The sequence below is a fragment of the Trichomycterus rosablanca genome, chromosome 2 (genome assembly GCF_030014385.1).
Source record: "Trichomycterus rosablanca isolate fTriRos1 chromosome 2, fTriRos1.hap1, whole genome shotgun sequence".
Lineage (NCBI taxonomy): Eukaryota > Metazoa > Chordata > Actinopteri > Siluriformes > Trichomycteridae > Trichomycterus > Trichomycterus rosablanca.
In genome coordinates this window covers 14718884-14790972 of record NC_085989.1, presented here as the reverse complement: position 1 = coordinate 14790972, position 72089 = coordinate 14718884, and the positions used below count along the sequence as shown (strand labels likewise).

The 72089-nt window shown below is 38.9% G+C and overlaps 3 protein-coding genes across 4 annotated transcripts in view; 2 read left to right on the top strand and 1 right to left on the bottom strand.

Moving 5' to 3' along the window:
- The window catches only part of osbpl3a (oxysterol binding protein-like 3a), a 20726-nt gene extending 6926 nt beyond the window's left edge, over window positions 1–13800 (top strand). The window contains exons 10-20 of one of the 2 annotated variants that reach the window (XM_063011763.1): window positions 46–144; window positions 889–994; window positions 1134–1360; window positions 2498–2635; window positions 2747–2810; window positions 2897–2975; window positions 3066–3216; window positions 6966–7110; window positions 7271–7397; window positions 7676–7798; window positions 11805–13800. In XM_063011763.1, coding sequence (XP_062867833.1) covers window positions 46–144; window positions 889–994; window positions 1134–1360; window positions 2498–2635; window positions 2747–2810; window positions 2897–2975; window positions 3066–3216; window positions 6966–7110; window positions 7271–7397; window positions 7676–7798; window positions 11805–11901 — 1356 coding nt within the window. In that variant the 3' untranslated portion in view covers window positions 11902–13800. Of the gene's footprint in view, window positions 1–12; window positions 145–888; window positions 995–1133; window positions 1361–2497; window positions 2636–2746; window positions 2811–2896; window positions 2976–3065; window positions 3217–6965; window positions 7111–7270; window positions 7398–7675; window positions 7799–11804 lie in introns of both variants that reach the window. The other variant, XM_063011769.1, reaches the window with a different exon arrangement.
- Window positions 13801–25226: 11426 nt separating this feature from the next.
- Window positions 25227–34434, top strand: gsdmea (gasdermin Ea). Its single transcript, XM_062985678.1, has 8 exons — window positions 25227–25440; window positions 26191–26383; window positions 26953–27127; window positions 28489–28609; window positions 29415–29552; window positions 29774–30133; window positions 32996–33069; window positions 34023–34434. The coding sequence occupies exons 1-8, from the start codon at window positions 25227–25229 to the stop codon at window positions 34269–34271; spliced, it is 1524 nt and encodes a 507-aa protein (XP_062841748.1). The 3' UTR covers window positions 34272–34434.
- Window positions 34435–36401: 1967 nt separating this feature from the next.
- Window positions 36402–51209, bottom strand: pals2b (protein associated with LIN7 2, MAGUK p55 family member b). Its single transcript, XM_062990172.1, has 11 exons — window positions 51102–51209; window positions 50658–50810; window positions 47777–47929; window positions 44333–44560; window positions 42885–43016; window positions 42677–42773; window positions 41196–41264; window positions 40923–41084; window positions 38447–38649; window positions 38213–38341; window positions 36402–36765 (listed from the first exon to the last, which is right to left on the bottom strand). The coding sequence occupies exons 1-11, from the start codon at window positions 51207–51209 to the stop codon at window positions 36589–36591; spliced, it is 1611 nt and encodes a 536-aa protein (XP_062846242.1). The 3' UTR covers window positions 36402–36588.
- Window positions 51210–72089: the final 20880 nt, after the last annotated feature.

The following is a 72089-nucleotide window of genomic DNA, read 5'->3' as shown; positions in this document are numbered from 1 at the left end:
TTCTTGAATCAGGATGTGACCGATCGAACACACTCCCTTTTGCAGCAGGTGTCCAATGAGATTCGAGGCTCAATCCCTGAGTCATTATCAGAGTTCTTTGACGCAAAAGAGTACCTGCTGTCTTCCAGCTCCTCGGAAAATGAGGTCAGTTAACAGAAATGTTTCAAGACTTACGTCAAGAAGTTTGCTTAATAGGTGCTTGGGTGGCACAACAGACTGTGTGGCTAGCCCACCACCTCTGAGATCTGGGTTTGAATCTCAGCGGTGCTATCCTGACCAGGATAAAGGAGTTAATAGAAATAACATGAACAAGGATTTTGCTTAATACATGTTCTTTACAAGGAGGTTAGCTACTGCAGAATTGTAATATAAAATTGTCTAACATCCTTTCCCTAGTCAAGTGGGCAGTATGACACTCATCTTTGAAAAGCAGTACTCAGATTTACATTGCGACACTGTTCCACTGTTTTGCAGTAGAACGTTATTGTGAATCAGTGACCTGCTGTGTTTAATATAAAATGATACAAATTTAATTATACTAAAATAGGAATATAAAGACGTATTGTGTTTAAAGGGGTGACATCGTTAAGGCGGGCTTCATGTACTTTCGCACAGATGGTTTCAAGCCATTAAAACATTTTGAGGTTTATGCATATCTTATAGATTCAATTCTACTCAATGCACCTTTTGAAATGTGCAAAACACTTTTGCAGCCATAATACTGGGACTGATTCCGAATCAGGTGTAGCTGCTGCTTTAGTCTTACTGAAGACGAGTATTTTGGGTGCATGATCACACAATATTTAGATTACTACCAAACTCTAATACTGTGTGAGGTATTGTGCATGTAACAAATACATTCATATTTATTTGTGTGTCTGAAAACAGATCTCAGATAATGACTCCTGTATAAGTGATGCAAGCGATAATGTTTCAGTGGACTTTTGTAACAATGAGGGAAACAATGTGGCAGAGATCGAGAAAGACAGCTCTGGTAAATATACACACACACACACACACACACACACACACACACACACACACACACACACACACACACACACTAATACTCCCATACTCTGCTTAGAACTGTCTATTCAGCTGTGCATGTATGTGTATATGTGTGCGTCCAGAAAGCAGCGTTCTGGCTCGGCGCTCCAGATTACCTAGTGCGTGCGTGAGCGGAGGCGTGAACGTGTGGAGTATTCTGTCCTCCAACATCGGAAAAGACCTCTCCAAGGTTGCCATGCCTGTCCAGCTTAATGAACCCATTAACACGCTGCAGAGACTTTGTGAGGAGATGGAATACTGCCACCTGCTGGACACAGCCGCAAACACACAGGACCCGCACAAGCGCATGGTGAGGACAAAATCTGTATTTCACTTCTTACTTACAAATAGTGCAGCATTTAAACAGACTTTCATATGGTAGAGAATATAAATTATTCATGCGTTAAGATCATTTGACCGCATATGGGGCAGAAAAACAAATACAGCATTATTCTGTGAAAACCTGTTTCTTTTAACTCATATTTATTCACTATCTAGTTTAGTCCTTGTATTAACCTCTATCATGGGCAGTTATCCCCCCAACTAGGAGTGCAATAGGTTTTTTGTTTCTTGTGTGATGATATTCTTGTAGTAATCAATAGGAATGGGATTCGGTTTACTGTGTGTTCAATTTATTTTGTGTAACTTACAGCTCAAGTCTGTTCTGATATTTCTCCTGCATTCTTCTTCTTTTGTACTGTTTTACAAGTAAAATTTGCCTGATTTTAAGGGGATTAAGGTTGGGGATTCCTGACCGAAACAAGTCTTACCTCTTGTATTTCTTATAGTATTAAAGAAAACCTGTGCTTAAACCTGATGCTCATGCTGCTAATTTTACTTTACAACTTCGTGATTGTTCTGTAGACAACAAAGCAGCATGGCCTTGGTGTAGAACTTAATCAACTAATTACATTTAAAGCCACACATTAACACTAATCTCTTTTAAAAAATTAACTAATCACATTTAAATGGTTGACCTTACCTGAACCTTCGAGTTGATCTAACTGACCCTCTTTAGGTCAGTGCTGGCCATTTCTCTCCTGTAGCTCTAGACTTAAAACGTAAAAATAGTGTTTCAAAATGTATTTAAAATAATAAAATCTGTAAAGGGTGTCCACTGGTCCTTTAGAAGTCTTTGATTAAAAAGTCATGATTTGAATATATAATTGGCTTTGTCGATCATTATTTAAATAACGTAAATGTAATTCAAAAGTTTTCCTGTTTAAATTAGGATTTCGGACACACCTGGAAGCAGCTGGTACATGAGGGTAGATGAGGCTGCGTTTCAAATCGGCACTCTTAGTGATCTTTTTTGCTATTGGAATCAAGTGACATTTTTAACCAACAGCACTGATCAAAGAGTTACTTCTTTTTAACCAGTAAATCAACCCAGATCCTGACTACTGGAAAAAGTCAGTCTTTAATGTTTACTGTGTGTTGTGTGTAGGTGTATGTTGCAGCATTTGCAGTGTCGGCATATGCATGCACCTTTACCAGAGCAGGAAAAAAACCCTTTAACCCTGTACTGGGCGAGACTTACGAGTGTGAACGTCCAGACAAGGGCTTCCGCTTTATTTCAGAGCAGGTACAACATATTTGCTTTTCTCACATACACACACTCACACACGCCCACACACACAGACACAGACTATTTTCCTACATGATCCACACTTACACTGTCCTGGTTTTTTTTTAGGTCAGTCACCACCCTCCTGTGTCTGCATGCCACTGTGAATCCAAAAACTTTACTTTGTGGCAGGGTGAGTAACACACATATGCAAATCTTAAGTACTTCAATAGAATTAATGTTTGTGATGGAAAATCCATGATTGTGTGTTCATCTCAGATGTCCGGTGGAAGAACAAATTCTGGGGCAAGTCCATGGAAATTATTCCTATGGGAACCACACATATAGTACTTCCACGGTAATCACCACTTCTCCTTTCTTTTTTGAATAAGTTGCTTTCTTACCTATGGATCTATCATGTTCTTACATTTCACTTTGGCTATGTTAGATTTGGAGATCATTATGAGTTGAATAGGGTCACCTCCTGTATTCATAACCTCATAAGTGGCCAGCGCTGGATCGAACACTATGGTGAGATGACGATAAAAAACACCACAGCTTCAGCAGATTCCAGCCTCTGCAAAGTCACCTTCCTGAAGGTAAAATATACTTTCACAGTTCTGATTATTAGCGTAACTGGATGCTCCATATATCACAGAATGGTACTATTGTATAAAAAAATACATTTTGCGAATTTGTTTGTTAATACAATGATGTTATTGTATAAGTATTGTCCATTAGTAAGTTCTGGTGAATGCACTCAGTCAAGGTTTGTTATTGAAAAGTCACCATGAAAACCAGGTTTGATGGGGGTCCAATGATTTTGGGGCAGCCAACACCCATTGATGCCAGAGGACAAAAAATTATCAGAGGGGCTAATGTGCAGATCATTGTAATACTGGTGATAAGGTAAACAATACACAGTGCATTAAACCTTTTGTGTAAGGGGCTGCGTAGTCATCAGTCAAAGTGCTCACAATAAATCCTGCTCATAGTTGAAAGCCCCTCTCATGGGCTGAACATATCAGAACTGGACATCAACTGGTTTGATGGATCCTGTTTTTGTGTGAACAGCCAGGCATGTGTGCATTCCACTCTCCACTTAGAGGAGATTAGCAGCAAACACTCTCTAATCTCTTCAGTTACACCTTATTTACTAGCTACTAAAAAACTCAAACAGCCATATTTTACGATAATCGCATAGACAACCTAGCATTAGCAATTTCAGTCTGGCTCAAATGAACATTTATAGATTTTTTAGATTATAGATATACAGGGGTTGGACAAAATAACTGAAACACCTGGTTTTAGACCACAATAATTTATTAGTATGGTGTAGGGCCTCCTTTTGCGGCCAATACAGCGTCAATTCGTCTTGGAAATGACATATACAAGTCCTGCACAGTGGTCAGAGGGATTTTAAGCCATTCTTCTTGCAGGATAGTGGCCAGGTCACTACGTGATGCTGGTGGAGGAAAACGTTTCCTGACTCGCTTCTCCAAAACACCCCAAAGTGGCTCAATAATATTTAGATCTGGTGACTGTGCAGGCCATGGGAGATGTTCAACTTCACTTTCATGTTCATCAAACCAATCTTTCACCAGTCTTGCTGTGTGTATTGGTGCATTGTCATCCTGATACACGGCAACGCCATTGGATGCACATGGTCCTCCAGAATGGTTCGGTAGTCCTTGGCAGTGACGCGCCCATCTAGCACAAGTATTGGGCCAAGGGAATGCCATGATATGGCAGCCCAAACCATCACTGATCCACCCCCATGCTTCACTCTGGGCATGCAACAGTCTGGGTGGTACGCTTCTTTGGGGCTTTTCCACACCGTAACTCTCCCGGATGTGGGGAAAACAGTAAAGGTGGACTCATCAGAGAACAATACATGTTTCACATTGTCCACAGCCCAAGATTTGCGCTCCTTGCACCATTGAAACCGACGTTTGGCATTGGCACGAGTGACCAAAGGTTTGGCTATAGCAGCCCGGCCGTGTATATTGACCCTGTGGAGCTCCCGACGGACAGTTCTGGTGGAAACAGGAGAGTTGAGGTGCACATTTAATTCTGCCGTGATTTGGGCAGCCGTGGTTTTATGTTTTTTGGATACAATCCGGGTTAGCACCCGAACATCCCTTTCAGACAGCTTCCTCTTGCGTCCACAGTTAATCCTGTTGGATGTGGTTTGTACTTCTTGGTGGTATGCTGACATTACCCTGGATACCGTGGCTCTTGATACATCACAAAGACTTGCTGTTTTGGTCACAGATGCGCCAGCAAGACGTGCACCAACAATTTGTCCTCTTTTGAACTCTGGTATGTCACCCATAATGTTGTGTGCATTGCAATATTTTGAGCAAAACTGTGCTCTTACCCTGCTAATTGAACCTTCACACTTTGCTCTTACTGGTGCAATGTGCAATTAATGAAGATTGGCCACCAGACTGGTCCAATTTAGCCATGAAACCTACCACACTAAAATGACAGGTGTTTCAGTTATTTTGTCCAACCCCTGTAGAGTCTTATTAAATAAACACTGTTCTGGGCTACCCTCTTTTCCCTAACTTACATAGGTTCTGGCCACTAAAGGGAATAGGGAAACGCATCAGGAAAATTATTAATCTTCATTTTGAGTCTATCCCCCTGGTTGCTTTCAAATCTCTTTTCTCAGAGTCACCTGATATTTTCTCAAAGACCCCTGTATACTCCTTACCTTGGGAAGAATCTATGGCCAGCACTTTGACCACAGGGCTGTTTTCTTTTTAGCTGGATAGACGGCAGCAGCTATAGCACTATCTTCCACTTTCCACAGATTTTCTTGACTGCTGTTCTGAGTTTGGTCTGAAGTATTTTGTAGATATATGAAATTTCAAAATGTTTGTTTTCTCCCCAATAACTTCAGACAGCTTATGCCAGACAGGTTTTAAAATAGGCAGCATGCTTTTCAATTCAGGATTCAAGCCATAAGCACAATGAATAACGGACTGTGCCATGAAATACGTCTGCAACATTGGATTACCTCCATGTGGCATAAATGATTTGCTGACTCATTCTTGCCCTATAGTGACCTTTAACCAATGTGCATCAACAATATGCTGAGCCTAAACTTCTGCCAGTGGCTATACTGCTTTACGAGTGCTAGACTTTCCTTCCTCTTCCCAACTGTTGCAATACATAACTTTATCTAGCTCTTCTTGCATAGGCGTTTGAGAGCACACTGAAATATCATGCAGAGTATACACATTAATGTTGTTTGACAACAGCATTACAAATGGTGCGGCAGTCTATTACGCTAGCCCACTTCCTCTGAGATCTGGGTTCTATATGTTTATGAATCTATGTTTATGTCTCTACAGAGACAAGAATGTCTGAGGGGACTGGGGAAGGCCGAAGCCCTGCAAAGGAAAACACAGCACTTTAAATACTAGAAAACAACAGTATGATTAAATTACAAGCAAATGTGGAAAAATACGGGGAAAACCAACAGCTTACAAAATTGTCTTTTTCTTTCTTAGCCACTGACTCATAATGATTCTTTGACTCATTTTTGGGTTACAGCCCATATGTTTAGAAACACTACTGCAAAACATCCGGATTATTTTGTGACATTTCACTAGTTTTGGCTCTGATATTGCCACTTAAGTGCAGCCATGTGCTGGCAAAACAGAAAAAAAACGTATACTGTGACCTCAGTCCAGCAACCCTACGGCACAAAAAGACACTGAAAGAAATACAGGTACAAGATAGCTTACATAGAGCTGCTTTGACATATGCTTTATATTACCCATATTTTTTGGATTGTTTCCCATATTCTTTTTTTACATATTGGTCAGCTATGGTTGTCCTTTGATAAGCAACATGTTTGTGTAGTAGCTCAGCTATTCAGCTCACAAAGTATTTGATTTAGTAATGTAGAACCAGCAATTGTTGTATTATTGTGACTTAAATTAATATTGGTATTAATATTTCACAACACCCAGTGCATCAAACCCTTCTGTGTATGGGACTGTGTAGTTGCAGGCCTGTCAAATTTCCCATGCTGAATTCTGTCCACAATTAAAAGCACATACAAATGGCACAGGCATTGGAACTAGAAAACGGAGCATTGTAGGAAAGATCATGCAGAGAAGCCAACAATAAGAAAACGAAAAATACTAACAAAATACAAATTAAAAATCTGCAGCCCAAAGTGGAAAGATAAAAGATGACAAAAGAGCAAGCTCATGGTCAGGTGTCCAAATACTTTTGACCATATAGTGCATATGTGTTTTCATGCTTTTTTATGTCTTTAATTTGTTTTGTTTATGATGAGAAAACTATTTTTATGTTTGTTTCTGCTCAGTCAAGGTCCAGAGGCTCAAATTCTAATGAGGTGGAGGCGGTGGTTACTGACTCGCAGGGGCATGTGATCCACTCACTCTTCGGAAAATGGAATGACGCTTTGTACCTTGGCGATCCACCCTCAGCTATTTGCATCTGGAGAGCCAGTGAGTGGTTTGTTTGTGAAAGTGTCTATGTTCAAGTGCTTAAGGAAGCTCAAATAAGGCTCATCATTAGAGCTTTGGAGTGTTAATGCTAAACTTGCTAACATGTTAAAAGAGCACATGTTTGTTTGTGTGTGTGTGTTTTGTATGTGTGTGTGTGTAGACTCCATGCCTGAGGACTATGAGCAATACTACGGATTTACACAATTTACTGTTGAATTGAATGAGCTGACTGAGAGTTTGAGACCATTCCTACCACCAACAGATACACGTTTTAGACCAGATCAAAGGTACACACACACATTTCCATCTTTTGCACTGATGACATTCATCATCACTCCATCAATTTTCAGCTTCATACTCATCACTCTATCAGACACTATGTTCACCTCCACTAAATTCTTGATACACAGGTCTTTTAAGATTACCCCTACCCCATTTCTCAGCTAACAGTTTAAACACCCATTACTAAAACACAGTACTATTTGTCCTGTATTATTAACCATTTGAAAACTCATTACTTAATATACTGATATGTTTATTCAGTGCACCTGTGACATTGTTTCAGGTTGCTGGAGGAGGGGGACATTGCCAGGGCAGAGGAACAGAAAGAGAAGATTGAGTCACTGCAGAGAGACAGGAGAAGAATTCTACAGGAGAACAACAGGACCCACACACCCAAATTCTTCAAGTGTGTAGAAAGCCTTTGTTGTATACAAATCTTGCACAATATTGCACATTATCGTTATCATTCCATTCAGCATGCAGCTGTCTTGCTTTTTGACGCAGCATTTACACACTCTAGAATAAAATCTGACTCATTAGACAGGCAGCTTGGCATAGCTGCCATTTAAGCTTCTAGCAAGTACAGAGCCCTAAACCACCCTGCTAAGAAGAAATAGTGTTAACAGTGGGAGTCACATGAAGCTTAGTGTGTGGGAACCCAACACTGGCTGGTGATAAGAAGCAGTCGCAGATTGGACACGTGTCTGAGGAGGCGCGTGGTGATCCAGTTCTCCTTGATCAGATTAGGGTTTTGCAAGTGGCAGTGGATTGACAGTCAGAAATGGGAAATGACTAGATTTGGAGATAAAGGGGGAAAATCCAGAAAAAAGTATCACCCCCTCTCTGCAGTGTGAACTACTTTCAACCAGAAAAATCCATGCCTTACTTCCTCTTATTGAGTTTTGATTTTTTAGTTTCAAATCCTTAAAAACTTTGGGAGACTTTCATGTTCTCAGAACACTTAAGGACTTTATTTCCATATCCACTTTTAAAGCCAGTTTTGTAGTTTTAGATCAGGTTTTTGTTTACTCAAAAACAGATTAAACCTAAATCAAGTGATACTGTCCTACTTTTCGAAACCCATTTACTTTTTTCTACAAGCTTTTTCTTTGTAGATAATGTGTGTTGTTCATTATTCTGTATTTTACATTTACTAAAATATAAACTTATGTTTTTGATCAGCCATAAAGAGCTTTCTCTATCTCTGAATGAGAACACATGCATTTCTAAAGTTCTACATTTTTTACTGGGAATTTTGTTTCACTTTTCTTAGATACACTGATCAGCCATAACATTAATACCACCTCCTGGTTTCTACACTCTCTGTCCATTTCATTAGCTACACTTACCTTAAATATAGGAGCACTTTGTAGTTCTATAATTATTTATATAATTAGTTATATAATTAATTTCTCTACATGCTTTTTTAGCCTGCTTTTACCCTGTTTTTGAATGGTCAGAGTAGGTTTTATTTGGGTGGTGGATCATTCTCAGCACTGCAGTGACACTGACATGGTGGTGGTGTGTTAGTGTGTGTTATGCTTGTATGAGTGGATCAGCCACAGCAGCACTGCTGGAGTTTTTAAATACTGTGTCCACTCACTGTCCACTCTATTAGACACTCCTACCCTGTTAGTCCACCTTGTAGATGTAAAGTCAGAGACGATCACTCATCTATTGCTGCTGTTTGAGTTGGTTATCATTTAAATCTTCATCAGTGGTCACAGGACGCTGCCCACGGGGCGCTGTTGGCTGTATTTTTTCGGTTGGTGAACTTTTCTCAGTCCAGCAGTGACAGTGAGGTGTTTATAAACTCCAGCAGCACTGCTGTGTCTGATCCACTCATACCAGCACAACACACACTAACACACCACCACCATGTCATTGTCACTGCAGTGCTGTGAATGATCCACCACCCAAATAATACCCACTCTGTAGTGGTCCTCTGGGGGTCCTGACCATTGAAGAACAGGGTGAAAGCAGGCTAAAAAAAGTATGTAGAGAAACAGATGGACTACAGTCAGTAATTGTAGAACTACAAAGTGCTTCTATATGGTAAGTGGAGCTGATAAAATGGACAGCGAGTGTAGAAACAAGGAGGTGGTCATAATGTTATGCCTAATTGGTGTATATTCTTTTAGTTAAGATAATGGCTTCTTGCAGTCGTATGGCGTTAAATTCATTAACAGATTTCTAATGGGATTTAAATCAGGATTCAACAGCATGCTACTTCAGAATCATTTAATGTTTTACAAACTATGTTTCCAGAAAATTTGGGATGTTTATTAAAATGCAATAAAAAGAAGAATCTATCATTTATTTCTATTGAATCTTTATTAAACTGAAAAGTTGAAAGATTTTAGAAAAACAAATTTAGAATTAAATGCCTGCAACACACTCAAAAAGTTGCAACAGCGGCAAAATTAAAGTGAAAAGTCTATATAAAATTCAAAATATATGGTTTTTACTATAAGAAGGTGAATTGATAACAGGTGAGGGAATTAGTAGTCATGCTAATATGATAAATATAGTCACATGGGCTTAGCAATACTTCAGAGCATCATTGTCACTTCAAGAAATGCAGCCTAAAACTCTTTAGCCATTATTAATTCTATACAGAACTGCTGCTTCTCTAGGCCCAAGATGATTGTGGATGAACCGAAAGACCGTGGAAATGTGATGTGGTCACGGTCCATCGAGTTCTCTTTGCCAAAAATGAAAATGACCATCCAAACTATTATCAGTGAAAGGTGTAAAAGCCAACATCTGTCATAGTATGGGCATGGGTGACTTGCATTTGTTTTATGTTTCAGCTTATTTTCAGGAAAAATAGACATTAAGTTCTTAAACCATTTAAAGTCTCATTAATAGGAAAGCTTATGGAACACTGTGCTAAACATGCCTCTGTGTTAATCAGTAAAACCTTTGGAAATATTTTCATTCTACATTAGTCAGTTAAATAAAGACTAAAGAGAATTACCAAATAACAGATTATTTTTTTACTGCATTTTACAGTACGTCCCAAAATTTCTGAAATACGTCCCAAAATTTATACTCTTCCTTTACCTGTAACACAGCCTTCAAACAAAAGTTTCCTTCCAAAATCTCTTTTAAATCTTCTAAGGCCCCAGTGCCACAGCCAACAAACACACCCAAAACATGATCCATCATGTTTCACTGTAGGATCATGTGCTTTTCTATCAAAACATGAATTTGGTATGATTTAAACATCAAAAAGCTTTTATTTTTGTTTTGTCCAAAGAAAATTTCCTTAAAGGGACTGGATGTGCTGAACGAAATGTTGAAAAGCCAGGGGCGTCCAAAAGAATGTTCCAGATGTTTTTTTTTTGTCGTATCCAATTACCTGATTAATTATGCTTTCTCTATACTAATGTTGACCTCCACTCTGACTGAAGGGAGCCGTGACTAACACGCGCCCCCTCCGACAAGTGTGCAGTAGCTGACTGCATATTTTCACCTGCGAGGCGAGTTCATATGTGGATCAGCTTTGTGTACAGAGAGCCACATCCTGATCCTCATTATCCCTCAACTCTGTGCAGGCGGCATCAATCAGTCAACAAAGGTCGTAATTGCATCAGTTATAAGGTCCCCTCTGGCACCCCCCTTGAATAACAGCCAATCATTGTTCATGTAGGCGCCCAAACCGACGAGTTTGTGATGTCAGCGTGTTTTACCGCTGTGCCACATGAGCGCCAATTCCAGATGTTTACATGAGAGACAGGTCTGAACTTCATGCAGACCAGTCTAGCACCTGCACTCTCTTACTACTCTATTGTAACACATGTGGCTTGGCATGGTCTTGCTGAAGCAAGCAGGGGTGTTCATGGTAAGAACATTGTCATGATAACATGTTACTTTAAAATTCAGATGTCCCCAGAAGTGAGTGTGGGTGTCGCACAACTGGTTGTTGTTGCCAGATTGAACGGTGAAATTGGTTATATAAAAAATGAAAAAAACACATAGCAGAAGCACAGTGGACGTTTTATTTTAGTCCTACATGTGTACTTATTTGGTTGCTAATATGGTTTTCTTTGTCACCCAATCTAATTATTTCCAATTACCGATTGTAAATCTGCTGCTGGACCCCACTTGTGCAGACGCCTTGTCAAATGCCAAAGATTACATTTCGCAGCATCAGCAGGAAGAGACCCTGTCAGACCTTCAATTTCCTAAACACGGCCAATTGTTGGTGGCTCTCCTCAGGTCACTCAACAATGATGTACTATTGGATGTACTCCAGGCTTATTGTTTTAAGAAAATTAGATATTTACATTTGTGCAGTTGTTGTTAATAACTTATATGGCTATTAATACTTTTATTATGTGGTCTGTATATTTGCAGTTTGTCAAAATGTTATGACTGATACACTATCTTTTTTGTTGTTTTTTTAGGTGGTCTGAAAATGAATCATGGGTTACCAACGACACTTACTGGCACTTAAGGGAAGACCCCAGTTTCAGCAAACTGGAGTTTCCTGTGCTTTGGTGAAGCAATGAGGAGTTTCCCTTACACTCATGTGCTCCCTCCCCTCTGCCATGACCAAATATGGTTTTATTTCTGCACTAGACAAAGGGTAGACTCGTGAAGGGCTTTGAGTGGCCTTCCATTTACATTAAAACTAGTTTATTTACTTTGCACACGTTGGAATAAGTGCCTTGATATAAAAGAAATCTTGCTACTGCTTGTATAGATTTTTCCCTTTCTGGCTCTAACTGCATTCATACAGTCATCTTATCAATATAAAAATGGATAGTTGGCTTTTTTATGGTGTCAGCATTCAAACACATGCACAAATAGATGTTGGGGTGTCAGTGATTTAAAGTTAACCAAAGGTTCTCCTTGTAAGGTTGTTTAATATAAAGCACAGATAGACTCCTAACAGAGCCTGAGAAAGTCTGCAGTGTCCTCTAACATGCTTTTCATTTTTGCACAACACTTATGTGCAAATTATAATCTCCAGTTGGCCAGTCTGACAGCAGAATGAAAGTCTGTTTTTAGTTTCCTCCCCTCTTTCTGCTGCATTTGTCTGAATGTCTTTTAAAGTCCACCAGTTATACATAACTGTTTAAAAAGCACAAATCCTTTTTGCTTGTCACCAGCAGGCCAATAAGAAAGCAGAGGAATGGATGATGGAAATTTTTCCACTTTTTTTGCTGCATCAGCAAAGCATTATTAGTTGTTTTACATGTCATGCATAGCCATTGAAATAGCAGTTGTGTGGCTTCCCACATACAAGGAGACATGCTGTGCTCCAAAAAATTCCAATCTTGCGCTGTGAAAGGCTAATCTGTCATTATTGTTTATAATTCAAAGGGAAACCTTCTGTTGTTCTCAGTGTACTTTATTGCACTGCGAGGTAAAATAGATAGATAGATAGATAGATAGATAGATAGATAGATAGATAGATAGATAGATAGATAGATAGATAGATAGATAGATAGATAGATACTTTATTGATCCCGAAGGAAATTAGAGAATAATAATATTTGTCCTCACTTAAAATAGCAACCATATCTATTTATTTTTTTATAAAAGCTAACTAAAATATCACTAGTGCAAAAGCCAGAAATTTGCCATTTAGTTTTCCAAAAAGTTCAATGAAGTGATAATAGAATAACATGCAACAGATGAGATTTATTAATTAAGGACAATGGACAAAATGAGACAGACTGTACACCGATATTATTAAAAGTGAAATTCATTCAAATGTTTAAATATTTAAAACAAATTAGGAAACAAAAACATTTTGCAAATGCAAATGATTTTTTTATGTAGATTTTATAACAATTTTATTGTAGACCTATTTGGATAATGAACCATTTAAATACCTGCTGCAGCACTGGGATTAATGTGCTTTGCTATCACACCAATAAACTGCAATACAATATTTAATAAACAGTTGGAATATGGTATTTTGCCTGATTTTTGCCACCTAATTGTGGGATTTTTGCGCTTTTTTTATTTGCACAAACGCAAACACTATATCAGTGGTTTCAAGGCTGGGTGGGGTTCTGACTTTAACCTGTTAAGAAAGAAACTCCAAATTTACAACTCTCAGTTGTACAAAACAGCTTCTATGTCAACAATTTCTGAAACAGCCATCAGCATTCTTTCTCAGCTCTGTTTTGCAAGAAATTCACTTTTTGGTTTTAAATGAGTATCAAATATAGGTTTGTCATTTATCATGTCTGGTATTTACAGCACCAGGTTTTGCACTCATACAGTATGTTTATATAGTCTGTATGTTTAAATGTTTAGATATGCTTAAATATTATAGCATAGCCAGTGTGCTTTTCTCTGGACTGATGAATTTTTATTTTTTGTATAAAAAGTAATAATCATCCATCTGACGTGAATTATAATGAAATGGACTTCTAATAAAACCATTACACAGTTTGGTGGTAAATGGTCTATTGAATTGCTTTGCTTTGTGATGTGTTCACATGTATGTGTTATACATTTATTTAAATACCATTCTTACCAGCACACTTTGTAGCTGGTATTTATGTTTAGAGGGCAAAGGGTCTTCACAAGTGTGGAGCAAATCTTACTGCATTAGAATTTCAATAACAAACTACATCACATTGATTGAGTGTGTAGCCACTGATGCACCGCTGCTTTCACATCATCATATGAAAATCTTCTTTCCCTTAAAGCTTCTTTGAGCGGTCCAATAAGGTGGAAATCAGATGGCGCTAAATCCGGACTATAAGCTCTCTCTCAGACACGACCAGTTACTACTCCTTCTGCTCTTACCATTTCCAATGAAAATATGTGCCGAAATTGTCTGAAGATCCCTCATATTAAAGTCACACATTATGAGATTATTAAGAAGTGAATTTAGTTTAATCTAAGAGAAAGCCTTTTTCATTTAGCAGATTGAATGTATGAATAAATGATAAGGAATTAATGTGACAAAATCTACAGTGGGGCCAAAAAGTATTTAGTCAGCCACTGATTGTGCAAGTTCTCCTACTTAGAAAGATGAGAGAGGTCTGTAATTTTCATCATAGGTACACTTCAACTATGAGAGACAAAATGAGAAAAAAAATCAAGGAAATCACATTGTAGGATTTTTAAAGAATTTATTTGTAAATAATGGTGGAAAATAAGTATTTGGTCAATAACAAAAGTTCAACTCAATACTTTGTAACATACAGTGTATCACAAAAGTGAGTACACCCCTCACATTTCTGCAAATATTTTATTATATCTTTTCATGGGACAACACTATAGAAATAAAACTTGGATATAACTTAGAGTAGTCAGTGTACAGCTTGTATAGCAGTGTAGATTTACTGTCTTCTGAAAATAACTCAACACACAGCCATTAATGTCTAAATGGCTGGCAACATAAGTGAGTACACCCCACAGTGAACATGTCCAAATTGTGCCCAAAGTGTCAATATTTTGTGTGACCACCATTATTATCCAGCACTGCCTTAACCCTCCTGGGCATGGAATTCACCAGAGCTGCACAGGTTGCTACTGGAATCCTCTTCCACTCCTCCATGATGACATCACGGAGCTGGTGGATGTTAGACACCTTGAACTCCTCCACCTCCCACTTGAGGATGCGCCACAGGTGCTCAATTGGGTTTAGTCCATCACCTTTACCTTCAGCTTCCTCAGCAAGGCAGTTGTCTTCTTGGAGGTTGTGTTTGGGGTCGTTATCCTGTTGAAAAACTGCCATGAGGGCCAGTTTTCGAAGGGAGGGGATCATGCTCTGTTTCAGAATGTCACAGTACATGTTGGAATTCATGTTTCCCTCAATGAACTGCAGCTCCCCAGTGCCAGCAACACTCATGCAGCCCAAGACCATGATGCTACCACCACCATGCTTGACTGTAGGCAAGATACAGTTGTCTTGGTACTTCTCACCAGGGCGCCGCCACACATGCTGGACACCATCTGCGCCAAACAAGTTTATCTTGGTCTCGTCAGACCACAGGGCATTCCAGTAATCCATGTTCTTGGACTGCTTGTCTTCAGCAAACTGTTTGCGGGCTTTCTTGTGCGTCAGCTTCCTTCTGGGATGACGACCATGCAGACCGAGTTGATGCAGTGTGCGGCGTATGGTCTGAGCACTGACAGGCTGACCTCCCACATCTTCAACCTCTGCAGCAATGCTGGCAGCACTCATGTGTCTATTTTTTAAAGCCAACCTCTGGATATGACGCCGAACACGTGGACTCAACTTCTTTGGTCGACCCTGGCGAAGCCTGTTCCGAGTGGAACCCTTCCTGGAAAACCGCTGTATGACCTTGGCCACCATGCTGTAGCTCAGTTTCAGGGTGTTAGCAATCTTCTTATAGCCCAGGCCATCTTTGTGGAGAGCAACAATTCTATTTCTCACATCCTCAGAGAGTTCTTTGCCATGAGGTGCCATGTTGAATATCCAGTGGCCAGTATGAGAGAATTGTACCCAAAACACCAAATTTAACAGCCCTGCTCCCCATTTACACCTGGGACCTTGACACATGACACCAGGGAGGGACAACGACACATTTGGGCACAATTTGGACATGTTCACTGTGTGGTGTACTCACTTATGTTGCCAGCTATTTAGACATTAATGGCTGTGTGTTGAGTTATTTTCAGAAGACAGTAAATCTACACTGCTATACAAGCTGTACACTGACTACTCTAAGTTATATCCAAGTTTCATGTCTATAGTGTTGTCCCATGAAAAGATATAATGAAATATTTGCAGAAATGTGAGGGGTGTACTCACTTTTGTGATACACTGTAACCTTTCATGGCAATGACAGAGGTCAAACGTTTCCTGTAAGTCTTCACCAGGTTTGCACACACTGTAGCTGGTATTTTGGCCCATTCCTCCATGCAGATCTCCTCTAGAGCAGTGATGTTTTGGGGCTGTCGCTGGGCAACACGGACTTTTAACTCCCTCCACAAATTTTCTATGGGGTTGAGGTCTGGAGACTGGCTAGGCCACTCCAGGACCTTGAAATGCTTTTTACGGAGCCACTCCTTCGTTGCCCGAGCGGTGTGTTTGGGATCATTGTCATGCTGGAAGACCCAGCCACGATCCATCTTCAGTGCTCTCACTGATGGAAGGAGGTTTTGGCTTAAAATCTCATGATACATGGCCCCGTTCATTCTTCCCTTAACACGGATCAGTCGTCCTGTCCCCTTTGCAGAAAAACAGCCCCAAAGCATGATGTTTCCACCCCCATGCTTCACAGTAGGTATGGTGTTCTTGGGATGCAACTCAGCATTCTTCTTCCTCCAAACACGACGAGTTGAGTTTTTACCAAAAAGTTCCATTTTGGTTTCATCTGACCACATGATATTCTCCCAATCCTCTTCTGGATTATCCATATGCTCTCTGGAAAACTTCAGACGGGCCTGGACATGTACTGGCTTAAGCAGGGGGACACACCTGGCACTGCAGGATTTGAGTCCCTCTCGGCGTAGTGTGTTACTGATGGTAGCCTTTGTTACTTTGGTCCCAGCTCTCTGCAGGTCATTCATCAGGTCCCTCCGTGTAGTTCTGGGATTTTTGCTCACCGTTCTCATGATCATTTTGACCCCACGGGATGAGATCTTGCGTGGGGCCCCAGTTCGAGGGAGATTATCAATGGTCTTGTATGTCTTCCATTTTCTTACAATTGCTCCGACAGTTGATTTATTCACACCAACCTGCTTGCCTATTGTAGATTCACTCTTCCCAGCCTGGTGCAGGTCTACAATTTTCTTCCTGGTGTCCTTCGACAGCTCTTTGGTCTTGGCCATGGTTGTGTTTGGAGTCTGACTGTTTGAGGCTGTGGACAGGTGTCTTTTATACAGATAACGAGGTCAAACAGGTGCCATTAATACAGGTAACGAGTGGAGGACAGAAGAGCTTCTTCAAGAAGAAGTTACAGGTCTGTGAGAGCCAGAAATCTTGCTTGTTTGTGGGTGACCAAATACTTATTTTCCACCATAATTTACAAATAAATTCTTTAAAAATCCTACAATGTGATTTCCTTGATTTTTTTTTCTCATTTTGTCTCTCATAGTTGAAGTGTACCTATGATGAAAATTACAGACCTCTCTCATCTTTCTAAGTAGGAGAACTTGCACAATCTGTGGCTGACTAAATACTTTTTGGCCCCACTGTATTTAAAGTTTATCGTTCTGTGCAGACCTTCAAACACCACTGGTCAGATTCCATGTTTTGTTTTGTATTTTGATTTAAAGAAAAAAAATTACACATCCTTTTCCTGGTGCTTCTCCAACAGGGAAGCAGATGACTGCTGAGTTTTATTTTCGGGGTCTCACATGGCAGAAAGGTAAACATACCACATATAGTGAGCATCAGCAGTACAGGACCTTGTCAGATGTGGATGATCACAGGTGACAATGACAATGACCAATGTAACCGCAAAGAAGAAGACAATGGTAATCCATTTATGTGTTCTACCAAAAAAAACAAAAAAAACTGGAAGTTAAAAACAGAATGTCTGTCATCGCTATCATAACTGAACAAATAAAGATGAAACCATGGAAAGAACACAGAGGATCCCTACAAACGACATTAGTTGCCAAGACAGTTTTGTTGGTTTTAACTACACAGAAGAACCCTCACTGCTTAAAGATTAATTAAGACAGACCATGGGATCACTACTAACTAGCCACGGAAATCTAACATTACTATGGAAATATCTTAAGATTAAGATAAAGTACTGTCCTAGTTATGCCGACAAATCGTGAAAACCACTCAATAGAGGCTTTCAATCTGAGGGCCACTGAGTTTTCACGATTTGTTGGCATAACTTGGTCATTACTTTCATATTTGTATATTCCAAGACCAAAGAAAGGGGACAAGGTTAAGTGTGTAAAATACCATATATTTATTGAAATGTATGTGAAATTATGCTAAATATTATTCAACACAGACTAGAGCCTTACACTGAAAGAGAACTGCCAGATGAGCTATCAAGATTCAGGAAAGGAAGAGGAAAAAGCCAATTCTTCACAGATAAACACTGGATTGAAAAACAAAACAAAACAAGGATGTCAAGAAGGAATTCAGCCACGAAAATCTGGTATTCTTATCTATCTTCTATGGAGGACATTCCAGTTAGGAATCTTTACACTTTATCAACAAGGCATAGACATGACAGAAATGAACAAACAAACTGGTTCCACATTGGCAAAGAAGTTAGACAATGCTGCATTCTGTCACAATTTCTGTTCAATCTATACACTAAACGTATAATAAAAGGTGAGGAAATAGCAAAGCCCACTAACATTAACATTGATGGAGATGATGATGCAGTGGTGTACAGCTTTTGCCTGCTTGGGTCAATTATTAGCAACAAAATATCCAACAGCCAGGGAATACACCACAGGCTGTCACTTCAAGAATAAAGGAACTGGAGCAGGAACTGCTTTGTGGCAGGGCGCATTATCCTGCTGAAAGAGGCCACAGCCATCAGGGAATACCGTTTACATGAAAGGGTGTACATGGTCTGCAACAATGCTTAGGTAGGTGGTACGTGTCAAAGTATCATCCACATGGATGGCAGGACCCAAGGTTTCCCAGCAGAACATTGCCCAAAGCATCACACTGCCTCCGCCGGCTTGCCTTCTTCCCATAGTGCATCCTGGTGCCATGTGTAAGGTAAACAACGCACACGCACCCGGCCATCCTTGTGATGTAAAAGGAAACATGATTCATCAGACCAGGCCCCTTCTTCCATTGCTCTGTGGTCCAGTTCCGATGCTCACGTGCCCATTGTTGGCGCTTTCGACGGTGGACAGGGGTCAGCATGGGCACCCTGACTGAGTTACAATTTGAGTTACAGTAGCTCGTCTGTTGGATCGGACCACACGGGCCAGCCTTCGCTCCCCACACGCATCAATGAGCCTTGGCTGCCCATGACCCTGTCGCTGGTTTACCACTGTTCCTTCGTTGGACCACTTTTGAGAGATACTGAACACTGCAGACCGGGAACACCCCACAAGAGCTGCAGTTTTGGAGATGCTCTTACCCAGTCATTTAGCCATCACAATTTGGCCCCTGTCAAACTTGCTCAAATCCTTACGCTTGCCCAACTTTGAGGATAAAATGTTCACTTGCTGCCTAATAGATAATCAGTGTTATTCACTTCACCTGTCAGTGGTCATAATGTTATGCCTCGTCGGTGTATGTAATGCTAATAATGATTACCACTGTGTCATGGTGTGATTTTCATTGCATAGTATTAGCTAAGCTACAGAGGAAAGATTAACCATGCTGGTACTGCTGTTTTACTTTCGGGGACCTAAATTGTGGTGTCTTTTTCATGAATTATCAACGTAACCGGACACGATTCCTCTTTGACTTTTGACTTTGACTAGAATTTTTTGTAAAATACAGTTGTTTCCACTGTTGTTTGTGCAGTTGGGACAGTGTGTAAAATTCTTACACTTTATTAGACAAGTCTGCATTTACCTGTCATTAACACACCCAGTACATAAATTTTCCTCATTGTGATGTTTACAATTTAAAATGAAATTCTTTGCTTTATTTCAAATAGCATGTACAGCCCCAAATGACTTTTATTTGATTGCAGACTGTGTGAACCCAAGATATTTATGTTTTGTCTGGTCAACTTTGATTTATTTGTTAATAAACATCCATTCCTGCATTTCAGGCCTGCAACTCGCATTTACTTTCTTAACCGCTTATCCAACAAGGGTCACGGGGGTGGGGGGTGGGCTTCTTGTGCTAGAGCCTATCCCAGCTTTTCAATGGACGCAAGGCACACAGTAACACCCTGGACAGGGCGCCAGTCCATCGCAGGGCAGACACACATACACACACACCAGTGGCGATTTCTCTAAGACTGCAAGGGAAGCTCAGCTTCCCCTAAAATGTCATTTAAAAAATTAAATGGTCAAATATGTACAGTTGTGTTAACATTTCATTGACTACAAATGCGTTAGAACACGTTCATCTTGAAGACGAGTTCGTTCAGAATCAGCTACTTATCACAAATCGACTCGATTTTGTTAACTTAACTCATACATTCCCGGAGCGTCAATGCATTTACCCGCAGACGCTGAGCGTCTCTTTGCTTCTATGGGGCTACATGGGCGGAACTCGCCGGTCATTGGATAAATGCCACGATTTTGTCCCGCCCCCGGACGCTGAGCGTCTCTGGGGGTCAATGGGGCTGTGGGCGGGTCTGGACGCTGAGCTTCTGCAAGATGATTGGAGGATCAGTCGAAAGGCTGAATCCTGTTTTGATTGACAGCTGTCGCTGGGAGCTTCAGTACCATCGCGGATTTTGCGAGTGAAGTCGGAAGACAAACTGCAACCCATTTCATGCCATTTTCTTGAAAACTAACAAAGGGGAGAATTTATACATTTATATACAGTGTATCACAAAAGTGAGTACACCCCTCACATTTCTGCAAATATTTTATTATATCTTTTCATGGGACAACACTATAGAAATAAAACTTGGATATAACTTAGAGTAGTCAGTGTACAACTTGTATAGCAGTGTAGATTTACTGTCTTCTGAAAATAACTCAACACACAGCCATTAATGTCTAAATGGCTGGCAACATAAGTGAGTACACCCCACAGTGAACATGTCCAAATTGTGCCCAAAGTGTCAATATTTTGTGTGACCACCATTATTATCCAGCACTGCCTTAACCCTCCTGGGCATGGAATTCACCAGAGCTGCACAGGTTGCTACTGGAATCCTCTTCCACTCCTCCATGATGACATCACGGAGCTGATTGATGTTAGACACCTTGAACTCCTCCACCTTCCACTTGAGGATGCGCCACAGGTGCTCAATTGGGTTTAGTCCATCACCTTTACCTTCAGCTTCCTCAGCAAGGCAGTTGTCATCTTGTAGGTTGTGTTTGGGGTCGTTATCCTGTTGGAAAACTGCCATGAGGCCCAGTTTTCGAAGTGAGGGGATCATGCTCTGTTTCAGAATGTCACAGTACATGTTGGAATTCATGTTTCCCTCAATGAACTGCAGCTCCCCAGTGCCAGCAACACTCATGCAGCCCAAGACCATGATGCTACCACCACCATGCTTGACTGTAGGCAAGATACAGTTGTCTTGGTACTTCTCACCAGGGCGCCGCCACACATGCTGGACACCATCTGAGCCAAACAAGTTTATCTTGGTCTCGTCAGACCACAGGGCATTCCAGTAATCCATGTTCTTGGACTGCTTGTCTTCAGCAAACTGTTTGCGGGCTTTCTTGTGCGTCAGCTTCCTTCTGGGATGACGACCATGCAGACCGAGTTGATGCAGTGCGCGGCGTATGGTCTGAGCACTGACAGGCTGACCTCCCACGTCTTCAACCTCTGCAGCAATGCTGGCAGCACTCATGTGTCTATTTTTTAAAGCCAACCTCTGGATATGACGCCGAACACGTGGACTCAACTTCTTTGGTCGACCCTGGCGAAGCCTGTTCCGAGTGGAACCTGTCCTGGAAAACCACTGTATGACCTTGGCCACCATGCTGTAGCTCAGTTTCAGGGTGTTAGCAATCTTCTTATAGCCCAGGCCATCTTTGTGGAGAGCAACAATTCTATTTCTCACATCCTCAGAGAGTTCTTTGCCATGAGGTGCCATGTTGAATATCCAGTGGCCAGTATAAGAGAATTGTACCCAAAACACCAAATTTAACAGCCCTGCTCCCCAATTACACCTGGGACCTTGACACATGACACCAGGGAGGGACAACGACACATTTGGGCACAATTTGGACATGTTCACTGTGGGGTGTACTCACTTATGTTGCCAGCTATTTAGACATTAATGGCTGTGTGTTGAGTTATTTTCAGAAGACAGTAAATCTATACTGCTATACAAGCTGTACACTGACTAAGTTATATCCATGTTTCATGTTTATAGTGTTGACCCATGAAAAGAAATAATGAAATATTTGCAGAAATGTGAGGGGTGTACTCACTTTTGTGATACACTGTATAAATAAATTGACAAATTTTATGATGTAAGCCGACAATGAGCTTCCCATCTTTGAAAGACCAGCAGCCACCACTGACACACACATTTTTCTATAGGGTAATTCAGTGTCTCCAATTAACCTGACCGCATGTTTTTGGACTCTCTCACTCACTCACTTACTGTCTTAACCGCTTATCCAATTAGGGTCGTGGGGTGGGGGCTTTGTGTTGGAACCTATCCCAGCTTTTCAATGGATGCAAGGCACACAGTAACAACCTGGACGGGGTGCCAGTCCATCGCAGGGCAGACACACACACACACCCATTCACCTACAGAGCAATTAAGTGTCTCCAATTAACCTGACTGCATGTTTTTGGACTGTGGGAGGAAACCGGAGCTCCCGGGGGAAACCCACGCAGACACAGGGTGAACATGCAAACTCCGCACAGAAAGGATCTGCCTGGGGATCGAACCCAGGAGCTTCTGGCCTGCAACATATTCCAAAAAAAAAGTATGTATAGTAAAGCATTCACCACTTGCATTTTGACATTTTTCTCACAACACTTAAAAGATGGTTTGGCACCAAAGGTACAAAGTGATGATGTGTTTCAGGTGTTATTTTGTTCCATTCCTACTTGATGTACAGTATAATAAATTAAATGAAGTTGACCAGACAAAACATGAAATAATATCACCAGTCCATTCTGTCTAAAATGAAAAGTTAAAGAAAATATTAGAAACATTAACTTTTTCATTTTCCATAATGTCTCAACTTTTTCTGATTTGGGGTTGTATTTGTTTACTAGGTTTATTATTATTATTTTTTTTAGTTGAGTATAAGAACAGTTTGGTTAGAGGATTGTTCCTTTCTTTCAGTTGTTTACTTGTTAGAGCACAGATTTTAGCTGTTTGGAGGGTTAAGTCACCCAAAAAAGTATCCACATGACTCTAATGAAGTAAGAACAAACACAAGATTCATCTGACTCTTTCCACCGCCCAAATTTGACTGACAGCTTAAACCTCCTATTGTTGCAGGGTTGGCAGACGGAATGTGGGTGTACTTCAAAGGTTTTCCAAGAAGTGACTCTTACATCAGTCGTTCAAAACGTTCATTCAAGATAAGGACGAGACCTAATCACCTACTGAGGAAAGTTACCGTTAGATATCTCTACAGGAGAAAGAGACTAGTCTGCTGGATTCTTCTCAGGATCTGGAGTTATTAAGTAGCGCTGCTCCATTTCTCTACTGTTTCAATTAGTCAAGGTACCGAGGCTATAGTGATATCTATTTATTTGATACGTAGTATATATTACGTATTTCTTACATAATGTAAAATAATAAGTCTGTTTGCGCTATATTATGATATTGAACTAAGTGTGATGTATGGTGGTATTTAAAAGGAACAATGCTTTATCGGTAATTAATTATAACTGTGCTTCATAGTGAAATTTAATATATCTATTGATTTTATACGGTAACTACGCTATACAGTGGTATTTAATTAATGTATTTACGCGATATATTAGTATATACTTAGTGTAATGGTATATTACGGTACTGAACTGAATGTAATGTATGTATGGCGGTATTTATATGTAACTGCTGAATAGTAGTAGTAGAAGGTCACGCACATTGGAGTAACAGTGATTTTGGTCAGAAGCCAAATATCAACAACAACCAGAAGTGTTTGACTTGTCTGGGACAGTTCTCCAGGCCAGTAGGGAAAAGGATCATAGTAATTATTTTTAACACAATGTTCCAGAGACACTGTCTGTCCTTGTATGGAGGTGTAAATGTCAACAGCTTGGGTAACTTAGACATATATGAAGGCACTAATAATGCTGAGGGGTACATACTGTATGCATTATAAAGCAAAATATTCAAATCTGGCGGCATATTTTCAGGGACGCCTCTGCTTTTTTCATCAAGATAATGGCAAGCCACATTTTACACATTACAAAAGTGTGTTCTCATGGTAGGAGAATGCAGAGGGAGGCAGTCCAGATCTGTCTCCCATTGAAAATGTGAGCATTATTAATAAGTGCAACATAGGACAAGTGGGTATGTCCCTGTCTTGAAGCCCTCAAATTTAGAGTGAGCATAGTATACCAGACAGAACAGTATAAATGTGGTTAAAGTAGTTTGAACACACCTCTCCCACAATCTATTTGACCTCAATTTTATCTAAATTACCATATTTAGCAAAAAATCATCTGATATTCTGATATTTGGATCAGAGGTTTGCTGAAAGGTTTCACAAAGTCCTCCTGTTTTGTGCCAACTGCAAGGCTGATCTCGATCAGAGAAAGCTTCACGTTAGAAGGTTTTTAGTGATGTGAACTTGGGACTTCCAGGGGAAGTCACAGCTGGTTTCACTGACTTTCTCTACCATTCATGTCTCAAAGGGGATTATTTTAATAACCTACTTTTGCCTAATTAAATACTCACAAAAAACCTTAGAGGCAATTTTTATAGTGCATATTTCATCTTATTTTTATTTTTCTGTCCATTCTATTTATTTCTTTTAAGTAGTGTGTACATAAAGCTGTTAACACCTTACATTGCCTGGACAATATGTAATTTGCTTTTTAATTCCAAGTGTAAATAAAAAAAGTGTATTTAAAAAACAGTTGACATGTAGTGTAGGTAAAGATTATGAATGCGGGGGAGGTGTTTCACATAGTGTAACAAAAACCCAAACACAGTTTCATCATCCTTTATATAAGCAACTATTGCATTTCTGCTTTTTAAGTTGAATGGAAATTTGGAAACAATGGCATGTTACATAATTACTTTTATTTACGTAATAGACTTTTCTGTGTGCTACTTGCATTTAGTTTCATTTTTTATTAAAAACAATTTATGTGTTGGCAGCAGATGTTTGAAGAGACCACACGGAGGCTGCTTCGGGAGGTTGACAGAGACGGCTCTCTGATTGCTGTTTCCAGACTCAATGATTCAAAAAAGCTGGAGCCACTGGCTGTGGTGATCAAGCGGTCACCATCACGTTTCTGGCAGAAAACCAAATACAGACCCACAGACTTTACTCTTAATGACCTGCTCCAGGGGAAACCCATTCAAACTGACGCAGGTACCACACACTCACTCAAAATAACAGCTATAGGCACTGTTGAATGTATTGTTTTAGTAACAAAGCCATTGTTATTATTACAGTTTTAGATACTATACATTGTGCTAACATTCATTTGTACATTAGTGGTAGTTGAGGTACTCATAGGCACTTAATAAATTATTTATAGTAAGTTTAGTTAAGGCATGGACAAACAACACCTACTATGGTAGAATAGTCAGTAGAAAGTCAGTATTTAGGATGCTGTATCCTATTTCAAACCACTCTACATTGCTAAACTTTATAAATGGGAAAGGACATAGCACACTAACTTGAAATCTCATCCCTTATTTATAGCATGGTGAAAAAGGCCAAAATTTGGGATTTTTATGCTCCCTTAGACTGCTTTCACAAGATGGAAAGTACAATAAAAAAACTCAGGGAAACAATATTCTCACTAATCTGTAGACAAACTGGAGATCCTCTGCCTCTCAAATACTTTTTTTTATCTCATTACTAGCCCTAAATTGCCTTTATCCCAACCCAACCTTTCTTGGAATGTGTTTCAGGCCTAAAATGCTGGAATAGATGTATATTGACAAATGAAATAAAGTTAACAGACAAAACATGAAATTGCATACAGTCTGCAATCAAATTTAAGTCAAAGTTAATGTAATTTTTACTAATAATTTCCATATTGTCCCAACTTTGGTATTAACTATTAAACATTTATAATTGTTTGTTTCTGCGTGTCTCTGTGCTGTTCATTAGTGCTGAAGAATGATATGTTTGCAAAATATATAGAGAAGACGGAAAGTGTTGTTTTTGGATCTGGGGAGGCTGGCATGACTGGAGTCAGCATTGGAGCAAAAGGAAGCAAAACTTACAAGCTCTTATCATCTCTTGGGACACTTAATAAAGAAAGTCTAAAGATACCACACTTTCTAAAACAATCTAAAAACAGGTAAGAATTTCAAAATTATGAAAGCATGGGAGGTTATACATAAATTTTTTGCATGCTTTGCATCTAATTTTGTTTGTTTTAAATTTGGAATCACATTATGTTTTAAATGAATCTATAAGCTTAATAAGCTTCAAATCTATCTATGTATAAACAATATCACTGCAATTTCGGCAACTTTCCACAATTCAATTTTACTGGGCTGAAAAAAAAGCACAACACTGATGCAGACAGTACCCCATCTTTAATTCGTCATATTGGTTAATGACAGGCTTTGGTGTTCCAGAGCCACATAAAGCATTGCAAGAGTGTGAGCCCAGATACACAGCTCAGATTCAGGTAGTATAAGGTTTAAGCTTTAGAGCCACCATAACTCTGGCTATGACAAATTAAGAGCAAAAAAACATGAAATGAATGAACCAACCCAATAAATTAATAACTTTGATTTACCTTTTAGCCAACAGTCTTTTAGCATTAATTCAAATCGCAAATTGATGAAAATGATTTTATTGTGAATAATAGTGAATAATGTTTGATTTGTAACACCTGTATGTTTCCTGGTGGGGTATTAGGAGATTGGATCCTCAGCACTGTCTGATTCAGCAGACCCGAGGCAGATCAAATCAAACGTTTACTGTAGTTAAGGAGCGGATCTTAACAACCTCAGACTGCATTATTGAAAACAGCAGAATGGGTGAAGGAGGCTGCAGTGCAGTATTGACAGCTTTGCGATTCAGTCCTGCAAAGGTGTGAGTTTTTCTTAATATATGTTATATATATACAGGGGTTGGACAAAATAACTGAAACACCTGTCATTTTAGTGTGGGAGGTTTCATGGCTAAATTAGACCAGTCTGGTGGCCAATCTTCATTAATTGCACATTGCACCAGTAAGAGCAGAGTGTGAAGGTTCAATTAGCAGGGTAAGAGCACAGTTTTGCTCAAAATATTGCAATGCACACAACATTATGGGTGACATACCAGAGTTCAAAAGAGGACAAATTGTTGGTGCACGTCTTGCTGGCGCATCTGTGACCAAGACAGCAAGTCTTTGTGATGTATCAAGAGCCACGGTATCCAGGGTAATGTCAGCATACCACCAAGAAGGACAAACCACATCCAACAGGATTAACTGTGGACGCAAGAGGAAGCTGTCTGAAAGGGATGTTCGGGTGCTAACCCGGATTGTATCCAAAAAACATAAAACCACGGCTGCCCAAATCACGGCAGAATTAAATGTGCACCTCAACTCTCCTGTTTCCACCAGAACTGTCCGTCGGGAGCTCCACAGGGTCAATATACACGGCCGGGCTGCTATAGCCAAACCTTTGGTCACTCGTGCCAATGCCAAACGTCGGTTTCAATGGTGCAAGGAGCGCAAATCTTGGGCTGTGGACAATGTGAAACATGTATTGTTCTCTGATGAGTCCACCTTTACTGTTTTCCCCACATCCGGGAGAGTTACGGTGTGGAGAAGCCCCAAAGAAGCGTACCACCCAGACTGTAGCATGCCCAGAGTGAAGCATGGGGGTGGATCAGTGATGGTTTGGGCTGCCATATCATGGCATTCCCTTGGCCCAATACTTTAGTGCTAGATGGGCGCGTCACTGCCAAGGACTACCGAACCATTCTGGAGGACCATGTGCATCCAATGGCGGTGCCGTGTATCAGGATGACAATGCACCAATACACACAGCAAGACTGGTGAAAGATTGGTTTGATGAACATGAAAGTGAAGTTGAACATCTCCCATGGCCTGCACAGTCACCAGATCTAAATATTATTGAGCCACTTTGGGGTGTTTTGGAGAAGCGAGTCAGGAAACGTTTTCCTCCACCAGCATCACGTAGTGACCTGGCCACTATCCTGCAAAAGAATGGCTTAAAATCCCTCTGACCACTGTGCAGGACTTGTATATGTCATTTCCAAGATGAATTGACGCTGTTTTGGCCGCAAAAGGAGGCCCTACACCATACTAATAAATTATTGTGGTCTAAAACCAGGTGTTTCAGTTATTTTGTCCAACCCCTGTATATGAATGGTCAAAAAGCTATCTATAGAATTATGACACTGCAATTGTATAACCATTTTCTGTCTGTTTGTCTACAGGTGTATCTAAAAGAGAACATTTTTCTGCACAGTGACACAGATGTTGCTCTTGAGCTCCCACCTCGCACTGTTATGGCTTACAGTGTCAGTGAACTGACCATCAAAAGCGATGGTCGCTTTGGTTAGTAATGACAATGTGTTTTGGGGCAGAAGTGGCTGTAAACTTTTGAGAGCATTAAAAAAGAATTTTATTACCACAGTTATTGACTTTTACACAATTTACAAACACTTTTAAGACCGTACAAAATAGAACTTAAAATAAAGCAATTATTTTATTGTCTCAGACTTTATTAACAATGTAACACTTGGTTTTTACGATCCTGAAAATCCTGTCTTATATCAAAAGCTGCTTTAATTAGCTAAGACCTTATTTGCTTTCTCCTAATAATGCACTTCCAGTGTAAGGATCATGACAATTGATTTACATAATTAATATCTATACAGTATCCAGTTTGATAAATGGGTGGTAAGGATACACGTTGTAGTAAATAGATCTCCACGGCAGGTAGACTTGTTACAAGTGGAAGGAGAAAACACTAGCATGGTCTTTTTCAAGCTGAAATAAATGTGTAGTACCTGTAAAACCAGGAATTTGGTTATAGCCCCCTTTTGCAAATCTTTTAACTGTCTTTTTGCTCACTGGAGGAAACCAAATTATTCAAATATGAGCTGCTAATTTGGGAGCTTAATTGTGACAACATGCAAAAATGGCAGTAAGTATAAATGAACAAAATAAAATAAACTATAGCAATATAACTCTATAAATAAATGATCCACAGGGGATATGCATCCTCCTGCAGGCCATTACAGCTGCTTAAGTCACCTATTGGTAGATCCGGCTGTGCATTTGTGTTATTACTATTTAAAATGTAGTATGGAAAAGAGTTGTGCAAGCACACCTGCTGAAAATGTTCTTTATGTTTCAGAGCTTTGCGTGCAGCCAGATGGACTCGAAACTGACAAAGCCACAACGCTTCCTGCATTTCATGCTGTTTCAGAAGTGGATGGCTTAGGAACATTGCATGAATTACAGAAGGGATCTTCACTAAGTGCACTAAAGAGTGGTATGTTAGGATTTGATATTGCGTGAACACAGAAGTGAAAGGGCTTCCCTTTTCAAGTAGCTTTGGGTTTAGTATAATAAATACTATTCATAACCTAATTCATGAGGTTCCTTTTTTTTTAAAACACACAATAGAAAAAATAACATAAGCTATAGGTGTGATCATCCTGATTGACTCAACATGGAAGTGTTTGTGTTTGATTTCTTTTCTCTTTGCTGCAGAACTGGCTGATACAAAGGCTCATTTGGCTGTGTTGGCTCACCAGGCACCCCAGACTTGTTTCATGCTGCTCAGCCTCTTTCAACAGAATCTATCGAACCGGACATTTATATCCACTTTGGAAGACAAACTGGATGGGTTATGCAGTGGAGAAGCTCCTTACACTGATTTGCCTGACACATCAGACAAGCTTCTTGACATGTTTGTGAAGATTCTCCTGTCTGCAAAATACATTGCTGATAAGCTACCCACAATCCCCCTCCATTCAGCTTACTCCAGCCACAATGGATCAGAAGTAAAGTCCACTCAACAGAACCTGTCAGTGTTGACCGCTATGCACATGCTGGTCAGTGCTACTGACGGTGAGTGTAAGCCTTCACTTCATACATTGAAGCCAACAAGCAATACATAATAAAAAAAAGGCACCAGAACAGCTTTACAGATTCTAACTGTAGTGAGTAGATAAAACACCATTTTTAAAAAGCTAATTCCTAAATGTTTTTATTGTGTGAAAAAGCCATGGTGTATTATTTACCTGATTTCTATAATCATCGAATAAAATAGTTACTTCTTGTGCCCTGAATATCAGGGTTTTCTAAAGAAGACCATTTCTGTTAGGATTGTAACATTCTATCAATTAGTAGTGACCCTTATTTTTAATGGAACAAGTGGATCTAAACTATGTTATCAAAACTATCTCAATCCCCCAGTAGTAAGTAGCCACCAGACCCTTTCACTGTAGGGGCCTCTACGGTTCTCTTGGTGTATGCCTAATGCACTTACCCACTCGTTAAAAGTATAGTGAGGACTTGTCTTGCAATATAATTTTTTCAAAATTGTTGTAGACTGATGCATTGTGTTAGTTTTTTCGCACCAAAGTTTAGTAACTTAATTTTATTTACTAGTCTTTATCTTGACCTAAATGAAATTTATACACCTACTGTATAACTATTCCAAAAATCCAAACAACACTACTGTACCTCATACACATATATACAGTTACGCCGGAAAGTCTGCACATCGCTTTCATCTTCTCCACGTTTTATTACGTTACAGACTCTATAATAGATTTTCATTTCTGGCTTGGAGTTTGCTTTGATATGCACTGTCAATTGTGGGACCTTACAGCGGGGAAAATAAGTATTGAACGCATCAACATTTTTCTCAGTAAATATATTTCTGATGGGGCTTTTGTCATGAAATTTTCACAAGATGTTGGAAACAACCTTAGTAATCCACACATACAAAGAAATTTAAACAAATAAGTCCATAAATGAAGTCATGTGTAATAAAGGTGAATGACACAGGGAAAAAGTATTGAACACGCTTACTGAAATTTATTTAATACTTAGTAGAAAAGCCTTTGTTGGTAATGACAGCTTCAAGACGCCTTCTGTATGGAGAAACTAGTCGCATGCATTGTTCAGGTGTGATTTTGGCCCATTCTTCCACATAAACTCTCTTCAGATCTTGAAGGTTCTGGGGGCCTCTTCTATGAACTCTGATCTTCAGTTCTTTCCATAGATTTTCAATTGGATTCAAGTCGGGTGATTGACTGGGCCTTTATAACTGCTTTATTTTCTTTCTTTGAAACCACTTGAGAGTTTCCTTGGCTGTGTGTTTGGGATCATTGTCTTGCTGAAATGTCCACCCTTGTTTCATCTTCAGCATCCTGGTAGATGGCAGCAGATTCTTATCAAGAATGTCTCAGTACATTTCTCCATTCATCCTTTCTTCAATTATATGAAGTCTGCCAGCACCATATGCTGAGAAACAGCCCCACACCATGATGTTCCCACCTCCAAACTTCACTGTTTGTATGGTGTTTTTGGGGTGATGTGCAGTGCCATTTCTCCTCCAAACATGGTGTGTGCTAAGTCATCCAAAGAGTTCAATTTTGGTCTCATCTGACCAGACTATATTCTCCCAGTATTTCATAGGCTTGTCCAAATGTTGTGCAGTAAACTTTAAACAAGCTTTAACATGCTTTTTCTTCAGCAATGGAGTCTTGTGCAGTGAATGTGAATAGAGACCATGGCGGTTGAGTGCATTGTACTTATTGTTTTCTTCGAAACAACTGCACCTGCTAATTCCAGGTCTTTCTGAAGCTCTCCGTGGGTGGTCCTTGGCTCTTGGAGAACTCTTCTGATTTTTCTTTTGACTCGTCTATAAAAAATACCATCAGTATGTTTTGCAACAATAAGGTAGTAAAGGTCTTGAGAGAGCTCTTTGCTTTTTCCCATCACAAGATGCTTCTTGTGTGACACCTTGGTAATGAGAAACCTTTTTATAGGCCATCAATTAGGACTAAACCAGCTGATATTAATTTGCACTGATAGGGGCAGGATTGCTTTCTAAATACTGACAGATTTCAGCTGGTGTTTTGGCTTTCCATGCCTTTTTGCACCTCCTTTTCTTCATGTGTTCAATACTTTTTCCCTGTGTCATTCCATTTTATTACACATAACTTAATTTATGGACTTATTTGTTTAGATTTCTTTGTATGTGTGGATTACTTGGGTTGTTACTAACATCTTATGAAAATTTCATGTCAATAGCCCCATCAGAAATATATTTACTAAGAAAAATGTTGATGCGTTCAATACTTATTTTCCCCGCTGTATATAGGCAGGTGTTGGCAATCCCCAATCATGTTCAATTAATTGAATTTACCACAGGTGTACTCCAATTAAGTTGTAGAAACATCTCAAGCAGTTTCAGTGACAACAAAATGCACCTCAACTCATTCTTGGGTGTCATATCAAAGGGTGTGCACACTTGTATACATATATTTTACATTTTGATTTTTAATAAATTAGCACAAATGTCTAAAAACCTGCTTTTACTTTGTCATTGTGGGCTATTTTGTGTAGAATTTTGTGACAAAAAACTCTATTATAGAATACTGTATGTCTGTAATGTAATAAAACATGGAGAAGGTGAAAGGGGTGTGCAGACTTTCCAGCTTGACTGTAAGTGCCATGACACTACCACGTTATTACCACATTAGTTTCGTTGATGTCCCTTTAATTGACAAACAGGGCTCAAGCGTACAGAGCAACAGATGGTTTACTGTCTGTAATTGTATACCCACAGAGTTAATCTACTCCTATGAAATATTTAATGAATGTTAATACTGGTAAGATGTACTCAGTGAAGTGCTAGGTGAGTGTATATAATAACAAAAAACTCATTCTTGTTTGTTGTTATGTGACTGTGTTTAGTACTGACCGATGATGGAGTTGACTCGCTCAAAAGCCTGTTATCTGAAGACACGATCAGCGGGTTAAATTATTTGGTAGGTACATCTGTTCTATATTGGATTTACCTTAAAAAGAGATTGATAGTGCTTGATTATTAAAGCCCACCTGAGCTTTTTAAATTACACTGCTCAGGGGCACGGTGGCTAAGTGGCACTGTCACCTCACAGCAAGAAGGTCCTGGGTTCGATCCCCAGGTGGGGTGGTCCGGGCCTTTTCTGTGTGGAGTTTGCATGTTCTCCCCTTGTCTGCATGGGTTTACTCTGGGTGCTCCAGTTTCCTCCCACAGTCCAAAGACATGCAAGTGAGGTAAATTGGAGATACAAAATTGTCCATGACTGTGTTTGATTTAACTTTGTGTGAACTGATGAATCTTGTGTAATGAGTAACTATCGTTCCTGTCATGAATGTAACCAAAAGTGTAAAACATGACGTTAAACAAACATACAAACAAAATACACTGCTCAGAAAAATAATAGAACACGGATAAAATCCTTAGAGCCACTGTCAGATCTTACGCTGGTGCAGTGGGCCATGGGTTCTTCCTAGTACAGAACATTGCCTGACCTCATGTGACCAGCGTGTGTAATTCTTTAGGACACCATCTGCCATTTTATCAGGAGCATGCCCAGACGTCTGGAGTGCATACAGGCATTAAGGGGCATTACACACTACCTGGTCACATTATGAATTGCCGTGATGAAATTCACAAAGTATCATTTTTAATTCAGGTCTCAAAGTGTTGATGATTTTGGTTTCCATTGACCGTTGTTATCAGTAAAGATTTTCTATTTTAATCTTTTGTTTATTGTGATTTAATATGTGAAAGTGTTCCCTTAATTTTTCTAACAGTGTACTAAGCTGTTGTTGAATAAATCATTTAAATTTAGATCAGAATTTTGATCACACTAGTCATTGTAACACTATTACTAGTCATTTGACCATTTAAAACTCCTTACAGATTCTGATTAACTGTGCTTTGCTTTGTTAGGTAACCCGGCTGACAAACAATTCCCAGCATGTCCTCTTGGATGATCTTCCCCTCAAACTGAGGAATGGTGACATTTTCCAGAGTGTTAAGCAACTTTTTAGCACTTCAGGTGTTGTTTTGAAGACAGACAACAGAGAGTTGTGGGCAGAGACAGAAAGCACTCATAGTACTCTACCCCTAGTCCTGTGTACTGTCATCCATGGTCTTGCCTACCTGAGAGAAGGATGTAAAGTAGATAAAGAAATCTAATTTTCATGCAGAATGCCTTTTAGACATTTCATAGCACTTTCAAATGTATCTGGTAAATAGAGCTTCACAAAGCCATACTGTGATGTATGACCGAATAGGCTGTATGTATATTATGTTTACTTTCTTCATAGGGTATTTTTTTTCTACAGCACTGTTCATAGGATTGCCACCTGCACTTTTTGTCTATGAATTTAGTCTACTATGTATGTATTTATATGGATAATCTCACATCATGCTCTTGTCTGAACATTTAGCTTAAGAATTATTAATGTTTTATATTGGGCTGCTTGTTCCAATAGCTACTTTAATTTAATTTAATTTAATTTAAGTATTTATTATAATTTAAAGGATATTACTCAAATAAATATTTAGGATACCTGTGTATCTTAATGCTGCTTATATCCTTAAGGTTGTGTTTTGGATAGTTTTGAATAGGCTTGGCTGTTTTTTGTGTAAACCTTGCCACCAATGACAAATTTAATTACTTGCTCTATGCTTTATGTATGAACTGTATGTACTTTTTAAGTAAAGATCTCATTTTCTCGAACACAGGTGAATTTAATGAAAACGAATAGCCTGTTGTAGTATCATGGCGATTGCTTTTTTTCATTGTGAAAAGGTTCTTCTCACATCTGGTATGAGTCCCTGATATTGATTTACTAATACAGCTTTTTGTTTGATGTGAACGAAGCCTTGTTTTTTAAAACAGTGCCACTGATCCCCCTTACTAAGACACTGTTTAGAACTGACACTGATTGTATTGCAAATATATTGTATTTAATACCTTGCATTTTTGTAACTTTTTTAAATAAAAAATTTTATTTGACAACTTCACACATTTATTTGTGTACATTCTGTTGTGTAAAGTTATTAATTTAGTAAGTAGTTTAGTTAGTAATTTTTTTGTGATGTTTGCAAATGGCATTTTTGAGAGAGTGCAGTGAGGGGATAACGATCTACTTTATGACACCTGGTAGGAGCGCCTTTCCAGGTAGGAGGCCATCCATTGCCATGCTGAACCAGTTATATTCATGTTGGAGAGAGTGAACAAGAGAATACTACAATTCACTGTGTCAAAGGCTGCAGAGAGGTCAAGGAGAATGAGAAGCGATGACAGTTTGGTGGCTTTGGCTACATAAAGCTTTTCAGTGACAGCCACAAGAGCTGTGAACCATTGCACCTTGTACCTTTAATTTTAATCAACTGTTAGGGGATACAAGGCTTATGGGGAGGAGGGCTGCAGATAAAACCAGTTAACAAAAAAAGCACCATACAAAAAATTCTTTAAAACATATTTTGTCTGGTTAAAAAAACTATTTAAGTTATTTTGGATAATATATGCACACATTCACATATGTTAATTTGTGGGTTTAACATAGCTGGTACTTTCATGCTCTACAAAGTGGACCCTTTAAAGTTCTTGCTGCAGATAATTTACTTCTCAGAGGAGTATGAGTGTAAACATAATTACTTATGGATGCATCACAATTTAGTATGAGAAAGAAAAAGAAATGAATAAAATATTCTCTATATTTATTGCTTTTTTCAGAGGTCATGTTCACAAAACTCACATAAAAACAAGGTTTGCTTGACATGGCACACTGCTTAGAGCAGCATTTCTATGACACTTGCTAAAAACAGAAAAAAATAGTTGTAACATAGATAAAGATCATGATTAAACCAACCTTCTAACAATTACAAAACCAACACAGAAATTATTGTACAACACAGTAAAATAAATCAGGCTCTATGAGGCTAAATACAAACAGGGATGTTGGATGTACACATGGTTTACAATGTTTATAGTTAGGGTTATTTAGCAGATGAGTTTAGTTATTATATGTGATTGACAATGCATGTCTATCCTAGATAGATAGATACTTTATTAATCCCGAAGGAAATTAGAGAAATCCTAGATTACTGCAACCCTAGATTACACATAAAAAATCTGAAAATTTGTAAACAGGTTCATGAATTGTGGATCTGTACTTCTAAACAGCAAAAAACCCATAAAACTGACAAATACCGAAAAAATAAAACATCTGATATGAAATACAACTGAATATAAAAAAAAAACAACATACGGCCTCTAAAATTTCACAATAATTCTGCTATGTTTTTGTTGGATTTTTTTTATTTTACGAGTCAACATGTAAAAAGACAGCCTATTAAAATGTACAAATATCAAAATAAATAGGTTCTCTTATCTTTGAGTAGAAAGAATGTACTGTGTGTACAGTTGGTCAGTCTTTAATGATTTCTTTTTCTCACAACACACAAACACACACAGACCTGAACATCTGCAAACACACATTTTTCAGTAAACCCAGTTGACAGGAACCCACTGTGGTTCAGAATTAAGTTTATCTAAAGCCGACTGGAGTGTTTCAAATGCAGTGTCCAGGTTGTTGTTAACAATGGTGAGATCAAAATAGTGTTTGTAAGCATGCTGGATACGAGCACTCTCATCCACCGTCTTCTTCAGGTCCATATCCTGAGAGAAACAACATTCAGTGAATTGTTGTGTTCAAAAAATTATTTTAACTACACCCGAAAATGTAAATTCAAATTATGGCTTAAAATTATGGCTAAAACATAAAAAATTTCAAATAAAATACTAAATTGGTCTAACAACATCTTACCATTATTTAGGAAAGAAAATAAATATTTATTAAAATGCATCTTTCACACACCTTGTCCACTTGCCATTCCATAACAGTCTGTCCACCTAACCCTACCCCTGATAAACAACGATATTACACAGTAATACATACGGTATAGTCACAGGCAAGCACAAGTAAAAAAGTGCACTGCCATATTATCAGCAATTTATTTTAAAATCATAATCAAATCATAGTCTCTGTCTTTTGTACAATACAATTTACACAAACCTGTAGAAACATTTGTATTTGTACTTGGGTGATGCAGTGGTAAATTATGGTAGCCCAGGATTTGACTCCCTGTCAGTAAGCCGGGCGTCTAGATTCATACATGATTGTCTGTGCCTGGGATGGAGGCCATGGACTGGCATCCTGTCTGTGTTGTTTTCCAAGGCCCCATGATGGATTGGCGTCCCGTCCAGGTTCTGCATTGCACCCAGTGATTTGCAATGCACCGCGATTTTGACCAGAGTAAGTCAGTGGTAAAACATAAAATGGAAAAATGCTTTTCAAGTGCTAATTATGGATTCTGTCAGGTCCTGTTGCAGAGTTGTGTTATCTTTTGATGCTGTTATTAAGTAGGAAGGGTTTGTTGCAGGGCTCAGTTATCTGGGAAGAATTCAACTTGTTTACCAATTGTAATGAATGACAAATGAACATAGCAACATCAATGCTTAGAACATGGGTTTAATCTGTGCTCTACTTTGCTGTTTGTGAGAAATTTAGCCAGTGTGTGTGGGTTTTCTTTGTGTATTATCTCCCGCCATAACAATTAAACAGAATGTTTTCTGGATGCTCTAAATTGCCACTAGGTGTGAGTCTTTCAGTAATCACACAGATGTGTATGATTCACTGTGATGGACTAGAGCCTTGTTCATGGTTGTATTCCTGCCTTGGGCCCAGTGTTGACATCAAACCCACTATGTCACTAACCAGAATAAGGCAGTTAGTGAACATAAAAAAATTAATGACTAGCAAAGTTAACAGACCTGCTAACTAGCTGCTAGTTAAGTATATTACATTGATTAAGGCTAGAAACCTGTGAGATTTCAGTATTAGAACGTGGCTATTGCTCATTATACACTGAGCAATTTGTTTGATATTACCCTAACATGTAAGCTGTAGCCTTATAAATGCAATATGTAGGTAGCATTAGCACACAGCTTACAGGCAAATGGTTAGCTAAATAAATTTTAATTAAATGTCAATAGCTTGCAAGTACCATTACCCTCTAATAATCTGAATAGCAGATGATAACTGTATGTGTGTGGGTGGTCATACCGTAAGCTGTTTGGTGCTGAGACCTGCATCAACAACAGCTTTGTGCATGGCTTTAAGCATCTCAAACTCAGGGGCTGCAATAAACACTACATATGGTATAAATTCTGCTGTTCTCAGCACCTTCAGAGCCTGCACAGAAAATGAGGTTTAAATATGGGTGCATATAGCAGGTAAGTAAAACATTTTATGTCTTTTCATTAATGAAAAAAGAGTTCTAATGGCGTGGTTTCAAACCTGAGGGTTGATGTCTAAAATGCAGGTGCGTCCCGTGTTTACCACCTCATGAATGGAGCTAATCTTAGTGCCATAGAGGTTGCCGTCATACTCTCCGTGCTCCAGGAAGCGACTAGCCTTAATGTCTATCTCCATCTCCATCCGTGTCACAAACTGGTACGTCTGACCATCACGCTCATCTTCCCGTGGCCTACGAGAGGTGACTAAAGCACAGAAATGGGTTAAAGTAAGCTATTAACAATTCAGAAATGTATAAACCCCATTTCTGGAAAAATGAGCAAATTTTGTGAAATGCATTTTTTAAATTCTCTTGAACCTTCATTAAACTGACAAAAAACATGTTGTATAGAGGGTTACAATATGCCATGTACCAAGTTTTAGTCCAAAATGTTGTCCAAGTTCTATGTCATCTGGTTATCGTTGGCATACTGGAAACATGCAGTTTACTACATAATGACCTTTTTTTTTTTTTTTAGGAACCAAATGTTGCAATGCCCATGATTTGTGCTTTCTGGAGGACAGTACACCAACGAACAAATCCCATTGAAATGAATCAGAGCTAATGCAACGCACTCACTTTATTTTTGTCTCCATGGTCCTGACTAAGACTTTGTCTCCCCCCTTTGGCACAAGTCAAAACTGTACTTGACAGTAGATCGTGTATACTAAAAGGCACCGAGCACTTATAACACTACAGGGTGGGCCATTTATATGGATACACCTAAATAAAATGGGAATGGTTGGTGATATTAACTTCCTGTTTGTGGCACATTAGTATATGGGAGGGGGAAAACTTTTCAAGATGGGTGGTGACCATGGCGGCCATTTTGAAGTCGGCCATTTTGGATCCAACTTTAGTTTTTTCAATGGGAAGAGGGTCATGTGACACATCAAACTTATTGAGAATTTCACAAGAAAAACAATGGTGTGCTTGGTTTTAATGTAACTTTATGCTTTCATGAGTTATTTACAAGCTTCTCTTTGTTTACAGCCATTGACATGTCACAGAGGTTAACACGTGAGGAGCGGATAGAAATTGTGTTGATGTCTGGTGAACGCAGTATCCGGGTCATTGCAGCAGATTTCAATGCAAGACACCCTACGAGACCACCCATCTCCCATGCTACAGTTAGCAAACTGCTTGCCAAGTTTCGTGAAACTGGTTCAGTGTTGGATTTGCCAAAATGTGGACGCATGAAAACTGTCACTAATGAAGAAACATCAGTGGCTGTCCTAGCTTCATTCAGCAAGAGCCCACAGCATAGCACTCGCCGCATGTCACTGGAGAGTGGCATCAGTCGAACATCCCTTCGGCGGATATTAGCTACTCACAGATGGCACCCTTACAAACTCCAGCTGCTGCAGCATCTCAACGAGGATGACCCAGATCGGCGCACTGAATTTGCAGAATGGGCAAAACAAAAATTGGAACAGGACCCTCAGTTTACACAGAACATTTTGTTTAGTGATGAGGCAAACTTTTATGTGAATGGTGAAGTTAACAAACAAAACCACCGCTATTGGTCTGACACTAACCCACATTGGATAGATCCCTCCAAGACTGTTGGAACACAAAAATTGATGGTATGGTGTGGTATATGGGGTACAAAGATAGTGGGGCCATTCTTCATCAATGGAAACCTCAAGGCCACTGGATATTTGAAATTGCTACATGATGATGTGTTTCCCTCTTTATGCACTGAAGCTGGCACGTTCCCTGAGTTTTTCCAGCAAGATGGTGCACCACCACATTATGGGTGTCAGGTCCGAGCATTCCTAGATGAACAGTTTCCTGAAAAGTGGATTGGTCGTCGTGGGCCAGTTGAATAGCCCCCAAGGTCTCCCGATCTGACCCCCTTAGACTTTTATCTTTGGGGTCATCTGAAGGCAATTGTCTATGCTGTGAAGATACGAGATGTGCAGCACCTGAAACTACGGATACTGGAAGCCTGTGCTAGCATTTCTTCTGCGGTGTTGCTATCAGTGTGTGAAGAGTGGGAGAAGAGGGTTGCATTGACAATCCAACACAATGGGCAGCACTTTGAACACATTTTATAAGTGGTCAGAAACTTGTAAATAACTCATGAAAGAATAAAGTTATGTTAAAACCATTGTTTTTCTTGTGAAATTCTCAATAAGTTTGATGTGTCACATGACCCTCTTCCCATTGAAAAAACTAAAGTTGGATCCAAAATGGCCGACTTCAAAATGGCCGCCATGGTCACCACCCATCTTGAAAAGTTTTCCCCCTCCCATATACTAATGTGCCACAAACAGGAAGTTAATATCACCAACCATTCCCATTTTATTTAGGTGTATCCATATAAATGGCCCACCCTGTATTATTTATTGCTGTCCTGATTTATTCCTGTAGAATTGCTTATCGTTGACACCAAATTCCATACGTTTTCATAAATATAGAAAAATGATTGTGTACACTAAGTAGGTCTGAATGTGTGTGTGTGTGTGTACTTGCATGGTACTGTGGTTCCATAGCGGTTAGGATGAAGCACCATGATTCGGTTTTTCAGGCTGCGGCGGCCCACCCCCTGTGCTCCAATCAGAACCAGTGTTTTCCTCTGGAATGGTGGCATGCGTGCAACTTCCTCATAGATCTGCAGCTCATGACAGTCGAACTCTACATTCCAACAGTTCCAAATATAAATATAGCAAGTTTATTCACATTGAGTCATTAATGAAGGCAACTTGATATAAGTCTATAAATATAAAACAAAGCATTAGGACTCACCTGCATTCCTTGCAGTGAGGTACATCTTCTTTTTTTTCCTTTTACCACTTAGTGATCCACACAAAATCCCTGACAGTGATGAAGAGAGGGAGAGAAAGAAAGGGTGAGATAACTTTGACCAATCAAGTCATTTATAGTAAATAATTTATGCGCAGCACAGACTACAGAGAGATGATCATATGTGTAGAGAAGCAAACACAAAATGCACTCAATGTGTAAACACATGCATTAAACATTGTAAGCACACTACAGGACAGGAAAGTCTGTTACACTAGCAATCCTATGGCAATTCAGTTAGCAATCAGTTAATTGTTGAAAAAAAGTCTAAAGCAGCTAAAACACTACTTCCATTCATTCTATCATTCACATTATGGGTGTAATTTAATGCCTGCTGTGAAATGTGGCATTCAAAAAAAAAAAAACAATCATGAAATCTGTGATTTTTAAAAAACATATTTGTTAGTTGACTTGCATTGACAATTTAAGAGAAATCCAAACTTTGTTTCAAGAAAATACTTTTCTTGTATTAGTATTTTTAATGTTCCATTCCATTATAAACGTTATAAAACCCCAGGACATCTGAAATGAAAATCTGGCTTCTGGCGCCCAGGTGGCGCAGCGGGATATTCCGCTAGCACACCAGCGCTGAGATTCTAAACTCCTTAGTTTAAAACTCGGTGTTGCCACTGGTTGGCTGGGCACCATCTAGCGGGCATAATTGGCAGTGCCTGCAGGCAGGGTTGACCGGAATATGTGGGTGGGATCTTTAAACACTGTGTAAGGACCCTAATTGGTGGATAGAGGCACCTGTGCAGAGTGCATGGGTGGAAAAGGGTTCCTTGAAGGGCTGCGCACGGGTTGGAGGAGGCGTGAGCAGCAATATACCCTCCTCAACTGCAAAAAAATCGTGGATCCCCAGCAGTGGACTCAAGACAAATTGACTACACTAAATTGGGAGAAAATGGGAGAAAAACACATAAAATATATAATATATATCTTGCTTCTTATGCCAAGAACCTGAAACTAATTCATGATTAGATCCTTCATTATAAAAATGATCCAACACATACTCCAAGTCCATAAATTTTTTGATGACCACAGCTTTTTCCATTACCATACCAGCCACTGGCCTGAAGGCAACTAGGGCAGTGGTAACTTAACAGTTTAAGTACAGAACTGACTGGTAGTTCTTGCTCTGTATTCTCCAACATTTTAAACATTTTAGAAAAATACTTAGTGCAGTTATGTTGGCAAAAGTACTTAATGCAAGTAGCAAGAGTTCATTTAATTACATTTTCATCAACTGCTTCATCTTGGTCAGGATCACAGAAAGTATGGTTCCACCTGGAAGCACTAGACTCAAGGCAGGAATACCCTCAACATGGGGCTAATCCATTGCAGAGCTTTGCCTTTTTACCTTTTACCTAGGGTGCCAATAATTCTGAAGCTTGTGGTAAAAGGATGTTTAAATAGCAAAGTACCTGTCCCATCCAAGTCCTTTGGAACAAAAGCTTTCCTTTTCTCCTCTAGAAACTGACTGGGGATGAGTCCTGTAGCTCCTCCCACAGTGTGACAGGCCTGTCATTACACACAAATGTCCAATGAAACTTTGCCACACAAATGTCAGTGAACAAACTCAAATCTATGCAAATCATTTCTAAAGTCATTTCTAAAGCAGAGAACTCACACCTGCCACCAGTTTGAGTCCTCTCTGTTGACAATCTGCAGAATGTCACCCCTCTTGAAGGCAAGCCCTGCCTCTCTGCACGGTATCAGATTGTCATTGGCTGGATTGTAGTCAAAGTGAGGCTGTACATAAACCTGTCACACAGAGGAAAAACTGAGAGGAATAAGAGAGGCTTATGCATGTGCTGATCCAATCAAACATTCATACCAGCACTTGCATACTTGTTACTGGTGAGGCTGGCCTTGTGACACCAGCCAAAACATAAAGAATACATGTCTGGAGAAATATGAGAGATTGGAGTCCACCTGTTGCAATTTGATTTAATTATTTTGGAAAGACTCACACCTGGGTCTATAAGGGTCCTGCAATTTACACTGCATCGTCAAGACAAAAACCAAACCATGAAGTCCAATGAAGTCAAATTAAGGCAAGGCATACATCATGGCACAAATGGGGAAAAACTAAGGCTTAGAGTGTGCCAAGGATCTTGAAAAGACTTCTTAGAAAGAGCTATCCGGCAAATTGGGCAGCCAGGCAAGGAGGACCTTGGTCAGGGAGGTAAGAAAAACCCAATAGCTTATCTAAAAGTGTTCATCCATTTCTTTTAGGAGCAAACATCTCTGGGGTTCATAAATTAGGCTTTTATGTCCCTCATCCCAGAGGCTAGTTGGAAACCAGTGTTGAGAACAATACAAATGACAGCCAGCACAGAGTTTGTTAAATGGCATGGAAATACTCTGGCAACATGAGAAAAAAAATTCTCGTCTAATGACACAAAATGTAACTCTATGGGCAGAACAGCAAGCACTATGAAAAACAGGCACTGCATCACCTGTTTATTACCATGACTACTGGTGAAACAGTGGTGGCCGCATTATGCTTTGGGGGTGCTTATTAGCGGTAGGGACAGAGAGACTGGTGAGGATTAAAGAACAGACGAATGCAGCCAAACACAGAAACATCCTAAAACCTATGGCAAAAAGTAAGTGGACAGTATGACTGTGCCCTTCTGCACAAAGTGTGGTCTATTAAGACATGGTTTGACAATTTAGTTGTGAAGCAGCTCCAGTAGTCTGCACAGAGCTCTGACTTTAACCCCACTGAGCACATTTGGGATGAACTCGAACATGTGAAAATTCCATCCAGCATCTGTGTTTGACATTACAAATGCTTTTTAGACTGAAAAGGCATACATTTTCAGAGACGCTTCAAAATCTTGGGTAAAACTCCAAGATTCACTTGTCAAATCTTGGGGAGGCTCCCACAAAAGGGGGATATACGTGTATACAGTATATAGATGACAAAGAAAGAGAGAGAGAGAGATGTGCACTAGATAATTATTAAATTAATAAATTAATAGACTTAATTTGGGCTTCATAAAGCATTCTGGGATACCACTAGCCAACAAGTGTTCCCAACAGCAACATGAATTTGTGTGTGTTAGTGATACCTGTGGCGGTGATGGCATGTCTTTGTAGCTGGGCAGGATTTTCAGTGTGATTCCTCCACTGCAGGCCTTTAGCATCTCCTGCAGCTCTGTGGGGTTACTGCCCACTTCCTGTCCATTTACTTCCTTTATGATGTCGCCTACATGGAGCAAACCCTGTCTGTCAATCATCCCACCATGAAGGATCCGAGCAATCACCAGATCGTCCTTCTCCACGCGAAATGTAACACCCTATTATAAATACACACATAAAGAAGCTTTTCAGCAATTTAATTATGCTGACTGTTAGGAAACAAGCCATGGTTAATTGCCTTAGATTTGTTCTCACTGATTAGTGATTATGGCCAGATCAAAGAGTTGTTGTATCATATGTACATTATACAAGCATTGGGCAGTAATGCTGGAGAGAAGGTCATATTGGGGACATCACTCCCACTGGTCAAACATGTGACAGGGACTGATTTTGGTACAGCACCAGCATCACTGCCAATTAAGCAATAGAACACGAGAGGGAGAGTGTTATCGCGAATAACATCACGGCTGTGATTTGGTCACAGGCACGAGCCGAAGGCGAGATAACACACGACCTCAAGTGTTCTATTGCTTTTATACAACAGCTTTTACAAAATAAAGAAAGAAAATAAATCAAAGAAGCCCTGAATTTCATAAAAAATATGATTTAATATTGACAATACCTTCAACACTACAACACTACAAAGCAGACATCCCAAGTTGCAAAAACTCATTTCAGGGAGGTAAGAAGAACAAGAAGAAAAAGGCAAGAACCTCCGAAGGGAAAAAAAGAAATAAAAAACCTCTTGCACACACCTAAGGATATGGGTGATATCAGAACTTTTAGGAGCTGCTAACTGGGCTATTAAGCTAACTGTTCGAGTTACCAACACATTAATGTTCCCTACATAGTGCACTAGATTGTGTATCAGATCACCGATTTGTTCCCTACATAGTGCACTAGATAGTGAATTAGACAATTGGTTATGTTCCCTACACAGTGCACTAGATTGTATATCAGATAACGCATTCATGTTCACTACATAGTGCACTAGACAATATATTAGACAATTGATTTACTGTATGTTCCCTACACAGTACGATAGATTGTATATCAGATAACGGATTTAAAACATGATTGGGAAAAAAGTCTGTGTCGCCTGCGTGCGCGCTTGTGTGCATGAAGCTTGTCGTTACTGGCAACGCGTCAGCGGAGTAATACAGTTGTGGTGTGAAAACGCCGTGCTGTTATCACAAATATCAGCAAATATCAGAACGCTTCTCAACCAATCAGATTGTAAGGTCGGAACTAACTGTTGTATAATGCTTGATTAATTACTGATCATTACTTACGGTAAAAGATAAGTGCTGAGCAGTCTAGGTTTGATCCTCTGTTTTTAGCAATAGCAGTAAAGCCTAGAGATTTGCTGATAAAGTCATGTACCTATAAAATACACCATTGTTATTTTCAACCAAATATTTAAGAAAGTGTGTTTTTTTGCATAGGATTTACAGGATTCATTGCTTGTCCTTTACATAATTCCTTCAGCAATGAAGACATTGTCATAAACAACCTGTAACAAAATTCTTCTACATTCCGTAATTTTGTATTTAAAAAAAACTGAAAATACATTAACTGTAGGGCTGCCGTGATTGGTCGACCTAGTCGATGACGTTGACGTTAAAAATGCGTCGACGTCAATAGTCGATGCATCGGTTTTAAAACTTTGTTTATAAAGGAACCTTTTTAATTTCTACAACGTTTCCATTCATATAACCGTTGATATGATTTCCCTCAGCACTGCTTGCTGTGTCGTATTTGGTCCAGTCACTGGTTAGCGGCATTAAGTGCACAGCAGCACTAGCTTGATGCATGTCTATATTGTTTCATTAAGCTTCTTCATTGCGGAGATCTTGGAATACCGTATTCCTTAGCGAGTTCAGGGCGCATGAGACGTGGCAAAACCTTTACTTCTATATTATTTCATTACACTTCTTAATCGCGGAGATATTGGAATACCATATTTCCTAGCGAGTTCAGTTAGGGAGCATTTAAACGCGGCCGCGCACTTTTGCTGCGTTGGGCTCACAATTTTTGCGGTTGCCACAGCACTCAAAGCACAATGAGTGAATGTGTAGGTTAGAATCTGGGCTCATTCTATCTGTACGTTGGACTTAATGAGACGTGCCTACCTATAACTATTTTATTTCTGCTATAAGTTTAAGCACTTTGCTTTGTGTACGGAATTCCATAAACATGTTGCACTGTTTAATATGGAGCACTTAAAAATTTAATAATATGGACATAAACCCTGTTTACATTTAGTCTTGTGCCATATTACTATGCCATACAGTTTGTTGTTAAAATAAAAGAAGCTTAAATGAGATTCTGAATAAAAATTTTTTGGAGGAAAATTAATCGTTTAGATTAATCGACTAATCGGTAAAACAGATTAATCAATAGAAAAATAGTCGTTAGTGGCAGCCCTAATTAACTGGGGACACTATTGGCACCAGCGTTTATAAGATCTGTGGGTTGCTTTCAGCCACATATACAGTGCATGTTTATTATAACCACAAGTTAAACAATCCATGCCGTTAATAAGCTGAGATCTTGGGCTCTGCTGCGGCCTATAATCCATCATCCAATCTAAGGCGCCGTTTAGACTTGATGTACATTCACAAGTGGACATTTGCAAAATGGACATTTGTGCTGGCATTAAATGTGTTTAAAGTAATTACATATCACAGATTTTTCTAGCAAGACCTAAAAACAGTCTTACAGCAAAACTGAAAATGGATATTCAGCCATTGTACGGTACAGACACCTCAGCCACTTATTGACATTACTGTACAGACTTTCACTACCAGCACAAACCATGTGATCATGTTTTTACATCCTCAATTAAGTTATTTTATGAAATCTTAGTGTGGCGAAACAGCTCATTAAACTCTAATAAAAACAGATTGCCTGTCAGGGGTTGCCACAACAGATCATTCGTCCGCATATTTGTTTTGGCACAGTTTTTTAAGCCAGATGTTCTTTTGGCACATTCCTCCTATTGTTTTGGGCCGGCACAAAAAGGGGACTGATTTGTGTGCCCCTAATGGCAAGGCTGCCGTAACGCTACACACCTTCTGTACTTGTAAGCCCATCCCAGGATTTGAACCTTCGGAACTCAGGCACTGCTGTTACCATTAGCATGGCTCGTACCATTAGGACACACAATCTCACTTGTCAACTACAAGTTAATAAAGTATTACTGATTAATATAGTTTGGTTGTACTAAAGAGTTGCTTATTTTATTAATACATTTGTTTAATTGTTTACTTTTGCAGTGCAGTCCAAAGCATTAAGAATGAACAAATAAATGAATCAATCAGTAGTATTCGGAGTATTTGTGCCTTTCTACAAAGCAATACTAACACACTTACCAGGGGCTCTCCAGCTTTTTTGCGAATGCCGATCATTCTGACAGCATCGGCCTGCATAAGAGCATTGTTAAGTGCTGTATCATTAGTCTTCTCATCAGGGTAAGGAGCATCATAGCATTTTGACGCCACCATGTCATGTGCCTCCAGGAGAGACTACAGGAATAGAAATAAAACTTACAAAAGAAACTGAAAAAGTAATCTAATGACTGAATTCCACAACTTCCACAATTGTGCATGTGCAAAAATACAGCTTACTCCAGGCTCTGTTCTAACAATTTTCATACACAGTGAGTGAAGGTCACTAAATAGTGTGTCATCACCATTACATAGTACACTAGCATCCCAGTACACTAGCATATGATTTATAAAACATAAATAATCTGTAACAGGGTGGGTCACGGCTTGCCACTGATTCACCAGGTGTGGTCCCAAACTTGCAAGAATAGAAAATGGATTGAACCTAATTTGCAGAATGCCTAATCAATTAATTGAACCTAATTTTTAGAATGCTTAATTAAGGTAGGTTAATGGGTAAAGGAAAAATAGTGGCCAAAATAACATAAACAATGTATTAACTTAAAGCAAAACATCCACAGCCAGCAAAATAGAAAGTGGATAGAAAGAGACAGAGCAGAAATAAAACCATAACCAAAGCCGGGCATATCTGACAGGGCAAAAGGCCATGATTCCATAACTGAGATCCGCTGCCGATCTCCAGGACAGATGGGCTTGTTACATAAACATTTAAACAGCAACACTGCCTGCAAATAGCCACACTGCCTGCAGACTAGCTCAATTTATCAAACAATCAAATCAAATAATTCAGATGATTCGTTAAGTGTGACCTGGGACTACATGTCCCAAGAGCTTGGGAAGGGTCACATGACTCCATCACTATCTGCAGCAATCAATCAGGAGGCTTTCAGCCGTCCCATATCACCAGAGTTTCAGTTATCGCACCTGTTTCATATAAGTTTGTTTGCCGTTTGTATATACAGGGGTTGGACAAAATAACTGAAACACCTGTCATTTTAGTGTGGGAGGTTTCATGGCTAAATTGGACCAGTCTGGTGGCCAATTTTCATTAATTGCACATTGCACCAGTAAGAGCAGAGTGTGAAGGTTCAATTAGCAGGGTAAGAGCACAGTTTTGCTCAAAATATTGCAATGCACACAACATTATGGGTGACATACCAGAGTTCAAAAGAGGACAAATTGTTGGTGCACGTCTTGCTGGCGCATCTGTGACCAAGACAGCAAGTCTTTGTGATGTATCAAGAGCCACGGTATCCAGGGTAATGTCAGCATACCACCAAGAAGGACAAACCACATCCAACAGGATTAACTGTGGACGCAAGAGGAAGCTGTCTGAAAGGGATGTTCGGGTGCTAACCCGGATTGTATCCAAAAAACATAAAACCACGGCTGCCCAAATCACGGCAGAATTAAATGTGCACCTCAACTCTCCTGTTTCCACCAGAACTGTCCGTCGGGAGCTCCACAGGGTCAATATACACGGCCGGGCTGCTATAGCCAATGGTGCAAGGAGCGCAAATCTTGGGCTGTGGACAATGTGAAACATGTATTGTTCTCTGATGAGTCCACCTTTACTGTTTTCCCCACATCCGGGAGAGTTACGGTGTGGAGAAGCCCCAAAGAAGCGTACCACCCAGACTGTTGCATGCCCAGAGTGAAGCATGGGGGTGGATCAGTGATGGTTTGGGCTGCCATATCATGGCATTCCCTTGGCCCAATACTTGTGCTAGATGGGCGCGTCACTGCCAAGGACTACCGAACCATTCTGGAGGACCATGTGCATCCAATGGCGGTGCCGTGTATCAGGATGACAATGCACCAATACACACAGCAAGACTGGTGAAAGATTGGTTTGATGAACATGAAAGTGAAGTTGAACATCTCAACGTCACCAGATCTAAATATTATTGAGCCACTTTGGGGTGTTTTGGAGAAGCGAGTCAGGAAACGTTTTCCTCCACCAGCATCACGTAGTGACCTGGCCACTATCCTGCAAGAAGAATGGCTTAAAATCCCTCTGACCACTGTGCAGGACTTGTATATGTCATTTCCAAGACGAATTGACGCTGTATTGGCCGCAAAAGGAGGCCCTACACCATACTAATAAATTATTGTGGTCTAAAACCAGGTGTTTCAGTTATTTTGTCCAACCCCTGTATATACTCTTTGTAATATGTGTATTGCAAAGTATTGATATTACCGTGTAATTGGCATACTAAGTGTTCTTCTGTTTTTACATTTGTTCTTGCCAGCTTGCCAGTTTTACATCTGTTTTTGCCATATTGTGTATGAGTCTTTCCTGTATTTCGGAGCTGTGTAGTTGCATTTAGAAAATGAAAATAAAGTGCAGCTTTACCATATATGAAAATCACTGATCAATTGGAAATTTGTTCAAAAGGTAGTGAAAGTTCCAGGGTAGTATTTAAATGTGTTCCTGTGGAGTAAGTAAAACTCCACAGGTCATCATATTACTGATTGACTCCATGCTTCTCTGTGATTAGATTACTGCTTTCTTACAGATTTTCATTTCATTTAATTTTTTATTCACCAGTCTGGATCCACATGGAATCATTGAGCACAAGGCATGAACACACTCTGGACAGGGGACCAATCCATTTCAGGGCTTCAGTCATTTCACCCCCACAGACATAGCCAATCATGTCTGTGTAAACACCTGGTCAACCAATAGCACAGCTGATATTCAAACCCGCTTCCCAGCAGTTGTGGGCTAGTGTGACAGACATCTGCACCACCCGTAAAATGTTTTTCTTTAAGATTCCAAAGTTATTTTATTATTCAGTGCATGTACTGCAATCATAGTGATGATTAAAGTACATTAAAGTACCTGGAAATGAGGCTCCTGAAGGATTCTTAACAACTCTGCAGCACTGGCATCTCGTACACTCAGTTCACGGATGTCTCCCAAAATCTCACCGACCAGTTCCACAATATTCTCTTGCACAGCCTCCAGCTTTACGTCTTCTAAACGCTCGTGAGCCTACACACACACACACACACACACACACACACACACACACACACACACACACACAAACAAAATTTGATTTCTTGTTTAAACTAATCATGGAAAGATACAAACTTGTCTGTTTGTCAATGCTGACTTTGAATTATGGGTAGTGTATTACTTCACTCTCATTTTAACAATTAAATCAGATTTTCTGACAAAACAAGTGGTAATTCTACCTTCTCACAGAGTGCATAACTGACAAAGAAAGCAGGGTAATTAAGATAGGCATGTGATGTGTGTGTTTTTGTTTGCAGGTATTACCTTTGCAAGAGAATGAACAATTGGACTCTCCATAATGCCTTTGAGAAAGATGAGGTCAATGTCTTTGGAGGTGGGCAACTCCTCCAGGTTTTCCAACACTTGTTGCATAGCTACAAAATTACAGAAGACAAAATGAATTACAGACACTCTTGATATAATGCTCTGTGCAAAAGCCTTAGACCACCACTAGCTTTGTTGTTTTAGCAAAGTTTTAATGACCATCCACATTTTTCGATTTATCAAGATACTAGCAAAATACAAGATGTATGTACACAGTTGCCACTATAAATTAGGGTTCCAATTTATTTAGGTTTAGTAGAGTCAGGTTCCTGCTATTGCTCAAGTATAAAGGAGGTCACACTAAATTCTTGTCATTTTAGACTATAGAAGCTGTTTTTCTTTTCAGATTTTGTTTTTTTAATTTTTAAAAAACTGCAAAAAAAATTTCCTGTATTTTCTTGGTGTATTATAATAAAGAGACAAAAGAGAAATAATTATATATGGTCATTATTAAAACAACAAATCTAATGGTGGCCTTAGACTTTTGCACAGTATTGAATATCTCACTACAAAGACAATACTGCTTCCCAAATGCAAATGCAGTCCAGAACAAGTGATCCAAAACCACAACCACAATTTTACACTGCTCCACTAAAAAGTCAATATGACACACCCAGATTAGTGCACTGAGTATACCAGTGAACACACACTTTAGACAAAATGTCAGCCGACACAGTAACAAGCCATGCATTGTTATAGTGACTGTAATAGGAAATATTTAAACCCCCTCACCTTAACCAACCCAACTCACCTTAAATATTCTAGCAGGTGTATAAAATTAATTTTACATAAACTACTTCAAAGTACGTCTTATTCACCACCTGTAGGTCAAGGTTCAGTTAGTTATTAAAAAGACTACACTGCAAGTAAATGTAAAAAAACATTTACAAAAAACTAATAATAAAACGACTTTTAATAAGAAGGTTGAACTCCTTAAAAATTTAATTAGAGAAATGATAAATAAGCTATTAAGAGGCCTAAAGACCCAAACAGAAACATGATGTCCTGGAGAAACTATCCATAGGGTCACCAGACGCTTAAATCAACCTGATGGTGATGATGATAATAATAATAATAATAATAATAATAAAATAAAAGCATCAGTGTTCCATTTAGTTGTGTACGGCATAATGCATGTAAAGATTATATACAAATAAATCTAGGTCTGTATTTTAATGCTGCCCATAAATGTCCTTGTCCAGCATACTGCTGGTTTTTATGATTAAAGACATTGGTTTCTCAGAAAGAAAATTATTACTTAAGCACTTAAAAAAGCTACAGGGCAAACACATTAACAATTCAATAACCTGCATGTAGTAAGTTAATGTAGCCACAATTAGCATACTCTAGTCAATAATAAAGATTTAAAGACTCTTAAAATGCATAAAGGACCTTAAAATTGTGCATCCAACAGAACTGTGCATTAAAAGCTGCATTCCAAGAGTCACTGGTCAAAACTGAATGGGATTCTGCAAATGCTACCCATTTCATACCATGGATGTCTTATCCAAGTAATAGCACACTGCCCAGCTTCTTTAATACCCTCCCTCATAAAAACAGTCTAGTTCAATTACAAATCTGGGTTAAATTAAGGGATTATAATTATACCAGGTGGGTAAATTAAAACCCTAAGACGTTCTAATACACACACCACCATGCTTTTTATAAACAGTAGACCACACACGAAAGCCAGCAAATACATGCATGTACACACACAACATTATTGCAAGAAAAATGTTTTTATATAACTGATAAAAATTGATTTATTTTTACAATACTAATTATGTAATTGATTATGTAAGATCCAAGTTTGGGTTAATATTCTTGCCCTGCACCCGCTGCAACACTGACCAGGTTAAAGCAGGTGATAAAAATAAAATGATTATAGACACTTTAGCAATGACTGTTCCTGAACCCCCAGAACTCAATAATTAAGAGTGGTGTCCCCATTGTTTTGGCCAAACAGCATATTTGTGTTAACATGAAACAATAGCACATTTAAAAGGCATGAAACATGTGGAACTACTCCTCAGTTGAAAGTCACTTCAAAATAAAATCTAAATTAAAAAATATGATGTAAAAAATACATAATTGCTTTTCAATACTCATCATTTACAGGCCTTTCTCTTAGTTTCTTCATAGTAATACATACCCTTTTAGCATTGGTTGTAGAGGTACAATTAGAGACTAGAGCTATTTTTATTTTTCATGCATGTGTTGATTTTTCTCTCGTAGTTGTGCTGTGAGTGTATATAGTAATATTGTTTTGAATTAATAACAATTATTTATATTTATTATATTGTTTTAACAATAGTAAACATTCCTAGATCCACAATTTAAAAAGTAATATTGCTTAATATTAATATTGCTCATATCTAAAAAAGGACATAACAAACATCCACATATTACTGTATTTTATTTGCTATTTAACTGCCATTTGTTATTTTCCCACTTCCTTCAGTTTTTTACCACTTATTTCAAATTGCTAGGATTATTTAAGTCTTCCTTCATTAAACAATTTTCATAATACTCTTGTTGACATTCCATGCAGTGTATATATAGCCTTTCCATCACATCCTGTAAAGTCCCTAGATTCTATAACCAAGACGCATAGCAAAAAAGTTCAAGTAAAACACTATTCATGTTCAAGACAGCAGAAATGTGGCTTAAGAGCAAGAACTATGACAACATCCCTTGGCATGTTCTGAAAGTGATCCTGTCCCATTGAAGCATTTTTCTTAAGTGCATTGACAATCTCTTCTGCAAAATTTTATTTGCAACTAATCACCCTAGCCACTGTTTAACAGCTCACATTAACTACTGACCCCAAATGACCTCAAAATATGAATGGTTCAAAAGAGTATCAAGCTAAATATGGGCTAATAATGGATTGGTGTGGTGAATAATGGTGGAGCTGCTGTTACAGCATGTTAACAGAGTTAAACTGAAGGAACCATCACAATCAGCACTCGCATGGTTTCCCTGTGGAGGTAAGCTATAATTTCATAAAGCTTTCAGGAATAAATGGCAAGTATACATTGAACTATGCACAGTCGTGATTGCAGAGATCTCAGACATCCCCTGACACAAGACCCATTGACAAATTAAAGAAACAAACAAAACAAAAGAAGACATAGAGACAGAATGCACATCCATAAATATGAGAACACACACTTACATGCCCTAAATAAACCAGTACTTTAATACTGCACATGCACAGCACTCCTAATCCCACAATCCTCTCCTGCTGTCCAGATGAGTATTAACACTTCCCCCTCCACAGTGACCATCAGCTAACTCATTTCTTCCATCTAAAGTCTAAGCCCAGCTAGCATAATCATTATTTCCTTATTAACCCTTTCCCCTCCACAGTGACCACCAGCTAACTCATTTCTTTCATCTACAGTCTAAACACTCCTGTTTTTTCTCCTCAGATTTCTTTCTCTCTTGTTCTCTAGTAAACATTAAGTTCATGAGCACACCTCACAGCAGGTCCACTTCTCCAGAGTAAGAATTATGTCAGAAATGAAGTGGGTCTTGATTTGGTTTGACTCTCTATATATTGATTTCATTTCGATTAAGTGCTGCTTACATACAATTCTGTGCATGGGCATTGAAGAACTTGATATGACTAAAACTAAGTTCAAAATAACTAGTTTCCAAGTATTTACTTTCTAATTATGAACAATTTAAAACTTCCCTCTCACCACCACTGAGATCAGAGTTTGACTCTCAGCAGTGCTACTGGCCTACACACAGACATGACTGGCTATGTCTGGAACCAGGTTGAACCAGACCCTCTGCGACCCTGACCAAGATAAAGTGGTTGATAAAAATGAAATGAATTTAAAAAAAAAAGAAATACATTTAAAACTAAATGCTAACACAAGTGTTAATTCTCTTGAAACTTTTTAACTAATAAAAGAGTTTCAAGTGTGTGATGGAAAAAAAGCCCAAATAAACTTTGACCAGCTTGCTCATGTCTACACATTTTAATGGCTCCAGAACTAGCATTTGATTTCTGACACAACTCGTGTGGTGTAATGGTAAGAGCCACGCTGCTCATAACAGAAGTGTCTGAGTTTCGTGGGTTCTTTTCCCAGGCTAGGCTCACAAATACAATGCGCATGGCATTACGTGAACCTATCCATTGGGGGATGCATATCAGTGCCGGTCCCAAGCCAGGATAAATAATAGGGTTGCATCAGGAGGGGTATCAGGCATCAGGTAGATACCATCAGTGTTAATTTCGTTGACGAATGATTTTCGTCATAGTTTTCGTAAACGAACCTTTTTTTCATGACAAAAACGAGACGATAACTGAATAAAAACTACATAAAAGGATAAAAACTATGACAAAATGAATTGACACTTTCGTCAACGAAAAAAAACGAGACGAAAATGTTTGGCAGGGACGACATCCAATCAGAACTGATTTAGTTTTGTGGAAGGTAGGGACAAGTTAGAAAGAGATCCAATCATAACTACTTTAGCGTATGTGGAGAGGCGGGACAAGCCAGGTAGCCATCCAATCAGTACTAATCTCTTTTGCAGTACCGCAGTAAGACCACACTTGCACAAAGTTGATCTAAACCCGGGAAGACCAGACTAGCCTGTAAACTGTCTTTACTCATGGAACTAGGTTAACTCAACAATGTCAACAGGGAGAAAGAGGAGAGCCGATATATGGACACATTTCTCATTTGACGTCATGAAAAACAAGACGATGTGTGGGGCGACGATCTCGGGTAAAAACACAACAAATCTGAAACATCTGGCACTGCTGGCAGTATAATGGCAACATAATGGCACTGCTGCTTTTATGGTACCCAGTTTTATAAAGAATGTAATATGCAATTTGTTATAAACAATGCATATATTTTTCAGGCAGAGCAGGCCTACTGGTCATTAATATTTTGTTATTGTTATGCTCAATAAGCAAGGTCATGTAAATAAAGATGTTGTTTGAAATAAGTTAAATCTGTTTTTGTGTGTATTGCACATTCAAACATTAATAATATTTCATAACTGATAAAAATTTTTTCATTTTGTGTAAGTGTATATAATGACTTAAATAATTCAAGGGAACTGATGACAAAGCATTTACATTTTACACCCTTTATATTTTAGTCGACTGAATTGACTGTAGATTTAGTCGACTATATTGTTATAATAATTAGTCGACTATAACTAGACTAAAACTAAAACAATTAAGATGACTAAATTATGACTAAAACTAAATGACATTTTAGTCAAAAGACTATGACTAAAACTAAATCAAAATTTGCTGTCAAAATTAACACTGGATACCATTTATCCTGCACTTGCTGCTTATTGCACTTCTGGTTAGATGCTAAACTGCATTTCGTTGCCTTGAACTTGTACATGTGTAATGACAATAAAGTTGAATCTAATCTAATCCAATATAAAAAACTACGCCAAATCAAATGTGCAGACAAATGATTCACTGGTAAACCCTAATAGGAGCAGCTGAATGAAATAACTCATTCTTTTACTTTAAGGTGATCTAAAAGCCAGCTCTGGAATCAATAAAAGTTCTGCAGTGATCATAGCTTAGGTTTGCACAGTGAACTGATCTAAAATCAGCTCTTAGCAAATCAGCATTGCACAGCTGTGCGCTAAGAGGATATAAACTGCCCTCCCTAATCCTGCCACCCCTCCCCTATTTATCTCCTCTAGATAAAATGGCCTGCCGTTTGAGATTTTAATCCCAAACCCACCACAATAAAACAGTAACAAACTACTATTTCAGACAAGTAAAACTTCTTAAAACTAATTTAAAATGTATGGTCTTTTTTGATTGTATATATACACTGATCAGCCATAGCATTAAAACCACCTCCTTGTTTCTACACTCACTGTCCATTTTATCAGCTCCACTTACCATATAGAAGCACTTTGTAGTTCTACAATTACTGACTCTAGTCCATCTGTTTCTCTGCATAGATTTTTAACCTGCTTTCACCCTTTCCTCAATGGTCAGGACACCCAAAGGACCACCACAGAGCAGGTATTATTTAGGTGGTGGATCATTGTCAGCCCTGCAGTAACACTGACATAGTGGTGGTGTGTTAGCGTGTGTTGTGCTGGTATGAGTGGATCGGACACAGCAGCGCTGCTGGAGTTTTTAAATACTGTGTCCACTCACTTTCCACTCTATTAGACACTCCTACCTGGTTGCTCCACCTTGTAGCTGTAAAGTCAGAGTTTTTGACCCCTAAGTTAATGTTTATGTAGTATGTACTATCCTGTGACCATATCAAAAGTGCTCATATCAAAAATAGACATATTCCAAAATCATGAATTAAGCACTAGGCTGAATACAGGCATGCCTTGACTTTGCTATACCATCTCTATATTCATGATGGAGCCTCATCTTACCACCCTTACAAAATAAACAGCAATCCTGAATGATAAATACTGAGCTGGTTTTCATCTGCTTACCTGTGATGAATAATACAGTGGGGCCAAAAAGTATTTAGTCAGCCACTGATTGTGCAAGTTCTCCTACTTAGAAAGATGAGAGAGGTCTGTAATTTTCATCATAGGTACACTTCAACTATGAGAGACAAAATGGAAAAAAAAATCCAGGAAATCACATTGTAGGATTTTTAAAGAATTTATTTGTAAATTATGGTGGAAAATAAGTATTTGGTCACCCACAAACAAGCAAGATTTCTGGCTCTCACAGACCTGTAACTTCTTCTTTAAGAAGCTCTTCTGTCCTCCACTCGTTACCTGTATTAATGGCACCTGTTTGACCTCGTTATCTGTATAAAAGACACCTGTCCACAGCCTCAAACAGTCAGACTCCAAACTCAACCATGGCCAAGACCAAAGAGCTGTCGAAGTACACCAGGAAGAAAATTGTAGACCTGCACCAGGCTGGGAAGAGTGAATCTACAATAGGCAAGAAGGTTGGTGTGAATAAATCAACTGTGGGAGCAATTGTAAAAAAAATGGAAGACATACAAGACCATTGATAATCTCCCTCGATCTGGGGCCCCACGCAAGATCTCATCCCGTGGGGTCAAAATGATCATGAGAACGGTGAGCAAAAATCCCAGAACTACACGGAGGGACCTGATGAATGACCTGCAGAGAGCTGGGACCAAAGTAACAAAGGCTACCATCAGTAACACACTACGCCGAGAGGGACTCAAATCCTGCAGTGCCAGGCGTGTCCCCCTGCTTAAGCCAATACATGTCCAGGCCCATCTGAAGTTTTCCAGAGAGCATATGGATGATCCAGAAGAGGATTGGGAGAATATCATGTGGTCAGATGAAACCAAAATGGAACTTTTTGGTAAAAACTCAACTCGTCGTGTTTGGAGGAAGAAGAATGCTGAGTTGCATCCCAAGAACACCATACCTACTGTGAAGCATGGGGGTGGAAACATCATGCTTTGGGGCTGTTTTTCTGCAAAGGGGACAGGACGACTGATCCGTGTTAAGGGAAGAATGAACGGGGCCATGTATCGTGAGATTTTAAGCCAAAACCTCCTTCCATCAGTGAGAGCATTGAAGATGGAACGTGGCTGGGTCTTCCAGCATGACAATGATCCCAAACACACCGCTCGGGCAAGGAGTGGCTCTGTAAAAAGCATTTCAAGGTCCTGGAGTGGCCTAGCCAGTCTCCAGACCTCAACCCCATATAGAAAATTTGTGGAGGGAGTTGAAAGTCCGTGTTGCCCAGCGACAGCCCCAAAACATCACTGCTCTAGAGGAGATCTGCATGGAGGAATGGGCCAAAATACCAGCTACAGTGTGTGCAAACCTGGTGAAGACTTACAGGAAACGTTTGACCTCTGTCATTGCCAACAAAGGTTATGTTACAAAGTATTGAGTTGAACTTTTGTTATTGACCAAATACTTATTTTCCACCATAATTCACAAATAAATTCTTTAAAAATCCTACAATGTGATTTCCTGGATTTTTTTTTCTCATTTTGTCTCTCATAGTTGAAGCGTACCTATGATGAAAATGACAGACCTCTCTCATCTTTCTAAGTAGGAGAACTTGCACAATCAGTGGCTGACAATACTTTTTGGCCCCACTGTATATGTATATCCTCATACAGTCCTAGCAGGTGCCATCCTAGTCTAAATTGCCAGGGACTCATTACTACTTAGATACATTTACATGTATAGTATTTAGCAGATGCTTTTATACGAAGCGACTTACAATTGAGATTGAATCCAGTGCAAGCAATTAAATACGTTTATCAAGGGCTGTTTCACTTTAATTTATTATCAGTTAGCTGCTAATTAGTGTTGGTTATTGTTTTATTTATTTCTGTTGGGTAAAAAGTGGGTCAGTTGTAGGTTTACATGATGTCATAGCATTATTAATGTCATAGTATTAATAACATTTAAAAATGCATCATAGTATTAATTAAAATGTAGTATAGCCCTAGTAATGAATTATAAAATAACTCTTCAGTAGTTCTTCAGCATGTGTTAGCATTTTTATACCAATGAAAAATGAATTCTTAGGTTTTGTTAATGCTAATAGCAAGCATTTGCAGAGGAGAAACTGTAGTCCTGTCTGACCAGCAAAGCTGATATATTCTTTTATTTTATTTTATTTTTTTTGCCTTTTTAATAAAGTTATTTACATATCTTGTTGCTAATGAATTGCATCTCTTAGCATTTCTGAATATCAACAAATAAAACAAAGTGATCTTTAAGTAAAGAATTAATATCTTGTTAATGAATAAACCTAATCAAAATAATAAAGGTGTAAAAAGGTGAGTTTGTCATATGAAAATAACCAAGAACTGCCAACCATAACAAATATTGTTATTCATATCACTTAAAACTTGACTTTGACATTCTTGACAATTTGATTGCAGACAGTTTGACCCCAAGATATTTCATGTTTTATTTGCTGAACTTCATTTCATTTGTTAATATACCTCCATTCCTGCATTTCAGGCCTGCAACACATTCCAAAAAAAGTTGGGACGGGGGCAATTTAGGGCTAGTAATGAGTTGAAAAAACTAAATAATGATGTGATTCCAAACAGGTAATGTCAACAGGTGATTGTAATCATGGTTTGGTAGAAAAGCAGCATCCAGGAAAGGCTCAGTCTTTAATGAGCAAAGATGGCCAGATGATCTCCAGTTTGTCAACATATGTGTGAGCAAATTATTGAAATGTTTAAAAACAATGTACCTCAAAGAAAGGTTGGAAGGGATTTGCATATTTCTCCCTCTACAGTGCATAATATCATTAAACAATTCAAGGAATCAAGAGGAATTCAGTGCGTAAAGGCCAAGGGTGCAACCTTAAGCTGAATGCCCATGATCTTCGATCCCTCAGACGGCACTGCATCAAGAACCGCCACTCAACAATAGCTGATATAACCACATGAGTAAGGGATTACTTTGGCAAACCTTTGTCAAGCACTACAATACTGAGTTACATGCACAGATGCCACTTAACACTTTACTGTGCAAAAAGGAAGCATCATGTTAACCATGTCCAGAAGCGGCATCGACTTCTCTGGGCTCTGAGGCATCTAGGATGGACCATCACACAGTGGAAATGTGTATTGTGGTCAGATGAATCAGCATTCCAGGTCTTTTTTGGAAAAAATGGACGCTGTGTGCTCCAGGCCAAAGACGAAAAGGACCATCCAGACTGTTATCAGCAACAAGTCCAAAAGCCAGGGTCTGTCAGGGTCTGATATGGGGCTATGTCAGTGCCCTTGGCAAAGGTCATTTACACATCTGTGATGGCAGCATTAATGGAGAGAAGTACATTGAGATTTTGGAGCAACATATGCTGCCTTCAAGACCTCATCTTTTCCAGGGACGTTCATTTTTTAACAAGACAATGCAAAACCTCATGCTGCACACATTACAAAGGCATAGCTGCAGAAAAAAGGGGTACAGGTACTGGACTGGCCTGCCTGCAGTGTTAATTTTGACAGCAAATTTTGATTTAGTTTTAGTCATAGTCTTTTGACTAAAATGTCATTTAGTTTTAGTCATAATTTAGTCATCTTAATTGTTTTAGTTTTAGTCTAGTTATAGTCGACTAATTATTATAACAATATAGTCGACTAAATCTAGTCAATTCAGTTGACTAAAATATAAAGGGTGTAAAATGTAAATGCTTTGTCATCAGTTCCCTTGAATTATTTAAGTCATTATATACACTTACACAAAATGAAACATTTTTAATCAGTTATGGAATATTATTAATGTTTGAATGTGCAATACACACAAAAACAGATTTAACTTATTTCAAACAACATCTTTATTTACATGACCTTGCTTATTGAGCATAACAATAACAAAATATTAATGACCAGTAGGCCTGCTCTGCCTGAAAAATATATGCATTGTTTATAACAAATTGCATATTACATTCTTTATAAAACTGGGTACCATAAAAGCAGCAGTGCCATTATGTTGCCATTATACTGCCAGCAGTGCCAGATGTTTCAGATTTGTTGTGTTTTTACCCGAGATCGTCGCCCCACACATCGTCTTGTTTTTCATGACGTCAAATGAGAAATGTGTCCATATATCGGCTCTCCTCTTTCTCCCTGTTGACATTGTTGAGTTCATGTTCAAGACAGCAGAAATGTGGCTTAAGAGCAAGAACTATGACAACATCCCTTGGCATGTTCTGAAAGTGATCCTGTCCCATTGAAGCATTTTTCTTAAGTGCATTGACAATCTCTTCTGCAAAATTTTATTTGCAACTAATCACCCTAGCCACTGTTTAACAGCTCACATTAACTACTGACCCCAAATGACCTCAAAATATGAATGGTTCAAAAGAGTATCAAGCTAAATATGGGCTAATAATGGATTGGTGTGGTGAATAATGGTGGAGCTGCTGTTACAGCATGTTAACAGAGTTAAACTGAAGGAACCATCACAATCAGCACTCGCATGGTTTCCCTGTGGAGGTAAGCTATAATTTCATAAAGCTTTCAGGAATAAATGGCAAGTATACATTGAACTATGCACAGTCGTGATTGCAGAGATCTCAGACATCCCCTGACACAAGACCCATTGACAAATTAAAGAAACAAACAAAACAAAAGAAGACATAGAGACAGAATGCACATCCATAAATATGAGAACACACACTTACATGCCCTAAATAAACCAGTACTTTAATACTGCACATGCACAGCACTCCTAATCCCACAATCCTCTCCTGCTGTCCAGATGAGTATTAACACTTCCCCCTCCACAGTGACCATCAGCTAACTCATTTCTTCCATCTAAAGTCTAAGCCCAGCTAGCATAATCATTATTTCCTTATTAACCCTTTCCCCTCCACAGTGACCACCAGCTAACTCATTTCTTTCATCTACAGTCTAAACACTCCTGTTTTTTCTCCTCAGATTTCTTTCTCTCTTGTTCTCTAGTAAACATTAAGTTCATGAGCACACCTCACAGCAGGTCCACTTCTCCAGAGTAAGAATTATGTCAGAAATGAAGTGGGTCTTGATTTGGTTTGACTCTCTATATATTGATTTCATTTCGATTAAGTGCTGCTTACATACAATTCTGTGCATGGGCATTGAAGAACTTGATATGACTAAAACTAAGTTCAAAATAACTAGTTTCCAAGTATTTACTTTCTAATTATGAACAATTTAAAACTTCCCTCTCACCACCACTGAGATCAGAGTTTGACTCTCAGCAGTGCTACTGGCCTACACACAGACATGACTGGCTATGTCTGGAACCAGGTTGAACCAGACCCTCTGCGACCCTGACCAAGATAAAGTGGTTGATAAAAATGAAATGAATTTAAAAAAAAAAGAAATACATTTAAAACTAAATGCTAACACAAGTGTTAATTCTCTTGAAACTTTTTAACTAATAAAAGAGTTTCAAGTGTGTGATGGAAAAAAAGCCCAAATAAACTTTGACCAGCTTGCTCATGTCTACACATTTTAATGGCTCCAGAACTAGCATTTGATTTCTGACACAACTCGTGTGGTGTAATGGTAAGAGCCACGCTGCTCATAACAGAAGTGTCTGAGTTTCGTGGGTTCTTTTCCCAGGCTAGGCTCACAAATACAATGCGCATGGCATTACGTGAACCTATCCATTGGGGGATGCATATCAGTGCCGGTCCCAAGCCAGGATAAATAATAGGGTTGCATCAGGAGGGGTATCAGGCATCAGGTAGATACCATCAGTGTTAATTTCGTTGACGAATGATTTTCGTCATAGTTTTCGTAAACGAACCTTTTTTTCATGACAAAAACGAGACGATAACTGAATAAAAACTACATAAAAGGATAAAAACTATGACAAAATGAATTGACACTTTCGTCAACGAAAAAAAACGAGACGAAAATGTTTGGCAGGGACGACATCCAATCAGAACTGATTTAGTTTTGTGGAAGGTAGGGACAAGTTAGAAAGAGATCCAATCATAACTACTTTAGCGTATGTGGAGAGGCGGGACAAGCCAGGTAGCCATCCAATCAGTACTAATCTCTTTTGCAGTACCGCAGTAAGACCACACTTGCACAAAGTTGATCTAAACCCGGGAAGACCAGACTAGCCTGTAAACTGTCTTTACTCATGGAACTAGGTTAACTCAACAATGTCAACAGGGAGAAAGAGGAGAGCCGATATATGGACACATTTCTCATTTGACGTCATGAAAAACAAGACGATGTGTGGGGCGACGATCTCGGGTAAAAACACAACAAATCTGAAACATCTGGCACTGCTGGCAGTATAATGGCAACATAATGGCACTGCTGCTTTTATGGTACCCAGTTTTATAAAGAATGTAATATGCAATTTGTTATAAACAATGCATATATTTTTCAGGCAGAGCAGGCCTACTGGTCATTAATATTTTGTTATTGTTATGCTCAATAAGCAAGGTCATGTAAATAAAGATGTTGTTTGAAATAAGTTAAATCTGTTTTTGTGTGTATTGCACATTCAAACATTAATAATATTTCATAACTGATAAAAATTTTTTCATTTTGTGTAAGTGTATATAATGACTTAAATAATTCAAGGGAACTGATGACAAAGCATTTACATTTTACACCCTTTATATTTTAGTCGACTGAATTGACTGTAGATTTAGTCGACTATATTGTTATAATAATTAGTCGACTATAACTAGACTAAAACTAAAACAATTAAGATGACTAAATTATGACTAAAACTAAATGACATTTTAGTCAAAAGACTATGACTAAAACTAAATCAAAATTTGCTGTCAAAATTAACACTGGATACCATTTATCCTGCACTTGCTGCTTATTGCACTTCTGGTTAGATGCTAAACTGCATTTCGTTGCCTTGAACTTGTACATGTGTAATGACAATAAAGTTGAATCTAATCTAATCCAATATAAAAAACTACGCCAAATCAAATGTGCAGACAAATGATTCACTGGTAAACCCTAATAGGAGCAGCTGAATGAAATAACTCATTCTTTTACTTTAAGGTGATCTAAAAGCCAGCTCTGGAATCAATAAAAGTTCTGCAGTGATCATAGCTTAGGTTTGCACAGTGAACTGATCTAAAATCAGCTCTTAGCAAATCAGCATTGCACAGCTGTGCGCTAAGAGGATATAAACTGCCCTCCCTAATCCTGCCACCCCTCCCCTATTTATCTCCTCTAGATAAAATGGCCTGCCGTTTGAGATTTTAATCCCAAACCCACCACAATAAAACAGTAACAAACTACTATTTCAGACAAGTAAAACTTCTTAAAACTAATTTAAAATGTATGGTCTTTTTTGATTGTATATATACACTGATCAGCCATAGCATTAAAACCACCTCCTTGTTTCTACACTCACTGTCCATTTTATCAGCTCCACTTACCATATAGAAGCACTTTGTAGTTCTACAATTACTGACTCTAGTCCATCTGTTTCTCTGCATAGATTTTTAACCTGCTTTCACCCTTTCCTCAATGGTCAGGACACCCAAAGGACCACCACAGAGCAGGTATTATTTAGGTGGTGGATCATTGTCAGCCCTGCAGTAACACTGACATAGTGGTGGTGTGTTAGCGTGTGTTGTGCTGGTATGAGTGGATCGGACACAGCAGCGCTGCTGGAGTTTTTAAATACTGTGTCCACTCACTTTCCACTCTATTAGACACTCCTACCTGGTTGCTCCACCTTGTAGCTGTAAAGTCAGAGTTTTTGACCCCTAAGTTAATGTTTATGTAGTATGTACTATCCTGTGACCATATCAAAAGTGCTCATATCAAAAATAGACATATTCCAAAATCATGAATTAAGCACTAGGCTGAATACAGGCATGCCTTGACTTTGCTATACCATCTCTATATTCATGATGGAGCCTCATCTTACCACCCTTACAAAATAAACAGCAATCCTGAATGATAAATACTGAGCTGGTTTTCATCTGCTTACCTGTGATGAATAATACAGTGGGGCCAAAAAGTATTTAGTCAGCCACTGATTGTGCAAGTTCTCCTACTTAGAAAGATGAGAGAGGTCTGTAATTTTCATCATAGGTACACTTCAACTATGAGAGACAAAATGGAAAAAAAAATCCAGGAAATCACATTGTAGGATTTTTAAAGAATTTATTTGTAAATTATGGTGGAAAATAAGTATTTGGTCACCCACAAACAAGCAAGATTTCTGGCTCTCACAGACCTGTAACTTCTTCTTTAAGAAGCTCTTCTGTCCTCCACTCGTTACCTGTATTAATGGCACCTGTTTGACCTCGTTATCTGTATAAAAGACACCTGTCCACAGCCTCAAACAGTCAGACTCCAAACTCAACCATGGCCAAGACCAAAGAGCTGTCGAAGTACACCAGGAAGAAAATTGTAGACCTGCACCAGGCTGGGAAGAGTGAATCTACAATAGGCAAGAAGGTTGGTGTGAATAAATCAACTGTGGGAGCAATTGTAAAAAAAATGGAAGACATACAAGACCATTGATAATCTCCCTCGATCTGGGGCCCCACGCAAGATCTCATCCCGTGGGGTCAAAATGATCATGAGAACGGTGAGCAAAAATCCCAGAACTACACGGAGGGACCTGATGAATGACCTGCAGAGAGCTGGGACCAAAGTAACAAAGGCTACCATCAGTAACACACTACGCCGAGAGGGACTCAAATCCTGCAGTGCCAGGCGTGTCCCCCTGCTTAAGCCAATACATGTCCAGGCCCATCTGAAGTTTTCCAGAGAGCATATGGATGATCCAGAAGAGGATTGGGAGAATATCATGTGGTCAGATGAAACCAAAATGGAACTTTTTGGTAAAAACTCAACTCGTCGTGTTTGGAGGAAGAAGAATGCTGAGTTGCATCCCAAGAACACCATACCTACTGTGAAGCATGGGGGTGGAAACATCATGCTTTGGGGCTGTTTTTCTGCAAAGGGGACAGGACGACTGATCCGTGTTAAGGGAAGAATGAACGGGGCCATGTATCGTGAGATTTTAAGCCAAAACCTCCTTCCATCAGTGAGAGCATTGAAGATGGAACGTGGCTGGGTCTTCCAGCATGACAATGATCCCAAACACACCGCTCGGGCAAGGAGTGGCTCTGTAAAAAGCATTTCAAGGTCCTGGAGTGGCCTAGCCAGTCTCCAGACCTCAACCCCATATAGAAAATTTGTGGAGGGAGTTGAAAGTCCGTGTTGCCCAGCGACAGCCCCAAAACATCACTGCTCTAGAGGAGATCTGCATGGAGGAATGGGCCAAAATACCAGCTACAGTGTGTGCAAACCTGGTGAAGACTTACAGGAAACGTTTGACCTCTGTCATTGCCAACAAAGGTTATGTTACAAAGTATTGAGTTGAACTTTTGTTATTGACCAAATACTTATTTTCCACCATAATTCACAAATAAATTCTTTAAAAATCCTACAATGTGATTTCCTGGATTTTTTTTTCTCATTTTGTCTCTCATAGTTGAAGCGTACCTATGATGAAAATGACAGACCTCTCTCATCTTTCTAAGTAGGAGAACTTGCACAATCAGTGGCTGACAATACTTTTTGGCCCCACTGTATATGTATATCCTCATACAGTCCTAGCAGGTGCCATCCTAGTCTAAATTGCCAGGGACTCATTACTACTTAGATACATTTACATGTATAGTATTTAGCAGATGCTTTTATACGAAGCGACTTACAATTGAGATTGAATCCAGTGCAAGCAATTAAATACGTTTATCAAGGGCTGTTTCACTTTAATTTATTATCAGTTAGCTGCTAATTAGTGTTGGTTATTGTTTTATTTATTTCTGTTGGGTAAAAAGTGGGTCAGTTGTAGGTTTACATGATGTCATAGCATTATTAATGTCATAGTATTAATAACATTTAAAAATGCATCATAGTATTAATTAAAATGTAGTATAGCCCTAGTAATGAATTATAAAATAACTCTTCAGTAGTTCTTCAGCATGTGTTAGCATTTTTATACCAATGAAAAATGAATTCTTAGGTTTTGTTAATGCTAATAGCAAGCATTTGCAGAGGAGAAACTGTAGTCCTGTCTGACCAGCAAAGCTGATATATTCTTTTATTTTATTTTATTTTTTTTGCCTTTTTAATAAAGTTATTTACATATCTTGTTGCTAATGAATTGCATCTCTTAGCATTTCTGAATATCAACAAATAAAACAAAGTGATCTTTAAGTAAAGAATTAATATCTTGTTAATGAATAAACCTAATCAAAATAATAAAGGTGTAAAAAGGTGAGTTTGTCATATGAAAATAACCAAGAACTGCCAACCATAACAAATATTGTTATTCATATCACTTAAAACTTGACTTTGACATTCTTGACAATTTGATTGCAGACAGTTTGACCCCAAGATATTTCATGTTTTATTTGCTGAACTTCATTTCATTTGTTAATATACCTCCATTCCTGCATTTCAGGCCTGCAACACATTCCAAAAAAAGTTGGGACGGGGGCAATTTAGGGCTAGTAATGAGTTGAAAAAACTAAATAATGATGTGATTCCAAACAGGTAATGTCAACAGGTGATTGTAATCATGGTTTGGTAGAAAAGCAGCATCCAGGAAAGGCTCAGTCTTTAATGAGCAAAGATGGCCAGATGATCTCCAGTTTGTCAACATATGTGTGAGCAAATTATTGAAATGTTTAAAAACAATGTACCTCAAAGAAAGGTTGGAAGGGATTTGCATATTTCTCCCTCTACAGTGCATAATATCATTAAACAATTCAAGGAATCAAGAGGAATTCAGTGCGTAAAGGCCAAGGGTGCAACCTTAAGCTGAATGCCCATGATCTTCGATCCCTCAGACGGCACTGCATCAAGAACCGCCACTCAACAATAGCTGATATAACCACATGAGTAAGGGATTACTTTGGCAAACCTTTGTCAAGCACTACAATACTGAGTTACATGCACAGATGCCACTTAACACTTTACTGTGCAAAAAGGAAGCATCATGTTAACCATGTCCAGAAGCGGCATCGACTTCTCTGGGCTCTGAGGCATCTAGGATGGACCATCACACAGTGGAAATGTGTATTGTGGTCAGATGAATCAGCATTCCAGGTCTTTTTTGGAAAAAATGGACGCTGTGTGCTCCAGGCCAAAGACGAAAAGGACCATCCAGACTGTTATCAGCAACAAGTCCAAAAGCCAGGGTCTGTCAGGGTCTGATATGGGGCTATGTCAGTGCCCTTGGCAAAGGTCATTTACACATCTGTGATGGCAGCATTAATGGAGAGAAGTACATTGAGATTTTGGAGCAACATATGCTGCCTTCAAGACCTCATCTTTTCCAGGGACGTTCATTTTTTAACAAGACAATGCAAAACCTCATGCTGCACACATTACAAAGGCATAGCTGCAGAAAAAAGGGGTACAGGTACTGGACTGGCCTGCCTGCAGTGTTAATTTTGACAGCAAATTTTGATTTAGTTTTAGTCATAGTCTTTTGACTAAAATGTCATTTAGTTTTAGTCATAATTTAGTCATCTTAATTGTTTTAGTTTTAGTCTAGTTATAGTCGACTAATTATTATAACAATATAGTCGACTAAATCTAGTCAATTCAGTTGACTAAAATATAAAGGGTGTAAAATGTAAATGCTTTGTCATCAGTTCCCTTGAATTATTTAAGTCATTATATACACTTACACAAAATGAAACATTTTTAATCAGTTATGGAATATTATTAATGTTTGAATGTGCAATACACACAAAAACAGATTTAACTTATTTCAAACAACATCTTTATTTACATGACCTTGCTTATTGAGCATAACAATAACAAAATATTAATGACCAGTAGGCCTGCTCTGCCTGAAAAATATATGCATTGTTTATAACAAATTGCATATTACATTCTTTATAAAACTGGGTACCATAAAAGCAGCAGTGCCATTATGTTGCCATTATACTGCCAGCAGTGCCAGATGTTTCAGATTTGTTGTGTTTTTACCCGAGATCGTCGCCCCACACATCGTCTTGTTTTTCATGACGTCAAATGAGAAATGTGTCCATATATCGGCTCTCCTCTTTCTCCCTGTTGACATTGTTGAGTTAACCTAGTTCCATGAGTAAAGACAGTTTACAGGCTAGTCTGGTCTTCCCGGGTTTAGATCAACTTTGTGCAAGTGTGGTCTTACTGCGGTACTGCAAAAGAGATTAGTACTGATTGGATGGCTACCCGGCTTGTCCCGCTTCTCCACATACGCTAAAGTAGTTATGATTGGATCTCTTTCTAACTTGTTCCTACCTTCCACAAAACTAAATCAGTTCTGATTGGATGTCGTCCCTGCCAAACATTTTAGTCTCGTTTTTATTCGTTGACGAAAGTGTCAATTCATTTTGTCATAGTTTTTATCCTTTTATGTAGTTTTTATTCAGTTATCGTCTCGATTTTGTCATGAAAAAAAGGTTAGTTGACGAAAACTATGACGAAAATCATTCGTCAACGAAATTAACACTGCTGACCTGTCCCCAATAGAGAATGTGTGGAGAATTTTTAAACAAAAAATGTGACAACGACGACCCTGTACTGTTGCACATCTTAAGACGTGTTTGCAGGAAGAATGGGACAAAATAAAAGCTGATACACTAAATCACTTGGTCTCCTCAGTACCAAAACGTCTTTAAAGTGTGGTGAAAAGGAATAGCAAAATTACAAAGTAGTAAATGCTTTACTGTCCAAACTTTTTTTGGAATGTGTTGCAGACCTGAAATGCAGGATTGGATGTTTATTATTAAATGAAATGAAGTTGACCAGATAAAACATGAAAAATCTCAGGTTCATCCTGTCTGCAATCAAAAAAAAAAGTCAAAGTAAATGTAAGGAACACTGTGTTGTTGTTTTTTATTTGCATTTTCTATGCTGTCCCAACTTTTTCTGATTTGGGGTTGTACAAAATACAATTAAGGTGGTCATTAAAAATTTTTGTACTTTTGTCATTTATAAACAAAATATAATAGAATAGAATCAACAAATCAACAGATTCTTTTTATTGCAATTTACAAAATGTCACAACTCCAGAAAAAGGTGTTTGTAGTCTCAATAAACTTAGAGCCTAGCAGATCAGACAAGTGCAAGAGCCTCCCAATTTTCTACCTTTGAGCATGGCATCCAGAATATGAGTTTTAGCTGTAAAGACAATGCTAATATTACTATTCACACTCAGACACTCATTAAGAAAAATTTAATTATTATTAAATTATTTCATCATGTTAATCTGTAACAAGCTACTTGTCACTAAATTAAATAAAGTACTTGGCCATTGTTATTGCACCAATAAACAGATAAGGTACAATCAGTAAGTATACTGGTGCTGGTCATAAAATTAGAATATCATGAAAAAGTTGATTTATTTCAGTAATTCCATTCAAAAAGTGAAACTTGTATATTATATTCATTCATTACACACAGACTGATATATTTCAAATGTTTATTTCTTTTAATGTTGATGATTATAACTGACAACTAATGAAAACCCCAAATTCAGTATCTCAGAAAATTAGAATATTGTGACAAGGTACAATATTGAAGACACCAGGTGCCACACGCTAATCAGCTAATTAACTCAAAACACCTGCAAAGGCCTTTAAATGGTCTCTCAGTCTAGTTCTGTAGGCTACACAATCATGGGGAAGACTGCTGACTTGACAGTTGTCCAAAAGACGACCATTGACACCTTGCACAAGGAGGGCAAGACACAAAAGGTCATTGCTAAAGAGGCTGGCTGTTCACAGAGCTCTGTGTCCAAGCACATTAATAGAGAGGCAAAGGGAAGGAAAAGATGTGGTAGAAAAAAGTGTACAAGCAATAGGGATAACCGCACCCTGGAGAGGATTGTGAAACAAAACCCATTCAAAAATGTGGGGGAGATTCACAAAGAGTGGACTGCAGCTGGAGTCAGTGCTTCAAGAACCACCACGCACAGACATATGCAAGACATGGGTTTCAGCTGTCGCATTCCTTGTGTCAAGCCACTCTTGAACAAGAGACAGCGTCAGAAACGTCTCGCCTGAGCTAAAGACAAAAAGGACTGCTGAGTGGTCCAAAGTTATGTTCTCTGATGAAAGTACATTTTGCATTACCTTTGGAAATCAAGGTCCCAGAGTCTGGAGGAAGAGAGGAGAGGCACAGAATCCACGTTGCTTGAGGTCCAGTGTAAAGTTTCCACAGTCAGTGATGGTTTGGAGTGCCATGTCATCTGCTGGTGTTGGTCCACTGTGTTTTCTGAGGTCCAAGGTCAACGCAGCCGTCTGCCAGGAAGTTTTAGAGCACTTCATGCTTCCTGCAGCTGACCAACTTTATGGAAATGCAGATTTCATTTTCCAACAGGACTTGGCACCTGCACACAGTGCCAAAGCTACCAGTACCTGGTTTAAGGACCATGGTATCCCTGTTCTTAATTGGCCAGCAAACTCGCCTGACC

Excerpts from the sequence above, each read along its gene's own strand:
- gsdmea (XM_062985678.1), top strand. The coding sequence starts at position 25,227 with ATGTTTGAAGAGACCACACGGAGGCTGCTTCGGGAGGTTGACAGAGAC. Across the intron at positions 27,128-28,488 it reads TGCGATTCAGTCCTGCAAAG|GTGTATCTAAAAGAGAACAT; the intron begins GTGTGAGTTTTT and ends GTTTGTCTACAG. Across the intron at positions 33,070-34,022 it reads TCAGCGGGTTAAATTATTTG|GTAACCCGGCTGACAAACAA; the intron begins GTAGGTACATCT and ends TTGCTTTGTTAG.
- pals2b (XM_062990172.1), bottom strand. The coding sequence starts at position 51,209 with ATGCAACAAGTGTTGGAAAACCTGGAGGAGTTGCCCACCTCCAAAGAC. Across the intron at positions 42,774-42,884 it reads AGGACTCAAACTGGTGGCAG|GCCTGTCACACTGTGGGAGG; the intron begins GTGTGAGTTCTC and ends GTGTAATGACAG. Across the intron at positions 38,342-38,446 it reads TTTTAGACATCAACCCTCAG|GCTCTGAAGGTGCTGAGAAC; the intron begins GTTTGAAACCAC and ends TTTTCTGTGCAG.